General features: G+C 40.0%; 1 protein-coding gene across 1 annotated transcript; it reads left to right on the top strand.

Moving 5' to 3' along the window:
* Positions 1-15,936: 15,936 nt before the first annotated feature.
* bcl2l12 (BCL2 like 12) lies at positions 15,937-60,429 on the top strand. Its single transcript, XM_061973785.2, has 8 exons — positions 15,937-16,025; positions 22,452-22,621; positions 31,154-31,358; positions 33,447-33,669; positions 38,824-38,919; positions 50,171-50,247; positions 52,380-52,643; positions 59,496-60,429. Exons 2-8 carry the CDS (start codon positions 22,452-22,454, stop codon positions 59,535-59,537), a joined length of 1,077 nt encoding a protein of 358 aa, XP_061829769.2. The 5' UTR covers positions 15,937-16,025; the 3' UTR covers positions 59,538-60,429.
* The last annotated feature ends 8,719 nt before the right edge of the window (positions 60,430-69,148 follow it).

A 69,148-nucleotide genomic window follows, 5' to 3' on the forward strand; every position in this document is an offset into this window, starting at 1 on the left:
CCTGACACAAGGCTGAAGCTTAGAGGTGACAGAGCTTTTGCCGTTGCTGCTCCCAAGCTCTGGAACGACCTACCCCTGAGTGTTAGACAAGCCTCCTCTCTTCCTGTTTTTAAATCTCTCTTAAAAACATACTTTTATTCCATGGCTTTTAACACTGAGTGATATCCATCCTGCAATGGCGCCCCATAATACACCTGCTGTGATCCTGTTTTTATGTTTTTATGTTTTTATTAATTCTATTTTAATTATTTATTTTTTATCGTGTTCTGTTTGTATTGTGTTGTGTTTGCTCGGTACTCGTTTTATCTTTTAACCTGTTCATTGTACAGCACTTTGGCTACCCCTGTGGTAAATTTTAAATGTGCTCTATAAATAAAGTTGATTTGATTTGATTTGATTTGATTGCCTTCCGGAAAGCTCGGACCACAGTTGTGACCGAAATATCCGCCCAGGCATTTACGATCCACTGGCAGATGTTGGTGTATGTCGTCCGGCGCTGTCTCCCTGTCTTAGTGAAGGTGTGTTCGCCTTCGGTCATCCATTGTTCCCACGCCGTTCGCAGTCGTGCTTTAAATGCCCTGTTGACACCAATATCGAGCGGTTGGAGTTCTTTGGTTAATCCACCCGGAATGACGGCGAGTGTTGTATTTGTGTGCTTCACTTGTTTTTTGACACCATCTGTGATGTGGGCGCGCATGGAGTCGTATATCAACATGGAACACACAAAGGAAATGAAACGTAATACCCGCGCGCTTCTTCTTCTTCTACGGGGGCGGGTGGTTGCTTACAGTAGAAGAAGAAGCGCTTCCTCTTCTATGGGGGCGGGTGCTTACCTTGGCGGTTGCTTGCCGTAGAAGAAGAAGCGCTTCCTCTTCTACGGGGAAAAAAGATGGCGGCTGTTTACCGTAGTTGCGAGACCTAAACTTTATGAAAATGAATCTTAATATTAATCCATATATAAAGCGCACCGGGTTATAAGCCGCACTGTCAGCTTTTGAGTAAATTTGTGGTTTTTAGGTGCGGCTAATAGTGCGGAAAATACGGTAGAAAAGAGGTTAACCTCCTAGTGCCCCAAGACCCCTTAGAGGAGCCTCCACTGCCGGATGCACTTTAATGTCATGCCCAGGACTCAAATATCCCATAATACGCCGAGAGGGAGAAGTTTTTATTTACACGATGAGTCGGGTGTGTCTTGACCTCCGCCGAACCCCTGAGGCCGACTCACCGAACCCCTAGGGTTCGATCGAACCCAGGTTAAGAACCACTGCTCTAGCCTTTAAAGGGGAACATTATCACCAGACCTATGTAAGCGTCAATATATACCTTGATGTTGCAGAAAAAAGACCATATATTTTTTTAACCGATTTCCGAACTCTAAATGGGTGAATTTTGGCGAATTAAACGCCTTTCTAATATTCGCTCTCGGAGCGATGACGTCACAACGTGACGTCGCATCGGGAAGCAATCCGCCATTTTCTAAAACACCGGGTCAAAACAGCTCTGTTATTTTACGTTTTTTCGACTGTTTTCCGTACCTTGGAGACATCATGCCTCGTCGGTGTGTTGTCGGAGGGTGTAACAACACGAACAGGGACGGATTCAAGTTGCACCAGTGGCCCAAAGATGCGAAAGTGGCAAGAAATTGGACGTTTGTTCTGCACACTTTACCGACAAAAGCTATGCTACGACAGAGATGGCAAGAATGTGTGGATATCTTGCGACACTCAAAGCAGATGCATTTCCAACGATAAAGTCAAAGAAATCTGCCGCCCGACCCCCATTGAATCTGCCGGAGTGTGTGAGCAAGTCAGGGACAAAGGACCTCGGTAGCATGGCAAGCAATGGCGGCAGTTTGTTCCCGCAGATGAGCGAGCTAAACCCCCCTGGATGTCTTGGCTCACACCGTCCCGAAGATGATCAAGAGAAGAATAGCTTCCCTGGCCTGCTGACATGAGGGTATGTCTGCAGAATATATTAATTGATGAAAATTGGGCTGTCTGCATTCTCTAAGTGCATGTTGTTGCCAAATGTATTTCATATGCTGTAAACCTAGTTCATAGTTGTTAGTTTCCTTTAATGCCAAACAAACACATACCAATCGTTAGTTAGAAGGCGATCGCCGAATTCGTCCTCGCTTTCTCCCGTGTCGCTGGCTGTCGTGTCGTTTTCGTCGGTTTCGCTTACATACGGTTCAAACCGATATGGCTCAATAGCTTCAGTTTCTTCTTCAATTTCGTTTTCGCTACCTGCCTCCACACTACAACCATCCGTTTCAATACATTCGTAATCTGTTGAATCGCTTAAGCCGCTGAAATCCGAGTCTGAATCCGAGCTAATGTCGCTATAGCTTGCTGTTCTTTCCGCCATGTTTGTTTGTGTTGGCTTCACTATGTGACGTCACAGGAAAATGGACGGGTGGTTAAAATCAGGCACTTTGAAGCTTTTTTTTAGGGATATTGCGTGATGGGTAAAATTTTGAAAAAAACTTCGAAAAATATAATAAGCCACTGGGAACTGATTTTTAATGGTTTTAACAATTCTGAAATTGTGATAATGTTCCCCTTTAAATAGACACCTTTTTACACCAGTTGATCTGCCGTTTCTTTTCTTTTCTCCTCCACAAAGGGGGGGGGGGAGACAGGTGGGACCCCATTTTGAAAATTCCTAGCGCCAACACTGCTGTCAACAGAGGAGAAAAAATGCTTTATTTAAATAAATATATTATTTATAAAGCAAGTTCGAGTCTTATTGGCAAATTTTCACCTAGTGCTGCCCGCCTTGGCACGCATATATGTGTCCTCTTTTTGGGATTTCACAATATGGTCAGCCTATTGATAGTTCTTGTCATGTTCTCTGTACCACCCACTGTCACCCGTTTATGTTAGTAATTATTCTCTATAAATTGTGTTTTAGGTTGACATTTTTGGGTGTGTGAAACCAATTCATTGGATTTACAAATTATGAAGAAAAACCGCGGTAACCACTGTACATATTTATCAATAGATCCATTTTTGTAATTTTTTTCCCCTTCTGCCTCCGGTCCCAGGGTTGCAGTTTGAACTGCTGACAGGCAAGGAGCATTGGGAGACAGCTGAGTTGGACAGAGCGAGACGAGGAGATCAGGTCGAGATGAAGACTGCAAAGTGGCTGAAAGTGGAGATGAGCTCAGACATGCCAAAGACATTACTTGGCTCTGAACCTGCTCCACTGACTCGGTCTTTAGTTTGGTGCAATCTTCCAAAAATGCAAGTGAATTATTTGAATGTAATTTTGTTGCTTTCTAAACAGCAGTATGTTGGGAAAGAAGCAAATGCATATGTCAGATGAGGGGAAGAGATGACAGCGAGTGTGCTGCATCAGCTCATTCATCAACTGGATCTGACATTCCCCCAGTAGGGTCGGTTTGCTCGCCTTAATACGATCCCATCCCGTATCCTTCCCATGTAAGGACTGGCTCAAGTGGGAAGCTCGTGTGTGGACCCTGAGGGACACAAATATAATAAGGAAATTATAACCTGTAACACACTTGATAATGATTAACAAATTAAAAGGTACAAGATCATGAAAAGGTATCGTTATTTAGATTCGATATTGAATCGATACCAAAGTCCAGCCCACCCCCATTAACGATTAAGAATAATTGAATAATAATTCAAGCAATTTAGTTATGAAATATGTTTTGGGGGGTTAATTTAAACTAGTTGCATTTGTGAGCAAAGAGCAGACATGTTCATGACACCTTGAAGGATTCCAGGTCATGCAGGTCACGGTTACCCAAGAAGGGCACCTGCTTTTCCAGTGTCTAAAACTGGGTGCTGCATCTGAGCTTGATTCAAGCGACCTGGATTAGGATGATGATGAATTCAAACACGCACTTTGGGCCTGGTTTACTAAGATCCAAATACAACACGCTAAATAACGTGTGCAATCTTGAAAATTGCGTGTACTGCGTGGGTTTGTTGCAGGTGGTCTACTCACACTGCGGGTACAATTCTGAAGTGGCCTTATTATAATGCAGGCATGTAAGATGTCTGCGAAAACGCGGAAATCCGCGTATTTAAATATTAATTTTTGCGTCAAAATATCACTTGCGTGTTTTTTTTTTTTATAAAATAAAAATAAAAAAAGGATCTTAAAGAAATTTGCAGAACACTCTCCTCAGTCACATATACAGTATGTGTTTAATACTAATTATTAGGGCTGCGAATCTTTGGGTGTCCCACGATTCGATTCAATATGCACCTGCACTGGCTTCCTGTGCACTTAAGATGTGACTTTAAGGTTTTACTACTTACGTATAAAATACTACACGGTCTAGCTCCGTCCTATCTTGTCGATTGCATTGTACCATATGTCCCGGCAAGAAATCTGCGTTCAAAGAACTCCGGCTTATTAGTGATTCCCAGAGCCCAAAAAAAGTCTGCGGGCTATAGAGCGTTTTCTATTCGGGCTCCAGTACTATGGAATGCCCTCCCGGTAACAATTAGAGATGCTACCTCAGTAGAAGCATTTAAGTCCCATCTTAAAACTCATTTGTATACTCTAGCCTTTAAATAGCCCCCCTGTTAGACCAGTTGATCTGCCGTTTCTTTTCTTTTCTCCTCCCCTTTTCCTTGAGGGGGGGGGGGGGGGGGGGGGCACAGGTCCGGTGGCCATGGATGAAGTGCTGGCTGTCCAGAGTCGGGACCCGGGGTGGACCGCTCGCCTGTGCATCGGCAGGGAACATCTCTGCGCTGCTGACCCGTCTCCGCTCGGGATGGTGTCCTGCTGGCCCCACTATGGACTGGACTCTTACTATTATGTTGGATCCACTATGGACTGGACTCTCACAATATTATGTCAGACCCACTCGACATCCATTGCTTTCGGTCTCCCCTAGAGGGGGGGGGTTACCCACATATGCGGTCCTCTCCAAGGTTTCTCATAGTCATTCACATCGACGTCCCACTGGGGTGATTTTTTCCTTGCCCCTATGTGGGCTTTGTACCGAGGATGTCGTTGTGGCTTGTGCAGCCCTTTGAGACACTTGTGATTTAGGGCTATATAAATAAAGATTGATTGATTGATTGATTGAATATCAATTCTTGGGGTCACGATTCGATTCTAAATCGATTTTTTTTTATTCAACGCGATTCTCGATTCAAAAACGATATTTTCCCGATTCAAAAGGATTCTCTATTCATTCAATACATAGGATTTCAGCAGGATCTACCCCAGTCTGCTGACATGCAAGCAGAGCAGTAGATTTTTGTAAAAAGCTTTTATACTTGTAAAGGACAATGTTTTATCAACTGATTGCAATAATGTAAATTTGTTTTAACTATTAAATTAACCAAAAATATGACTTATTTTATCTTTGTGAAAATATTGGACACAGTGTGTTGTCAAGCTTATGAGATGTGATGCAAGTGTAAGCCACTGTGACACTATTGTTCATTTTTATTTTTTTTTTATAAATGTCTAATGATAATGTCAATGAGGGATTTTTAATCACTGCTATGTTGAAATTGTAACTAATATTGATCCTGTTGTTGATAATCATTTTTGTTTCACTACTTTTGGTTTGTTCTGTGTCGTGTTTGTGTCTCCTCTCAATTGCTCTGTTTATTGCAGTTCTGAGTGTTGCTGGGTTGGGTTTGGTTTTGGAATTGGATTGCATTGTTATGGTATTGCTGTGTATTGTTTTGTTGGATTGATTAATAAAAAAAATAAAAAAATAAAAAAAATATATGAAAAATCTTTCTTTTTTATAAAAAAAAAAAAAAAGATTTTAAAAAAATGAGAATCGATTCTGAATCGCACAACGTGAGAATCGCGATTCAAATTCAAATCGATTTTTTCCCACACTCCTACTAATTATGACGAGAATTTGCAATTTTGGTAGGAATTGCGTGTAAATACCCTATGTGCGCAAGCCGCCGAACCGCCGATACGCGTTAGCGGAACTGATATGCTTGAAAGTCTAATAGGGTGAGTGGAGTGAGTAGATGCTGGAACGGTTCGAATAAGTTGAGAAATGTGAGATATGAAGAGGTTCGTATATTGCCAATTCATTTTCAAGTGGGGGGGGGGGGGGGGGGGGGGGGTGTTTGAATGGGATGAGAAATGTGGGAGTTGTGCATGTTTGAAAATTGGTCCATGCATTTTCAATGACCTGGAAAACTGTAATTTATGGGTAATCTGGGATATTTTATTTATTTATTTTTCGTGACCACCCGATCCCCTAGTGTTCCGTTTTGATACTAGAACGATTCCGACCGGATGAAAACTGTGGGCTGTGGCTTCCGGCAAACTTTGCTGGAAGTGGAAGAACAATAATAAACTGATGATTTTTTTGGTGTAGAATTTTATATGTGTGAATGCTTGGGCATTCACTCATATAATTAGTGGCTACTTTTAGGTAATTACTAAAAGATGTCTTTATTAATTGAATATGTTCCGTTTAACCTTCCATATTCCCTGTGAGCTGAGTTCATTTCATATTTCTTCATCTGTAATTCCAAAACTCTGATCCAATTTCAGCAATAGATAGCAGATTGTTAAGGTTGGACATGTTAAATCAACGTACAACTTGAATCCAAAATGGGTGTGCCACAAGGCAGTACACTCAGTCCCCTACTTTTTCTTCTTCAGATCAATGGATTTATTGGATGTCCTGACCTGAGTTTACCTTCGGGTACTGATAAAGTAACCTAAAAAAACGATCTCCCTAGGGTCTGTAATTATTGAAATTGTTTATAGTTGGCAGATGACACTGTCATCTTCTACTCTGATCTAAATCCGAACACAATTAACTCTAAACTGTCACTTAGTTGAGGGTTAACCACCCTAAAATCAATGTGAAGAAGACTGAATGTATGTACTTTCGCACACAAAAGGAAGCGTTTTCTGTACATCTAATTCAATAGTTATGGCCAATCAAACACTCTCTCGAACAATAACTTATAAATCTTGGTGTGCTTTTGGTCCAACAAAGAGCACGGTCTGAAGTTAACAGAGAAACTACAACAAAAACGGTATGTTTACAACAATATCAGACCACACCGGTCACTTTTCATATCTGAAGCATATGTACATTCATATATATAATGATGTTATAGAGCCTGTGGCAAGGCTCTATAACAGAGCCTACAGGATTCATAAGAGACTTCCTGGTTAGGTTACTACAGTCGTGGTCAAAAGTTTACATACACTTGTAAAGAACATAATGTCATGGCTGTCTTGAGTTTACAATCATTTCTACAACTCCGAGGGGGAGCTCCACTCACCACGTTAAACCCAGATTCCGATCTAACAAAGGTCTTAACTCATTCTCCTTCTATGCCACATCAATATGGAATACACATCCAACAGATATAAAAGAAAGTGCATCTCTATTCTCCTTCAAAACCGCACTAAAAGAACACCTAAAGGCAACTTCAAGATTAACACCCTCCCCCCTCCACATCATACCTCCCCACATCGTAAATAATCAAATGTATATACTTTTTCTTATGCTTTCTGAACTCACTATGTTCACTGCTCGCTGTACATATCCTACCAAGTCAGACCTACACTGTTTCAATGTCCATTTCTCAGATGATGTAATTGTTGATGACTGAAGTGCTGATATCAACCAAACCTAACCCCCCCCCGACCCCCGCCCCAACCTTCCACCCCCCGGATTGTAAATAATGTAAATAATTCAATGTATATACCCTGATGATTAACTTGTGTGATGACTGTATTATGCTGATAGTATATATTTGTACCATGAATTGATTTAAGTGGACCCCGACTTAAACAAGTTGAAAAACTTATTGGGGTGTTACCATTTAGTGGTCAATTGTACGGAATATGTACTGTACTGTGCAATCTACTAATAAAAGTTTCAATCAATCAATCAGATAGGCTCCAGCGACCCCCCGTGACCCCGAAAGGGACAAGCGGTAGAAAATGGATGGATGGATTAATATTTAATACTCTCTGTATTTGCTTTTGTTTTCTTTCCTTGATGTTGAAAGTGCCTTGACTTTGGTGTGAATTATAAATGTATGTTTGTTGTTCAATTACAAAAAAAAAAACACACAAAAAAAACAGTGAAACAAGATTGACATCTAGAGGCGGATATAGCAAATTACATCATAATAACGTTTCAATGCAATGCGGTTGTACAGTATTTGTGATCGAATTACTTAACATAAAACTTAACTATAGAAACAACATTTAAAGGGGTTTGAAAGGTGTCAAAAACATGCCGGTTATGCTCATTAAATGGTAACTACAATAATCATATCCCATATGTGGGAATAACTAACTAACTAACTAACTAACTAACTAACTAACTAACTAATTAACTAACTAATTAACACATCCCCAAGCTAGAGGCATGAGTTCCAGGAAGAAAAAAGTCCTCGTAAATAATAGAGTAATTAAAATTAAATGGGCCATAGTGTGTGAATGTGAGTGTGAATGTTGTCTGTCTATCTGTGTTGGCCCTGCGATGAGGTGGCGACTTGTCCAGGGTCTACCCCGCCTTCCGCCCGATTGTAGCTGAGATAGGCTCCAGCGCCCCCCCGCGACCCCAAAGGGAATAAGCGGTAAAAATGGATGGATGCAATACGGTTGTACAGTATTTGTGATCGAATTACTTAACATAAAACTTAACTATAGAAACAAGATTTAAAGGGGTTTGAAAGGTGTCAAAAACATGCCGGTTATGCTCATTAAATGGTAACTACAATAATCATATCCTATATGTGGGAATAACTAACTAACTATTTAATGAGCATAACCGGCATGTTTTTGACACCTTTCAAACCCCTTTAAATGTTGTTTCTATAGTTAAGTTTTATGTTAAGTAATTTGATCACAAATACTGTACAACCGTTAGTGCATCTGCCTCACAATACAAAGGTCCTGAGTAGTCTTGGGTTCAATCCCGGGCTCGGGATCTTTCTGTGTGGAGTTTGCATGTTCTCCCCGTGACTGCGTGGGTTCCCTCCGGGTACTCCGGCTTCCTCCCACTTCTAAAGACATGCACCTGGGGATAGGTTGATTGGCAACACTAAATTGGCCCTAGGGTGTGAATGTGAGTGTGAATGTTGTCTGTCTATCTGTGTTGGCCCTGCGATGAGGTGGCGACTTGTCCAGGGTGTACACCGCCTTCCGCCCGATTGTAGCTGAGATAGGCTCCAGCGCCCCCCGCGACCCCAAAGGGAATAAGTGGTAGAAAATGGATGGATGGATGCAATACGGTTGTACAGTATTTGTGATCGAATTACTTAACATAAAACTTAACTTAACTATAGAAACAACATTTAAAGGGGTTTGAAAGGTGTCAAAAACATGCTGGTTATGCTCATTAAATGGTAACTACAATAATCATATCCCATATGTGGGAATAACTAACTAACTAACTAACTAACTAACTAACTAACTAACTAACACATCCCCAAGCTAGAGGCATGAGTTCCAGGAAGAAAAAAGTCCTCGTAAATAATAGAAAATGGATGGATGGATGGATGCAATACGGTTGTACAGTATTTGTGATCGAATTACTTAACATAAAACTTAACTATAGAAACAAGATTTAAAGGGGTTTGAAAGGTGTCAAAAACATGCCGGTTATGCTCATTAAATGGTAACTACAATAATCATATCCCATATGTGGGAATAACTAACTAACTATTTAATGAGCATGTTCTTGACACCTTTCAAACCCCTTTAAATGTTGTTTCTATAGTTAAGTTTTATGTTAAGTAGTTCGATCACAAATACTGTACAACCGTTAGTGCATCTGCCTCACAATACAAAGGTCCTGAGTAGTCTTGGGTTCAATCCCGGGCTCGGGATCTTTCTGTGTGGAGTTTGCATGTTCTCCCCGTGACTGCGTGGGTTCCCTCCGGGTACTCCGGCTTCCTCCCACTTCTAAAGACATGCACCTGGGGATAGGTTGATTGGCAACACTAAATTGGCCCTAGGGTGTGAATGTGAGTGTGAATGTTGTCTGTCTATCTGTGTTGGCCCTGCGATGAGGTGGCGACTTGTCCAGGGTGTACACCGCCTTCCGCCCGATTGTAGCTGAGATAGGCTCCAGCGCCCCCCGCGACCCCAAAGGGAATAAGTGGTAGAAAATGGATGGATGGATGCAATACGGTTGTACAGTATTTGTGATCGAATTACTTAACATAAAACTTAACTTAACTATAGAAACAACATTTAAAGGGGTTTGAAAGGTGTCAAAAACATGCTGGTTATGCTCATTAAATGGTAACTACAATAATCATATCCCATATGTGGGAATAACTAACTAACTAACTAACTAACTAACTAACTAACTAACTAACTAACTAACACATCCCCAAGCTAGAGGCATGAGTTCCAGGAAGAAAAAAGTCCTCGTAAATAATAGAAAATGGATGGATGGATGGATGCAATACGGTTGTACAGTATTTGTGATCGAATTACTTAACATAAAACTTAACTATAGAAACAAGATTTAAAGGGGTTTGAAAGGTGTCAAAAACATGCCGGTTATGCTCATTAAATGGTAACTACAATAATCATATCCCATATGTGGGAATAACTAACTAACTATTTAATGAGCATGTTCTTGACACCTTTCAAACCCCTTTAAATGTTGTTTCTATAGTTAAGTTTTATGTTAAGTAGTTCGATCACAAATACTGTACAACCGTTAGTGCATCTGCCTCACAATACAAAGGTCCTGAGTAGTCTTGGGTTCAATCCCGGGCTCGGGATCTTTCTGTGTGGAGTTTGCATGTTCTCCCCGTGACTGCGTGGGTTCCCTCCGGGTACTCCGGCTTCCTCCCACCTCCAAAGACATGCACCTGGGGATAGGTTGATTGGCAACACTAAATTGGCCCTAGGGTGTGAATGTGAGTGTGAATGTTGTCTGTCTATCTGTGTTGGCCCTGCGATGAGATGGCGACTTGTCCAGGGTGTACACCGCCTTCCGCCCGATTGTAGCTGAGATAGGCTCCAGCGCCCCCCGCGACCCCAAAGGGAATAAGCGGTAGAAAATGGATGGATGGATGGATGCAATACGTTTGTACAGTATTTGTGATCAAATTACTTAACATACAACTTAACTATAGAAACAACATTTTGTCATGTCTGTGTAATCATGTTTTGTTTTGATTTAGTTATTGGACTCTTTAGTTTCTGGCTTTTCACTCCCTTGTCTTGTTTCCATGGTTACCCATTAGTTTCACCTGTTCCACGTTTGGACTCATTGTGCACTCTTGTTTGTCACCATAGCAACCCATTAGTTTTCACCTGCCCTCACGACTCACGCACCTGTCTTTAATCATGTCACTATTATTTAAACCCATTGTTGCCAGGAAGTCTCCCTGGCGACATCATACCCCTGACTCTCTGCTTCACACTTTGTTTACCTCTGCGCACTTCATGCCATGTCCAAGTAAGTTGTTTCTATTCATGCCACAGTTAGCGACTTTTGTTCATGTCCTTAGTTTTTTTGCCCACGTGCAAGTATTTGTTTTCATAGCCAAGTTGTTTTACCTCCGCTGTGAGCGCCTTTTGTTTATACCTTTTTGTATTTTTTTTAGTTAGAATTAAAATGTATTCACCTTCACGCCATGTCTGGTCCAAATCATTTGCACCACGGGAGAACAAACCTAGCCATAGTCCGAGTCCTGACACATTTAAAGGGGTTTGAAAGGTGTCAAAAACATGCCGGTTATGCTCATTAAATGGTAACTACAATAATCATATCCCATATGTGGGAATAACTAACTAACTATTTAATGAGCATAACCGGCATGTTTTTGACACCTTTCAAACCCCTTTAAATGTTGTTTCTATAGTTAAGTTTTATGTTAAGTAATTCGATCACAAATACTGTACAACCGTTAGTGCATCTGCCTCACAATACAAAGGTCCTGAGTAGTCTTGGGTTTAATCCCAGGCTCGGGATCTTTCTGTGTGGAGTTTGCATGTTCTCCCCGTGACTGCGTGGGTTCCCTCCGGGTACTCCGGCTTCCTCCCACCTCCAAAGACATGCACCTGGGGATAGGTTGATTGGCAACACTAAATTGGCCCTAGTGTGTGAATGTGAGTGTGAATGTTGTCTGTCTGTCTGTCTGTGTTGGCCCTGTGATGAGGTGGCGACTTGTCCAGGGTGTACCCCGCCTCCCGCCCGAATGCAGCTGAGATAGGCTCCAGCACCCCCCGCGATCCCAAAAGGGACAAGCGGTAGAAAATGGATGGATGGATGTAACATAGAAATGTTAGTCAACATTATTATGCTCCAGGCAAAAAAAATTCTACATAAATGTAGGTTTATAAAAGTAAGGCCTACATTTTCTAATTGGCTTAATGGTTTACAATTATCAATCAAATCTTGGAGAATGATTAAGAGTACAAAAGCCCTTAAATTGATATCTTTGGTAGAAACATTTAAAGTGATTTTTTTAGCCCATTTTGTCTTGTTTTTCTTTTCTTCATATTTTTTATTGATTGGCGATTTTTCCAGGGTGTACCCCGCCTACCGCCCGAATGTAGCTGAGATAGGCTCCAGCGGCGGTAGAAAATGGATGGATGGATGGATTAATATTTAATACTCAATCTGTATTTGCTTTTGTTTTCTTTCCTTGATGTTGAAAGTGCCTTGACTTTGGTGTGAATTGTAAATATCCATTCTATTTGGGTCCCAAATCAACCTTAAGAAAGTCAAATGACTTCACTATAAAAGTGGGTGACATTGTTATCACCAGGAAAGATGAGGTCACCTTCCTAGGTTCCATTCTAGAGGCTAATCTTTCCTGTGATAAAATGGCAACCAAGGTAATTAAAAAGGTCAACCAACGAACGCGATTTCTCGATAGAATCTCCTGTCTGGTCAACAAAAGCACCATGAAGATTCTAGCGGGAACTCTCGTTCAACCCTTTTTCGATTACGCATGCACCTCCTGGTACCCTACACCTCCAAAACCCTCAAATCTAGACTCCAAACATCCCAGAACAAGCTAGTCAGATTACTTCTAGACCTCCACCCCAGAACACACCTCACTCCTACCCATATCACACCTCACTCCTACCCAGATCACACCTCACTCCTACCCACTTCTCCAAAGTGGGCTGGCTCAGGGTGGAGGACAGACTAAAACAACTTGCACTGAGCCTAGTCTATAAAATCCGCTACACCTCCCTGATACCGAAGTACATATCAAACTACTTCCTTAACGTAAATGACCGCCATAACCACAACACCAAAGGGAGCTCCACTAACCAAGTTAAACCCAGATTCCAATCTAACAAAGGTCTTAACTCATTCTCTTTCTATGCCACATGAATATGGAAAGCACTCCCAACAGGGGTAAAAGAAAGGACATTTCTACCCTCCTTCAAAACCGCACTAAAAGAACATCTCCAGACAACTTCAACCCTAAACTAACACCCTCCCTTCCACATCATACCTCTTCGGATTGTAAATAATCAAATGTAAATAATCAAATGTCGACACTTTTTCTTATGCTTTCTGATCTCTCTGTGTCCACTACTTGCTGTACATATCCTACCAAGTCAGTCCTACACGGTTCCAATGTCCATTTCTCTGATGATGCAATTGTTGATGACTGAAGTGTTGATACCAACCAAACCTAACCCCCCCCTCCATATCCCACACCCCGGATTGTAAATAATGTAAATAAGTCAATGTATATACTCTGATAATTTTCTTGAGTGATGACTGTATTATGATGATCTGTATCATGAATCAATCCGACTTAAACAAGTTGAAAAATTTATTGGGGTGTTACCATTTAGTGGTCAATTGTACGGAATATGTACTGTATTGTACAATCTACTAATAAAAGTTTCAATCAATCAATCAGATAGGCTCCAGTGACCCCGAAAGGGACAAGCGGTAGAAAATGGATGGATGGATTAATATTTAATACTCTCTGTATTTTCTTTTGTTTTCTTTCCTTGATGTTGAAAGTGTATTGACTTTGTTGTGAATTATAAATGTATGTTTGTTGTTCATTACAAAAAAACCTCACAAAAAAAACAGTGAAACAAGATTGACATCTAGAGGCGGATATAGCAAATTACATCAAAATAACGTTTCAATGCAATACGGTTGTACAGTATTTGTGATCAAATTACTTAACATAAAACTTAACTTAACTATAGAAACAACATTTAAAGGGGTTTGAAAGGTGTCAAAAACATGCCGGTTATGCTCATTAAATGGTAACTACAATAATCATATCCCATATGTGGGAATAACTAACTAACTAACCAGAGGTGGGTAGTAACGCGCTACATTTACTCCATTACATCTACTTGAGTAACTTTTGGGATAAATTGTACTTCAAAGAGTAGTTTTAATGCAACATACTTTTACTTGAGTATATTTATAGAGAAGAAACGCTACTTTTACTCCGCTACTTTTATCTACATTCAGCTCGCTACTCGCTACTAATTTTTATCGATCTGTTAATGCACGCTTTGTTTGTTTTGGTCTGTCAGACAGACTTTCATAGTGCCTGCGTTTCAACAAATACAGTCACTGGTGACGTTCACTCCGTTCCACCAATCAGATGCAGTCACTGGTGACGTTGGACCAATCAAACAGAGCCAGGCGGTCACATGACCTGACTTAAACAAGTTGAAAAACTTATTGGGGTGTTACCATTTAGTGGTCAATTGTACGGAATATATACTGTACTGTGCAATCTACTAATAAAAGTTTCAATCAATCAATCAAAAGTGTGAAGGAAAAAAGACCCTTTTTTATTTCAACCGTACATCCCGTCAAAAGCCTAAAGACTGACTGCACAGTTCCTGTCTTCACAATAAAAGTGTCGCTCCATCGCGCCTGCGCTTTCAAAACAAGAGTCTCCGAAAGCCAGCGCAAAAAGCTAGCAAGCTACGGAGTTTGCCGCCAATGTATTTCTTGTAAAGTGTATAAAAACGAATATGGAAGCTGGACAAATAAGATGCCAAAAAACAACCACTTTCATGTGGTATTAGACAGAAAGGAGGAACTTTTTTCTCCTCCATTTGAAAACGTGGACGCTATCAGCACTACTGTCTGATTACAATCAATGCAAGTCATCAGAATCAGGTAATACACCAACTTATATTCTTGTCTTCATGAAAGAAAGGAATCTATATGTGTTAAACATGCATGTATATTCATTAAAACACCTTTAACATGTAAACAAAAACGGCAAAATAAATAAATATAAATTATATACTGTGTATATATATATATGTGTATATATATATATATATATATATATATATATATATATATATATATATATATATAAATGTGTGTGTGTGTATGTATATATATATATATATATATACATATGTGTGTGTGTGTGTGTGTGTGTATATATATATATATATATATATATATATATATATATATATATATATATATATATATATATATATATATATGATATGTGTGTGTATGTTACTCATCAGTTACTCAGTACTTGAGTAGTTTTTTCACAACATACTTTGTACTTTTACTCAAGTAAATATTTGGGTGACTACTCCTTACTTTTACTTGAGTAATAAATCTCTAAAGTAACAGTACTCTTACTTGAGTACAATTTCTGGCTACTCTACCCACCTCTGTAACTAACTAACTAACTAACTAACACATCCCCAAGCTAGAGGCATGAGTTCCAGGAAGAAAAAAGTCCTCGTAAATAATAGAGTAATTAAAATTAAACTACTGTATGCGCACCATGAATTTATTAACGTGGACCCCGACTTAAACAAGTTAATAAACTTATTGGGGTGTTACCATTTAGTGGTCAATTGTACGGAATATGTACTGTACTGTGCAATCTACTAATACAAGTTTCGATGAAACAGTCAAAAAGCACCACCGCAGCCCGAGCTTAGGCCCCGCCCCTTCTTGTTGCCAAGCACTCGGTCGTAGGTGTGGACGGCTGAGCGATACTGCAAATGTCGGTATCGTACTCGTCGAAGGCGCACATCTCTGCCATATCGAAGACACCGACAAATAAAAGGTAGGAATACATAAACATTCCGAAGTTGCTCGTTTTTTAAATGTTTACAGAGACATGTGTAGTCGGCATCGACTTTTTTTTTAAAGCTTTTACCTGGTCCCGCCGCTTTGGTGTCGAGTTCAGCTCGACGCAACTTTCTCTCGGTAACAATAAACAAAGTGCGACTGTAGTTTTTATGTTCATTAAAAAAAAAAAAAACTATTAACAAACTTCAACTTTAAGGTGGTGAAGTTTGGTTGAGTTGTTCTTTTCGCCGGTGTCTGAAGAAGAGTTGTGTCTTCCTCACGAGAACGTACAAGTTGCTCTCGCGAGAGTTGGAAAAGTGAAACAAGCTTTTTAAAACATTTTCTTAAATACTAATATACATTTCATGCCTCATTTTCCAGTGAGTTGTCACGAGTTGTTTGGCAGCGAGCACTTGTACAGGAGAAAGGGAGAGTTTGGTGGACTTAGTTTAGTGACGTCACAGTGACGTCACTAAACTAAGCACTGGCATCGGGTTGGCTTTATTCAAACGTGCTAAAACATGTAAGACAGGGGCGTTAGTGAAGGCCCTTAGGGATATTTTCGTTCACTTTTGTCTAAAAGCGCCAAATTTGGCACAGGTGTAGCTCAGGGCATACTTAAATGCAGGCCCGGCCCTAACCAATCTGGCGCCCTAGGCAAAATTTTAGGTGGCGCCCCCCCACATCGGCATTGAAGTGTATATACTCAGAAGAAACCGAATAGCTTTGTCTTTGACCTTTTTTTTTTACTTACAACTATACCTAATATATAAAGGGGTGGAAAAGTGACTATTACCTGCAGGGCAAACATTAGCTAACCAGAAGGCAATAACAATGTAAACAAAAAACACCTGCTTAAAAGATCTAATACAAATGTCCCTGAGGAATGTAAGGTGGGAGTACTGTAATTACCTAACGTTACATTATTATTTTCCATAACAATTTAGCCCCCTCCACAATATTAACCCGACGTTAAAACAGAACTAGCTATTTATTGATTAGCAATTGCCGAATCATGTAACATTAGCTTAATGCTAAAAAGCCAGGTTACTATCACATTCTGTAACAGACAAATAATTTCATGTAGGCTAACGTTACCTACCTGCTACCTCTGTCTTTTCTTGTTTCTCCTTCTCTTCTCTTCTCTTTTTTCTTCCCTGGGCACCTGACAGTTTTGGCCGTTTTGACATGTTGTGTTGATTTTTTGATGTGGTGACGTCCAAAAAGAGTCATGATACGGGAAGGGAGGGGGCGCACCGTGTGGGGGGGGGGGGGGGGGGCTGTAATGTTGTAACAAATAATATTTCTATTAAATAGGCTTTACTTTGCATTTTAATTAACGTGGGATTATTTTTTGTATTTAGAAATAATAGTATCAACTTTTTTTTTTTTTTTTTTTTTTTCTCCAACATTTGTGGCACTGGCGTTGCGCCCCCTGATGGACGGCGCCCTTAGCATTTGCCTATACGGCCTATGCCACGGGCCGGCCCTGCTTAAATGATTTGGCTAGGGCGCCCGCGCCGGTGACCTTTGGGGTCGCCACAGCGGCCAATCAAATATGACCGCCACTTGTAATAGCTTTTGTCTCTAACATTTGAAACAGATGAGCTACAAATGTAAACTTGGTGTCTTATTTCATGTGTTTTGACAATTAGAAATGTGTTGCAATGCTCAAGACCAGTGGTTCTTAACCTGGGTTCGATCGTACCCCAGGGGTTCGGCAGAGGTCAAAACACACCCGACTCATCGTGTAAATAAAAACTTCTCCCTATCGGCGTATTACGGATACGACAACAGCCGAAGTCATGCTGATTTGCAGGTGTGTAATCTGTTGTGAGTTTATGCACTGTGTTGGTTTTGTTCTTTGAACAAGGTGATGTTCATGCACGGTTCATTTTGTGCACCAGTAATAAAACATGGTAACACTTTAGTATGGGGAACATATTTATCATTAATTAGTTGCTTATTAACATGCAAATTAGTATAATATTGGCTCTTAACTAGTCATTATTAAGTATTTATTAATGCCTTATTCGGCATGGCCTTATTATAACCCTAACCCTCTAACCCTGACCCTAACCCTAACCAAATAACTCTAAATTAAGTCTTTGTTACTTAGAATATGTTCCCCCAGTGTCCAAAACACTCTAAATTAAGTCTTTGTTACTTAGAATATGTTCCCCATACTAAAGTGTTACCAAAAACATATAACTTTGTCTTGAATTTGAAAAAAAACTAACATTTTATTTTTCACTAAAGAAGGGTTCGGTGAATGCGCATATGAAACTGATGGGGTTCGGTAACTCCAACAAGGTTAAGAACCACTGGTCTAGACCCCTAATTTGCATATTTCGAAGTGGCGTTTTGCTATTCTGAAGACATTGGACGTAACTTGGGCATTGCTATGAGTAAAACCTGGTGCAACATGCATGATTCCTATCTAATGTTTATATGAAATGTCGGGGGAGTCGGCTGTAGTTGTGACATTTTGAAGACATTGGTTTCGCTTAAAGGGCAACTACCGTATTTTTCGGACTACAAGTCGCAGTTTTTTTTCATAGTTTGGCCGGGGGTGCGACTTATACTCAGGAGCGACTTATGTGTGAAATTATTAACACATTACCGTAAAATATCAAATAATATTATTTAGCTCATTCACGTAAGAGACTAGACCAGGGGTCGGCAAGCGCCGGCTCCGGAGCCGCATGCGGCTCTTTGATCACTCTGATGCGGCTCAGCTGCATACTTGGGATTCTGGGTATTTGTTCTGTTGTGTTTATGTTGTGTTACGGTGCAGATGTTCTCCCGAAATGTGTTTGTCAAGTGTGGTGCATTATTAGTAAGAGTGTTAAAGTTTTTTATACCGCCACCGTCAGTGTAACCTGTGTGGTTGTTGACCAAGTATGCCTTGCTGTCACTTACGTTAGCAAGCAGAAGCCCCATACAACTTGTGACAGGTCCGGCACGCTGGTTGTAGTGGGCGCTAAATGCTGTACCATCACGGCACGTTCGGGAGAACAATTGTCCTGAAATTCGTAGTCTGCCGGAAAAATCGGAAGGGTTGACAAGTATGACGCTGTCAAGCGTAATTCATATAAAACTCGCGGGCCGCACTAACATTCAATTTTCATGTTAAGGTGTGGGCCGTGTGTCTGAGACCCTTGGTTTATACATAGCACAAAGCAAAAAAAAAACTTTGTATGCAGTGTTATTTCATTTCAAATTTCAAAAGATTTTTGTGGCTCCCATTGTTTTCTTTAATTTGCGAAACTGGTCAAAATGGCTCTTTGACTGGTAAAGGTTGCCGACCCCTGGACTAGACGTAAAGGATTTCATGGGATTTAGCGATTAGGAGTGACAGATTGTTTGGTAAACGTATAGCATGTTCTATATGTTATAGTTATTTGAATGACTCTTACCATAATATGTTACGTTAACATACCAGGCACGTTCTCAGTTGGTTATTTATGCCTCATAAAACGTACACTTATTCAGCCTGTTGTTCACTATTCTTTATTTATTTTAAATTGCCTTTCAAATGTCTATTCTTGCTGTTGGCTTTTATCAAATACATTTCCCCCAAAAATGAGACTTATACTCCAGTGCGACTTATACTCCGAAAAATACGGTACTCTTTGGCTACTTGCAACACTGACTTTCTCTACTTTTGCTAATGTTACAATGAAATATATCTGTAGCTTTGCATTCTATCTGTGTTGAAATATATGTGCAATACATTTTGGTAGATAATGGCTATGTTGTTAATATGGAAATTAAAGTGCTCTAATAAATAAATGATCATAAATCTGATCACTCCAGTATGTTTCTGATGCTCAAAAAACCTGAAATAGTTTGCCAAAAGTATCAAAAGTTAAGGTACACCTCATTTTTACATAGCCGTCATCTTGGAAATATGCTAATTAGGTGTCCAGACACACCCAATCATAAATTAGATTTTTCCATCAAATTTCTAATTGTCAAAAAACATGAAATAGACACCAAGTCTGGATTTGTAGCTCATCTGGTTCAAATGTAGAGGCAAAAGCGTGTTCAGGTGGTGTCCATATTGGATCAGCCGCTGTGGCAACCCCAAAGGTCACCGGCCCTAGCCAAATCATTTAAGTATGCCCTGAGCTACACCTGTGCCAAATTTGGCGCTTTTAGACAAAAGTGAACGAACACACCCTAAAATCTCCCTAAGGGCCCCCACTACGTAGCACCAAATTCTAGGAGACCATAATACAGCTTTGATTTCTAGTGTAATCTATATATATCACGGGTGTAACGATTGATCAACAGATCGATTTATATTCCTAAATTTCAAATATATATTGAATGTGTGCTCGGCAAGTTGGCCTTCCGGAAGATAAGTATCGATTTAAAAGGCAAATATCGATTTCATCGATTCTAGAAAAAGAAAAGAGTCATGAACGGCAGACTTTATATGAAGTTTAGCACTTTTAATGAAAAAGAGTTTGGTGGACTTAGTTTAGTGACGTCACCACACCACATCCCGAGGTCAAAAAGGTTAAAGGGGAACATTATCACCAGACCTATGTAAGCGTCAATATATACCTTGATGTTGCAGGAAAAAAAGACCATATATTTTTTTAACCGATTTCCGAACTCTAAATGGGTGAATTTTGGCAAATTAAACGCCTTTCTATTATTCGCTCTCGGAGCGATGACGTCACAACGTGACATCACATCGGAAAGCAATCCGCCATTTTCTCACTTTCGTCGGTGTGTTGTCGGAGGGTGTAACAACACGAACAGGGACGGATTCAAGTTGCACCAGTAGCCCAAAGATGCGAAAGTGGCAAGAAATTGGACGAAATTTGTTCAAAATACGAGGGTGTGGGGAAAGCAGACGAAATGGTCAGTCGTTTGTTCCGCACATTTTACCGACGAAAGCTATGCTACGACAGAGATGGCATGAATGTGTGGATATCCTGCGACACTCAAAGCAGATGCATTTCCAACGATAAAGTCAAAGAAATCTGCCGCCAGACCCTCAGGAAAAGAGAGCGGATGAGGGTATGTCTACAGAATATATTAATTGATGAAAACTGGGCTGTCTGCCCAGAACATATATTTTTTTCAACCGATTTCCGAACTCTAAATGGGTGAATTTTGGCGAATTAAACGCTTTTCTATTATTCGCTCTCGGAGCGATAACGTCACAATGTGACGTCACATCGGGAAGCAATCCGCCATTTTCTCAAACACATTACAAACACCGAGTCAAATCAGCTCTGTTATTTTCCGTTTTTTCGACTGTTTTCCGTACCTTGGAGACATCATGCCTCGTCGGTGTGTTGTCGGAGGGTGTAACAACACGAACAGGGACGGATTCAAGTTGCACCAGTGGCCCAAAGATGCGAAAGTGGCAAGAAATTGGACGTTTGTTCCGCACACCTTACCGACGAAAGCTATGCTACGACAGAGATGGCAAGAATGTGTGGATATCCTGCGACACTCAAAGCAGATGCATTTCCAACTGGACTGGACAGATCAGCTTTCAGGAAAAGAGAGCGGATGAGGGTATGTCTACAGAATATATTAATTGATGAAAACTGGGCTGTCTGCACTCTCAAAGTGCATGTTGTTGCCAAATGTATTTCATATGCTGTAAACCTAGTTCATAGTTGTTAGTTTCTTTTAATGCCAAACAAACACATACCAATCGTTGGTTAGAAGGCGATCGCCGAATTCGTCCTCGCTTTCTCCCGTGTCGCTGGCTGTCGTGTCGTTTGTCGGTTTCGCTTGCATACGGTTCAAACCGATATGGCTCAATAGCTTCAGTTTCTTCTTCAATTTTGTTTTCGCTACCTGCCTCCACACTACAACCATCCGTTTCAATACATGCGTAATCTGTTGAATCGCTTAAGCCGCTGAAATCAGAGTCTGAATCCGAGCTAATGTCGCTATAGCTTGCTGTTCTTTCCGCCATGTTTGTTTGTGTTGGCTTCACTATGTGACGTCACAGGAAAATGGACGGGTGTTTATAACGATGGTTAAAATCAGGCACTTTGAAGCTTTTTTTAGGGATATTGCGTGATGGGTAAAATTTTGAAAAAAACTCCGAAAAATAAAATAAGCCACTGGGAACTGATTTTTAATGGTTTTAACCCTTCTGAAATTGTGATAATGTTCCCCTTTAAGAACCCTTACTATATACAATGACCCTTTGGCTACAATCTGGCACATTAACATTGTATATGTTCATTAATGTGCATTGTCCCATGTACTATAACAAATGGCGACTTCCTATCAGTAAGTCTATCTATAATGTTTTTGTGCGGCACGGTAGCAAATGCGTCACGGCGGACCGGTGGTTGGAGACCACTGACCTAAGGGGTGCTACTGGTAACAAGTAAAGTATATTTTCTCATCCACCATATTGTTTTACTCACTTTAGATGTCAAAGACAATGGGTCGCTCTTCTTCCGTCTCCTCCATTTCCCTGCTTGAGGTCAAAGCTGAGAGTCGTCTGGTCCTCCAAGCTTTCCTCCAGCGAACACTTACTGTCCCGTTTGGAGAAAGGCCTGGCTGGGTAGGAGGAACCTACAAGGATCACGACCGGTACAGGTAACGGTCTCACCACACTACATTGAGTTGTTACAAACTTTGGACTTCCAGTAACATAATGATCCTATTTTCCATAAAAAGGACGGTAAGATATATTATAAATTGTCTTGTTATGTAGTGTTTAGCTCATTTATTTTTAACTTTAAGTGTCTCATACATCATGTTAGGGGTTATTAAATTGTGTTACATACTGCTTTGCGTAATGACTACATATATCCGAATTAGGGATGTCCGATAATGGCTTTTTGCCGATATCCGATATTCTGATATTGTCCAACTCTTTAATTACCAATACCGATATCAACCGATACCGATATCAACCGACATATATAGTCGTGGAATTAACACATTATTATGCCTAATTTGGACAACCAGGTATGGTGAAGATAAGGTACATTTAAAAAATAATAATAAAATGAAACAAGATAAATTAAAAACATTTTCTTGAATAAAAAAGAAAGTAAAACAATATCAAAACAGTTACATAAAAACTAGTAATTAATGAAAATTAGTAAAATTGTCACGACTAGGACTGTGGCGTGGTTTGTTCTCCCAAAGTGCAAAAGATTTGGACCATACGTGGCGTGAAGGGGAGTACATGATTTATTTAAACACTATAACTACAAAAAAAAAAAAGGATCAAACAAAAGGCGCGCACAGAGGCGGAAGTACAAAACTTGACTATAAACACAAAACTTGCACAAAGGCAGAAACTATGAACAATTAAACAAAACTTGCAAACTATGGCATGAATAAAGAAAACTTACTTGGACGAGAAACCGGCATGAAAAAAGAGCAGCAAGGGTCTTAAGGGTGTGTGGAGAGTGTGCAGAAGCATAAATGTGGGATGTCGTCAGAACGACAAACTGAAAACAATGAACTTAAATACTATAGACATGATTAGTGAAAGCAGGTGCGTGACTCAAAACGTGAAACAGGTGCGTGACGTGACAGGTGAAAACTAATGGTTGCTATGGTGACAAAACAAAAGTGCACAAAAAGTCCAAAAACAAAACCAAACATGACTAAAACAAAAACATGATCACACAGACATGACAAAATTTAACTGTTAAAGGTTAGTACTATTAGTGGACCAGCAGCACGCACAATCATGTGTGCTTACGGACTGTATCCCTTGCAGACTGTATTGATATATATTGATATATAATGTCGGAACCAGAATATTAATAACAGAAAGAAACAACCCTTTTGTGTGAATGAGTGTAAATGGGGGAGGGAGGTTTTTTGGGTTGGTGCACTAATTGTAAGTGTATCTTGTGTTTTTTATGTTGATTTAATTAAAAAAAACTATACCGATAAAAAAACGATACCGATAATTTCCGATATTACATTTTAACGCATGTATCGGACGATAATATCGGCAGGCCGATATTATCGGACATCTGTAATCCGAATATAGTTGAACAGTAGTTCTGTAGTTCAGCAACCATTTGATTATATGCTTTGAAAGGACAATATTATGGAATTCAAACGTGGTTATAATTTAGAGTAGTCAATGTACAACGGTTATTAGAAAGTTAATAGAAATATTGTTTATTATAGAAAATTCATATCACGGTTATTGTGACCAAAATGTTCATGGTTATCATTATTACCGCAGTATTGTTGAATGTGCTCAAAAGTACTTATACTTTAAAATAACTAAAATAAATAAATAGACCCACTGTTAAAAAGCCCACACATTTTTTTGTGTTTCTTATGCTTCATTGATAAGAGTGTTCTGGTGGCCATTGTGACGTCCTACTCTGTTCAGCTGTCCTTGAACGCAACGTTAAAAACAACTCTGTGTCCTATTCCTCCTGGTATAAATCAATCACTCTTTACTAGGAGAGTACAGTGTGTAAGTCCATTGTGCACAATGGAATAGCAGAGTTGCGCAGATGGCGATGTGTTTGTATAGGTTTAGATTGGGGTATGTTGTTTCTTTACGAGGAAAGACGTTAGTGTCTCTTGTATTCATGTTAGCATTTAAGCCGTGAGCCAGCGCCAGTCAGTTCGTGAGTTTATCCAAGTGTGGCTATCAATCAGTTTTATACACCTAAAACGAGGGTGGCTTGGTTGGTAGAGCGGCCGTGCCGGCAACTTGAGGATTCCCGGTTTGATCCCAGCTTCCGCCATCCTCGTCACTGCCCTTGTGTTCTTGAGCAAGACACTGAGACGCTCTGGCACATTCACGTCTTGTTATGTTTGTGTATATTTCCTGTCAGCGCTCTTATTTTAGTTCCACTTCCTGCATGTCTCCCTGAGGGCTCGTTTCCCTCACCTGTCCCTGATGGGCAGCCTGGCACACCTGGTTGCAGTTCCCTCCCACCAGTCCCGTTCAACGCATCGCAGCCAGCTGACTCGCCCTCGCTGGCTGCGGGAATACAAGGCTGGGCGACCCACCGCCAACTCCGCCCTCCACCCTCTCGTTACTTTTGAACCTTTTTGGTCGGGCGTCTAGAATTCGTCGCTAAAGGGGGCGGGGGGGTGGTACTGTGACGATCTGTCACATTCACGTCTTATGTTTCCTTAGTTTGTGTTTGTTTCCTGTCAGAAGCTCTTATTTTAGTTTCACTTCCTGCATGTCTCCCTGAGCGCTGGTTTCCCGCACCTCTCGCTGATTGACAGCCTGGCACACCTGGTTGCAATTGTTGCCAAATCAGGCTGCTATTTATGCCTGCCTCGCCCTCCAGTCAGGGCTCGATGATTGTTTCCCGTTTCAATGTTCAAGGCATGTGCACTTCCCAGTTGCACAATTTCCTTTTGGCATTAAAGTTATGTTTACCTGCTTTACACCTGCCATCTATGCATCTTGGAGTTCAAGACCAGCAGAACCTGACAGAATCATCGAGCCAAGTACGAACACCGCAGAAATGTGGTGAGTTGTCTGGAGGCAACAAATGGCTGCCCGGGACAAAGCCGCCTATGAGAAGTGTATCTGTTTGGTCTCTATGATGGACAATCTCTGTGGTTTGAGTGCTGCACGGACTGGTTCTTTGGCTCCCTCCCACCCGTCCCTGTCGTCTGTTCCGGGGGGGCGGCCAGAGTCTGTAGGACCTGAAACCCCCCAAGCTCCCTCAGCCTTTCTTGGGATGTCTGTAATCCGTCCCTTGAGGGGGGGGCCTAAGGTCTCACCTCTTCCAGTGAGGCCACTTCAGACGCCACCAGCAATCGCAGAGGGCCTGCAGACAGCAGCCATCTTCGTCTCCAACGAGTCATCCCACGGCGCCGCCTTCTTCGTCTCCAGCGGGCCGTCCCACGGCGCCGCCATCCTCGTCTCCAGCGGGCCGTCCCACGGCGCCACTTTTCGTCTCCAGCGGGCCGTCCCACGGCGCCGCCATCCTCATTTCCAGCGGGTCGTCCCACGGCGCCGCCATCCTCGTCCCACGGCGCCGCTATCTGCTCCAGTCGGCCCATCGTCGGTGCTTGTCCTGAGTCACCTCTGCGACCTCTAGCTTACCTGCCGCACAAGCAGTCATCAGACGCCCACAGGCCTCCTCATCAGCCAAGAGAGTGGCCGTTCTGTGGTCGCCCGCCTTGCCAAATGCAGTGGCGTTCAACACAACGCCGCCACCTGACTCTCCCTCGCTGGCTGCGGGGACACAAGGCTTGGCGATCGCCGCCAACTCCGTCCTCCACCCTCCCGTGACTTTTTAACATTTTTTTGGGGGGGGGGGGTTGGGTACTGTGACGATTTGTCCCATTCACGTCTTATGTTTCCTTAGTTTGTGTATATTTCCTGTCAGCGCTCTTATTTTAGTTCCAATTCCTGCATGTTTTCCTGAGCGCTCGTTTCCCTCACCTGTCCCTGATGGGCAGCCTGGCACACCTGGTTGGTTGCAGTTCCCTCCCACCAGTCCCGTTCAACGCATCGCAGCCAGCTGACTCAACCTCGCTGGCTGCGGGAATACAAGGCTGGGCGACCCAACTCCACCCTCTCGTTACTTTTGAACCTTTTTGGTAGGGCGTCTAGAATTCGTCGCTAAAGGGGGCGGGGGGGGTGGTACTGTGACGATCTGTCACATTCACGTCTTATGTTTCCTTAGTTTGTGTTTGTTTCCTGTCAGAAGCTCTTATTTTAGTTTCACTTCCTGCATGTCTCCCTGAGCGCTGGTTTCCCGCACCTCTCGCTGATTGACAGCCTGGCACACCTGGTTGCAATTGTTGCCAAATCAGGCTGCTATTTATGCCTGCCTCGCCCTCCAGTCAGGGCTCGATGATTGTTTCCCGTTTCAATGTTCAAGGCATGTGCACTTCCCAGTTGCACAATTTTCTTTTGGCATTAAAGTTATGTTTACCTGCTTTACACCTGCCATCTATGCATCTTGGAGTTCAAGACCAGCAGAACCTGACAGAATCATCGAGCCAAGTACGAACACCGCAGAAATGTGGTGAGCTGTCTGGAGGCAACAAATGGCTGTCCGGGACAAAGCCGCCTACGAGAAGTGTATCTGTTTGGTCTCCATGATGGACAATCTCTGTGGCTTGAGTGCTGCACGGACTGGTTCTTTGGCTCCCTCCCACCCGTCCCTGTCGTCTGTTCCGGGGGGGCGGCCAGAGTCTGTAGGACTTGAAACCCCCCAAGCTCCCTTAGCCTTTCTTCGGACGTCTGTAGTCCGTCCCTTGAGGGGGGGGCTAAGGTCTCACCTCTTCCAGTGAGGCCACTTCAGACGCCACCAGCAATCCCAGTGGGCCTGCAGACAGCAGCCATCTTCGTCTCCAACGAGTCATCCCACGGCGCCGCCTTCTTCGTCTCCAGCGGGCCGTCCCACGGCGCCGCCATCCTCGTCTCCAGCGGGCCGTCCCACCTTCCCGTGACTTTTGAACCTTTTTTGGGGGAGGGGGTTGGGTACTGTGACGATTTGTCCCATTCGCGTCTTATGTTTCCTTAGTTTGTGTATATTTCCTGTCAGCGCTCTTATTTTAGTTCCAATTTCTGCATGTTTTCCTGAGCGCTCGTTTCCCTCACCTGTCACATGAGCATTCCTCAACTTTCTCAGTCTTTTTTGCCACTTGTGCCAGCTTTTTTGAAACATGTTGCAAATTCCAAATTATGTAATATTAGCAAAAAATGACAAAAGTTTTCCAGTTTGAACGTTAAGTATCTTGTCTTTGCGGTCTATTCATATGAATATAGGTTGAAAAGGATTTGCAAATCATTGTATTCTGTTTTTATTTACCATTTACACAACGTGCCAAATTCACTGGTTTCGGGTTTTGTACACACACACACACACACACACACACACACACACACACACACACACACACACACACACACACACACACACACACACACACACACACACACACACACACACACACACACACACACACATTATATCCATCCACCCATTTTCTATCAATCAATCAATCAATCAATGTTTATTTATATAGCCCTAAATCACAAGTGTACCGCTTGTACCGTTCGGGGTCGCGGGGGTGCTGGAGCCTATCTCAGCTGCATTCGTGCGGAAAGCGGGGTACACCATGGACAAGTCGCCAGACAGACAACATTCACACACTAGGGCCAATTTAGTGTTGCCAATCAACCTATCCCCAGGTGCATGTCTTTGGAGGTGGGAGGAAGCCGGAGAACCCGGAGGGAACCCACGCAGTCACGAGAACATGCAAACTCCACACAGAAAGATTGTGAGGCAGACGCACTAACCCCTCAATCCACCGTGCTGCCCTAATAATATGTGTTGACTTTTTTGTAATGATAAATACATTTATTCACGGTTCGGTTCATTAAGAAAGAAACAACAAAATATAAATTTTTGGGTTATTTATTTACCAAATGTGCAAAATCTTCCACCAAAAATATTTTTCTTAGTGAAATATTTGATGGGAAGTAATGGGAACCTTGGATAGGTCAATATTTCATAATAACATTGATTTTGATTCAATATTATGTTTTGAGCAATGACAGTTTGAAAGAAAAAAAAACAGCTTTGTTTAATTATTCAACATTGCAACTTTTTCTAAATTACATTTAACCTTTAAGCTTTTTTTATTTCACTTTTGTTATGTTTTTAATAGTATTTTTAGAGTGTGCCGTGGGCCTTTAAAACATTAGCTGTGGGCCCCAAATGGCCTCCGGGCCACATTTTTGACACCCCTGCTATAGATAATAAATAATTAAATCTGATAAATCTATGGATAAAAAGCAGAGCCTGGCGACGCATGCACGTTTATCATAACTCTCTCGCTATCTCTGTCTCTGCCCCTCCCTCACCAATGCTGCTGCGCGCACAATTTGTTTTGTTTCTAACCCCTTCTTAACCCTGAACGTACATTGAAAATACACGCAACCCTAACTCAAAATGCCGGACATTCGAGCCATTTAAGAAACTCCGCCCTGACAGCTCCGCAAAAGAGGAAATGTCCGGTGAAAAGAGGACGTATGGTCAGTCTATCGTAGCCCGTTAGCTGCTAGGATGCCGTGTGTAGTGCCTCGGTGTGCATTGTTTACACAACGTGCGTTACGCTACTTAATATGTCCGTGTGGAAACTCGTTCGGTACACCTCCGAACCAAACCCCCGTACCGAAACGGTTCAATACAAATGCACGTATCCTTACACCCCTAATATATATATATATATATATATATATATATATATATATATATATATATATATATATATATATATATATATATATATATATATATATATATATATATATATACACACACACACAGTATATATACACACATATTAGGGATGTCCGATAATGGCTTTTTGCCGATATCCGATATTGTCCAACTCTTTAATTACCGATACTGATATCAACCGATACCGATATCAACTGATACAGTCGTGGAATTAACACATTATTATGCCTAATTTCGACAACCAGGTATGGTGAAGATAAGGTACTTTTTTAAGAAATTTATAAAATAAAATAAGATAAATAAATTAAAAACATTTTCTTGAATAAAAAAGAAAGTAAAACAATATAAAAACAGTTACATTAAAACTATTAATTAATGAAAATTAGTAAAATTAACTTTTAAAGGTTAGTACTATGAGTGGACCAGCAGCACGCACAATCATGTGTGCTTACGGACTGTATCCCTTGCAGACTGTATTGATATATATTGATATATAATGTAGGAACCAGAATATTAATAACAGAAAGAAACAACCCTTTTGTGTGAATGAGTGTAAATGGGGGAGGGAGGTTTTATGGGTTGGTGCACTAATTGTAAGTGTATCTTGTGTTTTTTATGTTGATTTAATAAAAAATAAAAAAAAACGATACCGATAATAAAAAACCGATACCGATAATTTTCGATATTACATTTTAACACATTTATCGGCCGATAATATCGGCCAGACATCCCTAATACATATATATATATATATATATATATATATATATACACATATATATATATATACATACATATATATATACATATACACACACACATATACATATATATATATATATATATATATATATATATATATATATATATATATATATATATATATATATACACACACACACACACACATATATATATATGTATTCCTCCCACCTCCAAAGACATGCACCTGGGGATAGGTTGATTGGCAACACTAAATGATGAGATGAGGTGGCGACTTGTCCAGGGTGTACACTGCCTTCCGCCCGATTGTAGCTGAGATAGGCTCCAGCGACTCCAAAGGGAATGAGCGGTAGAAAATGGATGGATGGATGGATATATATATATATATATATATATATATATATATATATATCCATCCATCCATTTTCTACCGCTCATTCCCTTCGGGGTCGCTGGAGCCTATCTCAGCTACAATCGGGCGGAAGGCGGGGTACACCCTGGACAAGTCGCCACCTCATCGCAGGGCCAACACAGATAGACAGACAACATTCACACTCACATTCACACACTAGGGCCAATTTAGTGTTGCCAATCAACTTATCGCCAGGTGCATGTCTTTGGAGGTGGGAGGAAGCCGGAGTACCCGGAGGGAACCCACGCAGTCACGGGGAGAACATGCAAACTCCACACAGAAAGATCCCGAGCCCGGGATTGAACCCAAGACTACTCAGGACCTTCGTATTGTGAGGCAGATGCACTAACCCCTCTTCCACCGTGAAGCCCTATATATATATATATATATATATATATATATATATATATATATATATATATATATACACACACACCGGTAATCTAAATGTATTTATCATTCCAAAAAAGTCAACACATTATTTTCTGTATCGCTTCATAAGTGTGTCCATTTTCAGTGTTGTAGAACACTTGGTAATGCTTTTTGATGTATTTTCAGGTATTGCTTAAACAACAATATTTTATATTTTGTAGGCTATAATCCAGTGTGTTTGTTTTTAAGAAACGTATACAGTATGTATCGAACAAATATGTGCTCTTCAAAGTCTGAAGTAGTTTACTTACCAGCCATGCAAAAGAAAACCTTTTTTGTCATGTATGTGCTAGGTCAGCCACTGATTTTCATGACTTTTTCTCTTCATACTTATTTCACTTGCAGTGTTGGTGTCAAACCAAAAGTAAAAGATCAAAGTCATGCCGAGGCTGAAGATGAAAACTCACCGGACGAGAAGAAGAGGGGACTTAAAAACTTCATGAAGCAGCTGCCCCGACGTAATAGTCCACGCTCTTCTGCCAAGGACGGGAAAGGTTCTTTGGGAAAGGACGGCATGCTCAAAGCACCTAATGTCAGAGAGCAGTCAGACGTAAGAAAGTGAATCCATCAAATTATAGCCCTCATACATAGTTAATACATTAGTCCTTTACTGTGTTCTTATTGACAACTTAACATCTGTCATTTTGCACCATTCTTGTCTGGGTATGTCCCTTCTTATAGTGGATACATACTTTAGATCCTGCACCAGACCCTCAAACTAAAACTGTCCTAGAGATGGGCGATATGGCCTGAACTGTCTATAATGATATATCTCAGCCTCTTTTGATAATGATATGTCACAACTAGGCCTGTCAAATTATTTATTTTTTAAATCAGATTAATACAATTTTGGAATCAGGATGAATCATGATTAATCACAAATAATTACCGTATTTTTCGGATTATAAATCGTAGTTTTTTTGTCATAGTTTGGCCGGGGGTGCGATTTATACTCCGGAGCGATTTATGTGTGAATTTATTAATACATTACCGTAAAATATCAAATAATATTCGAGGAAGAAGATTTCATGGGATTTAGCGATTAGGAGTGACAGATTGTTTGGTAAACGTATAGCATGTTCTATATGTCAGTGTTTTTCAACCACTGTGCCGCGGCACACTAGTGTGCCGTGAGATACAGTCTGGTGTGCCGTGAGAGATGATCTAATTTCACCTATTTGGGTTAAAAATATTTTTTGCAAACCAGTAATTATAGTCTGCAAATGATGTGTTGTTGTTGAGCTCGGCAGAGTAACCGTGTAATACTCTTTCATATCAATAGGTGGCAGAAGGTAGCTAATTGCTTTGTAGATGTCGGAAACAGCGGGAGGCAGCGTGCAGGGAAAAAGGTGTCTAATGCTGCAATATACACCCCTGCTACCACCAAACCCCGCCCCCCCAACCCCGCCCACCTCAAGCGACGCATGGGGGGAGGGAGTTTGGTGGTAGCGGGGGTGTATATTGCAGCCCGGAAGAGTTAGGGCTGCATGGGATTCTGGGTATTTGTTTTGTTGTGTTTATGTTGTGTTACTTTGCGGATGTTCTCCCGAAATGTGTTTGTCATTCTTGTTTGGTGTGGATTCACAGTGTGGCGCATATTTCTAACAGTGTTAAAGTTATTTATACGGGCACCGTCAGTGTAACCTGTATCGCTGTTGGCCAAGTATGCATTGCATTTACGTGTGTGTGCGTGCTGAAGTCGCACATATTTAGTGATCGGGCCGGCACGTAGTTGGAATGGATGAAAAGCAGATGTGACGACAGCTCGTGGAGGACGATAAACGCAGTGCCTTTAAAGCACGCCCCAAGATTGTGGTCCGGGTGGACGAGATATAATAACTGATGAACACCTTTGTTCGATAATGAAGGTTGCCTCAGCTCAAAGCCTGAGCCCTGTCATAAATGAACTAGCATCCAAGAAAAGATGGCAGGTATCTGGCTTGGGCACATCAGATTAGATCAGTGTGTTGCAAACTGAGCAGTTTAAAGTCCTGAATGGTTTGTTTATTCATTGTTATTTTATTTTCTAATTTATTAGCCTGTGGAAAAAGGTAATGTTGATATTTACCTCAGAAGGCTGCAAATAGAAAAAGCATTACATTTTTATTTAAATTGTATTTGATATGCCATTGATATTTTTTAATTATTATTATTATTTGAAACTCGATTTTGCATGTCATTTTAAAGTTATATAAGCCTTGCTTGTTCAATATTCAATGCAAAACTTGTTTGGGTCCCTATTAAAAGGTTAATTTGTTCAACCTTGGCCCGGGGCTTTGTTCAGTTTTAAATTTTGGCCCACTCTGTATTTGAGTTTGACACCCCTGATTTAAGCTCATGGAGTCGCAACTTAGCAGGAACTACAACATAAATAAACATGGCAGACTTATACAAATATACTAGGAAAACATTATCATGTATGGACATATCTGCTGACGTCTCAAACGTTGGCAAATCTCAACGGATCGTTTGGAACAAGGGAAAACTGTTTTTGTAAAAATCTCCATGGTTTGAAATAAAATTTTCTGCATATATGGGGACACAAAATAGTCAAGAACGGGTACCAATAGACAAGAAGTGTGGGTTTTGCATAATATGACACCTATAAATATTGACTCCATCAACTTTTCCCCCACAGGAAGACGTTTTATCTTCTTCCTCTTCATCAGAAGACGACAAGAGTGAGAAGAAACAGTCCAAACACAGCAAAAAGATCAGGAGAAAGCTGTCCAAGTTTTTCAAGTTAAAGATAGAAAAGGACAAGGACAAGGAAAAAGAGGGAAATGGATCTCTGCCTCGGCCTTCCACACTGAAACTTGACAAAACAGTCGAGTCACCACTACCAAACCTTGTTTCTCCAAGTAAGCTTTTCCATGACACAAAAGAACTACCCAAACCAGTTTTGCAAATCACAACAAAATAATTAGCAGCAACTGTGTAATGTTAATGTTGCTACTATATTGTATCTATGAACCTGAAGTACAAACGTTATTTCCTGTTTTACATGTTTTAATACGTACTGTATATCAGAGATATTCAACTAAATTGTTTGGGGGGCCGCATATTTAAAAGTTGTAGGACCTGGGAGCCGTACCTCTCCCTTCACTATTAGTCTTATTTTGTATATTCTGAAAAAACAGCGTCCACTATAATAGATATTTGATTTTGGTGTATTTTGTCAGAGTTACAGGAGCGCTTTGCTGTTTTCCAAAAATAAAAATCATCTCTATGACAGCACTCTAGGGTTTTTAAGAATATGCTGCAAAAAGGTTTGGTTTTCCAAATTTTGAACTGAACTTAGGGGCCGTTATGGTGTCATTCCCAGGCCGGATTTGGTACCCGGGCCACTAGTTGAATAGCATTGGTGTATATCGTCTTTGTTTTTGGATTAATCAGTATCTGTGGACCTTTTATTGACACAACCGAGTCACCTATCCAGCTGTCAAAAACAATCAAATATAGACGCTGACAATGGATAAGGTAGGGTTGGGTACTGTTATCCGATGCCAAATCAGTATTTCGGAGAAGAAGGAAAAAAGGAAAGCAAAAACAATGCCTTTTTACTTTTACAGAATTGTTCATGTAAGTTGAAGAGAATAGTCATTTAAATACTGCAATAATATAAATAAAATAAAGCTGATCTACAAAGCTTGTGCATAGCGGATTGAGTCCCTTAAATGAACAAAACACATCTGTGTGACAGCGAAGAGTTTAAAAAAATGTTTTTATTAATGCACACATGTTAGAAGTACAATTTAAATGATTATCATTTCTTAGAAAAAAAGAACAAAGGTTATGGCTACTGGAAATTATTTTGTTTATTTTATACATTTTGCCTAAAATACGCTTTGAGGCTATAAAGTGTGTGATCCAACAACATTACATTACTTGATTACTAAAATAATCAATGGCTACAACTAGAGATGTCTGACAATGGCTTTTTTGCCGATATCCGATATTCCGATATTTTCCAACTCTTAATTACCGATTCCGATATCAACCGATACTGATATATACAGTCGTGGGATTAACACATTATTATGTCTAATTTTGTTGTGATGCCCCGCTGGATGCATTAAACAATGTAACAAGGTTTTCCAAAATAAATCAACTCAAGTTATGGAAAAAAATGCCAACATGGCACTGCCATATTTATTATTGAAGTCACAAAGTGCATTATTTTTTTTAAAAGCTTGGAATTTGGGACATGCTCTCCCTGAGAGAGCATGAGGAGGTTGAGGTGGGCGGGGTGGGGTATATTGTAGCGTCCCGGAAGAGTTAGTGCTGCAAGGGGTTCTGGGTATTTGTTCTGTTGTGTTTATGTTGTGTTACGGTGCGGATGTTCTCCCGAAATGTGTTTGCCATTCTTGTTTGGTGTGGGTTCACAGTGTGGCGCATATTTGTAACAGTGTTAAAGTTGTTTATACGGCCACCCTCGGTGTGACCTGTATGGCTGTTGACCAAGTATGCGTGCATTCACTTGTGTGTGTGAAAAGCCATATATATTATGTGACTGGACCGGCACGCAAAGGCAGTGCCTTTAAGGTTTATTGGCGCTCTGTACTACTCCCTACGTCCGTGTACACAGCGGCGTTTTAAAAAGTCATAAATGTTACTTTTTGAAACCGATACCGATAATTTCCGATATTGCATTTTAAAGCATTTATCGGCCGATAATCTCGGCAGTCCGATATTATCGGACATCCCTAGCTACGACCCTTTTAATCATGTAGCGCCCACAATGGGATTTATCAACCCTGAAACTCTTTGCAGCCGCTCAAAAGGTACGTGCAAATTGTGTCGAGAAGGTGCAATGACGAGACGGAGAGAGACAATCCGTGGTGCGCATGTGTCGACATATGTGGACTGTCAGAAATTAAAAACCTTTGTCGTACTAAAAACTTGGTTTTGTTATAGATCGTACTGTTATAGCCCAGAGAAGGTGTCACAGATTATGGTTGTGTGCTCCATGTACCACAACATAACAAAACACCACACGTTGGAGCATGATGTCATGAATGGGCAGTGAATGAGTGTTTCCATGGTGTTAGTACACGCATAATCCTTGTTGAAATAGGACGGTCTGCACCACGTTTACACTTGTTATCAATTAGGTTTCGCAGGTCACACGCAACATGCCCACTAATGGTACATGCATTTTTTTCAGTTTGCACACAGCCACAAGGTACGGTATTTAGCACTTGTTATTTGGCAACTTAGTCAATAATTGATAATTGGGGTGTCCCAATTCGATATTGAAATCCAATAACTACCTTATTTTTGCCTCAATCCAGTGCAGAGGTGGGTAGTAACGCGCTACATTTACTCCGTTACATCTACTTGAGTAACTTTTGGGATAAATTGTACTTCTAAGAGTAGTTTTAATGCAACATACTTTTACTTTTACTCGAGTATATTTATAGAGAAGAAACGCTACTTTTACTCCGCTACTTTTACTCCGCTACTTTTATCTACGTTCAGCTCGCTACTCGCTACTAATTTTTATCGATATGTTAATGCACGCTTTGTTTGTTTTGGTCTGTCAGACAGACCTTCATAGTGCCTGCGTTTCAACAAATAGTCACTGGTGACGTTCACTCCGTTCCACCAATCAGATGCAGTCACTGGTGACGTTGGACCAATCAAACAGAGCCAGGTGGTCACATGACCTGACTTAAACAAGTTGAAAAACTTATTGGGGTGTTACCATTTAGTGGTCATTTGTACGGAATATGTACTGCACTGTGCAATCTACTAATAAAAGTTCCAATCAATCAAAAGTGTGAAGGAAAAAAGACCCTTTTCCATTTCAACCGTACATCCCGTCAAAAGCCTAAAGACTGACTGCACAGTTCCTGTCTTCACAATAAAAGTGCCGCTCCATCGCGCCTGCGCTTTCAAAATAAGAGTCTCCGAAAGCCAGCGCAAACAAGCTAGCAAGCTACGGAGTTTGCCGCCAATGTATTTCTTGTAAAGTGTATAAAAACGAATATGGAAGCTGGACAAATAAGATGCCAAAAACCAACCACTTTCATGTGGTATTAGACAGAAAGGAGGAACTTTTTTTCTCCTCTATTTGAAAACGTGGACGTTATCATCACTACTGTCTAATTACAATCAATGCAAGTCATCAGAATCAGGTAATACACCAACTTATATTCTTGTCTTCATGAAAGAAAGGAATCCATATGTGTTAAACATGCATGTATATTCATTAAAACACCTTTAACATGCAAACAAAAACGGCAAAATAAATAAATATAAATTATATACTGTATATATCAATGTATGTATATGTATATGTATATATATATATATATATATATATATATATATATATATATATATATATATATATATATATATATATATATATATATGTGTGTGTGTGTGTGTGTGTTTATATATATATATATATATACACACACACACACACACACAGGTATATGTTTGTGTGTATATATGTATATATATATGATATGAGTGTGTATGTTACTCATCAGTTACTCAGTACTTGAGTAGTTTTTTCACAACATACTTTTTACTTTTACTCAAGTAAATATTTGGGTGACTACTCCTTACTTTTACTTGAGTAATAAATCTCTAAAGTAACAGTACTCTTACTTGAGTACAATTTATGGCTACTCTACCCACCTCTGATCCAGTGCTGCTAAATTAATAGAAAGAAATGAGGCACCGGTGCCTCTATGGTACCATCCATAATGATGGACTAACAAGCGCAATGTTGTGTGTGTGTCTAAATCAGGGGTCGGCAACCCACGGCTCCGGAGCCGCATGCGGCTCTTTGATCACTCTGTTGCGGCTCAGCAGCTTATTTGCTGAACCCCCCAATTTTCCCGTGAGACTTCCGGATTTCAGTGCCTCTCGCAGAAAACTCCCGGGATTAATATTCACCGATTTTCACCCTTACAGCTATAATAAGGGTGTGCCATGATGGTACAACATTTGGCGCTCTCTACAATCTGTATTAACAGCGTGCCAGCCCAACACTTGTTATACTATATACATCTTCAGCTTGCACACGTACGTGACAGCAAGGCATACTTTGTCAACAGCCACACAGGTTACACTGACAGTGACCATATAAAACAACTTTAACACTCTTACTAATAATGCGCCACACTTTGAACCAAAACCAAACAAGAATGACAAACACATTTCGGGAGAACATCTGCACCCAAACACCCAGAATCCCATGCAGCCCTGACTCTTCCGGGCTACATTATACACCCCTGCTACCACCAAACCCCGCCCCCACCCCAACCCTGCTCCCTCACACATCAACCCCCCCTCTGTGCGTCGGTTGAGGTGGGCGGGGTTTGGTAGCGGGGGTGTATAATGTAGCCCGGAAGAGTTAGGGCTGCATGGGATTCTGGGTATTTGTCCTGTTGTGTTACGGTGCAGATGTTCTCCCGAAATGTGTTCGTCATTCTTGTTTGGTGTGGGTTCACAGTGTGGCGCATTATTAGTAAGAGTGTTATAGTTTTTTTTATACCGCCACCGTCAGTGTAACCTGTGTGGTTGTTGACCAAGTATGCATTGCTGTCAGCTACGTGAGCAAGCGGAAACACCATACAACGTGTGGCTGATTAGGCACGCTGGTTGTAGTGTGTGCTATATGCTGTATCATCACGGCACGCATGACGCTGACAAGCGCCATTCATTTAAAACCCGCGTGCCGCACCAGCTTTCAAATCCCATATAAAAGGTGTGGACAGCGTTTCTGAGACCCCTGGTTTATACACAGCACAAAGCAAAAAAAAAAACTTTGTGTGCAGTGTTATTTCATTTAAAATTTCAAAAAAAAAATTTGCGGCTCCCATTGTTTTCTATAATTTGCAAAACTGGTCAAAATGGCTCTTTGACTGGTAAAGGTTGCCGACCCCTGGTCTAAATAAACTGACATAGGGTTACTATATTGGAAGCCTTTTGATTCAATGAGTGATGATGAAACACACTTGTCAATGTTTACTAGTGCAATTCTTGTGTTGTAGATCACCCTCCAGACTTCTACGATGAAGTTGCACAGAAGCTGGAGAGGATTGCCACCAGTACAAAAAGACAGAGTCCCACTCCTCAGACTTCCTTGGGTAAGCACACTAAGGCTGAAACGACGCGTCGACATAGTCGACGTCATCGGTTACGTAAATATGTCGACGCCGTTTTTGTGCGTCGGCGCGTCGTATATTTACGTCACACTACTGTCATGGCGGAGCGCAAAGCAGACGATGCGAGCGAGGGGGAAAAGCACGCCAAAAGTCGTCAAAAGTGTGGGAGTATTTCAATAAACGGCCTAATAATGTTGTATGCACACTGTGTCGAGCGGAAATGGCCTATCATAGCAGCACAACGGCTATGAAGGAACATTTGAAAAGAAAACCGACAGCGTTCTTGCCATCACCATCAACTAGTCAATCGTCCGCGTGCGTATACGTTGTCATCATTACACAAAAACATGAATGTGTCATTTGTATCTGCGTTGTGAATTCATAAACTAAAGCACCGTTTCGCTCTGAGAGGCGCGTTTGGCGTGCCTGTTCAGTGTTTACAAAGACTCGCTCCTCTTTAACGCTGTGGAGAGGCGGGGCCGGCGAGCGAGGTGGGGCGCGCCGGGAGCGACGCCGCAATCGTGCCCAGGTGCGCGATCCGCGCACCTGGGCACGATCATCCAATCTCCTCTCGCTGAAGAAAAGGAGAGCAGCAGAGAGAGAAGGAAGAGAGACTGGAAGGAGCCAGAGTGAAGCTGACGTGGAGCGAGAGAGGAGGAGAGACAGAGACAGGGGACGACGAGCGAGCGAGGAAGAGGAGCCGAAAAGCGAGGAAAGAAAGAGAAAAGAGTTGGAAGAGAAAAGACTTTGTGTAAAATTAAAAGATTGTAAACCTGACAAAGCCGTCTGGCGTTCAGTCTGTCGGTCCTGAAAGAACCCCACGGCACAAAGACGTGTCACAAACGCTAACGTTAATTAGTTGTGCAAATACCTTTTACAACATTAACAGTTACATATACTATGTACAAACGAACAATTAACTTTCACTTTAATCATACTATCATTGTTGTGTTATTAAGCAAAATAAGCAATACTTTTACTTTTGTTGAAATGTTTGCACTGTTACAGAATATTTCCGTTTTGTACTTTTTTGTATTGGATGTTTATCTTTATTTTTGCACATTTTAAAGCAAAATAAGCAATACTTTTAATTTTGAAATGCTTATACTATTGCAGAATATTAAGATTTGCACTAGATGTTTACTTTTATATTTGCACATTAAAAAGCAAATAAGCTACTTTTAATTTTGTTAAATGTTAAAAGTTTTAAATGTTTACATTGTTACAGAATATTTTGTCATGTTGTTGTCAATGTTGACTGAGTGGCCATACTTTTTTTTTTGTAAATAAAAGCCATGCCTTTTGAAAAAACTGGCCTACATTTATTTTTTCCTCTTCATTTTAAATTAAAAAAATAATCGGTAAAAGGAAAAATAATCTATAGATTAATCGAAAAAAAAATAATCTATAGATTAACCGATTAATCGAAAAAATAATCTATAGATTAATCGATAGAAAAATAATCGTTAGCTGCAGCCCTAAAGCACACACGTTCGATGTCCTCCAATGCATGAAAACCGGAATAGTGCACAACAAGGAAACGACCGACTCACTTCAAAGCTACGCATTACTAGAGAATGCATCGCAGTGAAAACCTGTTTCTCAAGCTCGGATCACATTACGCTACAACGGACATGAATGGAAAAAAACGGGTTAGAAACACATATGAACACTGGAATACAATTATTGTAGGTGCGACTGATGTTACGGAGTTACATTTCACAGAAAGAGAAACTTAACTTGCAAAGTAGACATTTCAACAAAGGGAGGAACTACTACCGATATGCAGAAACATTTGCACACAGCAACTTCTTAGGAATGTTGTCATCAGCGTGTCCTCTGCTGTTGATACTGCAGATAACTAACTTTTGTTGTATTGTACTGTCTTGCAAGGAGTTAAACTGGAACTGCACTTTTTTGGAATGTTGTTTATCATTCACATGTAAGAGATATGTTTCTAATGCCTTCTATCTTGTAAATAAACATTTGGAAAAATCAGCTGACAATAGAGCCAATAGGAGTCGCTCTATTTCGCATATAAAGCGCTCTAAAAACATCCACTTTATATACACTAATTAGGGGTGTAACGGTACACAAAAACTTCGGTTCGGTACGTACCTTGGTTTAGAGGTCACGGTTCGGTTCATTTTCGGTACAGTAAAAAAACAACAAAATATACTTTTTTGGGTTATTTATAATTTGCAAAATTTTCCACCGAAAATATTTTTCTTAGTGGAATATTTGAGGTGAAGTAATGGGAACCTTGGATAGGTCAATAATTCATAATAACATTGATTTTGATTCAATATTATGTTTTGAGCAATGACAGTTTGAAAGAAACAAAAACAGCTTTGTTTTATTAGTCAACATTGCAACTTTTTCTAAATTACATTTCACCTCTAAGCTTTTTTATTTCACTTTTGTTATGTTTTTGTTTATTTTAATAGTATTTTTAGAATGTGCCATGGGCCTTTAAAACATTAGCTGTGGGCCGCAAATGGCCTCCGGGGCACACTTTTGACACCCCTGCTATAGATAATAAAAAATTAAATCTGATAAATCTATGGATAAAAAGCAGAGCCTGGCGACGCATGCGCGTTTATCATAACTCTCTCTCTGTCTCTGTCTCTGCCCCTCCCTCACCAATGCTGCTGCGCGCACAATTTGTTTTGTTTTTAACCCCTTCTTAACCCTGAACGTACATTGAAAATACACGCAACCCTAACTCAAAATGCCGGACATTTGAGGCATTTAAGAAACTCCGCCCTGACAGCTCCGCAAAAGAGGACATGTCCGGTGAAAAGAGGAAGTATGGTCAGTCTATCCTAGCCCGTTAGCTGCTAGCATGCCGTGTGTTGTGCCTTGGTGTGCATTGTTTACACAACGTGCGTTACGTCACTTTTGTTATGTTTTTGTTTATTTTAATAGTATTTTTAGAATGTGCCGTGGGCCTTTAAAACATTAGCTGTGGGCCGCAAATGGCCTCCGGGGCACACTTTTGACACCCCTGCTATAGATAATAAAAAATTAAATCTGATAAATCTATGGATAAAAAGCAGAGCCTGGCGACGCATGTGCGTTTATCATAACTCTCTCTCTGTCGCTGTCCCTCCCTCACCAATGCTGCTGCGCGCACAATTTGTTTTGTTTTTAACCCCTTCTTAACCCTGAACGTACATTGAAAATACACGCAACCCTAACTCAAAATGCCGGACATTTGAGGCATTTAAGAAACCCCGCCCTGACAGCTCCGCAAAAGAGGACATGTCCGGTGAAAAGAGGACGTATGGTCAGTCTATCGTAGCCCGTTAGCTTCTAGCATGCCGTGTGTTGTGCCTTGTTTACACAACTTGCGTTACGTCACTTTTGTTATGTTTTTGTTTATTTTAATAGTATTTTTAGAATGTGCCGTGGGCCTTTAAAACATTAGCTGTGGGCCGCAAATGGCCTCCGGGGCACACTTTTGACACCCCTGCTATAGATAGTAAGAAATTAAATCTGATAAATCTATGGATAAATAGCAGAGCCTGGCGACGCATGCGCGTTTATCATAACTCTCTCTCTCTCTCTGTCTCTGCCCCTCCCTCACCAATGCTGCTGCGCGCACAATTTGTTTTGTTTTTAACCCCTTCTTAACCCTGAACGTACATTGAAAATACACGCAACCCTAACTCAAAATGCCGGACATTTGAGGCATTTAAGAAACTCCGCCCTGACAGCTCCGCAAAAGAGGACATGTCCGGGGAAAAGAGGACGTATGGTCAGTCTATCGTAGCCCGTTAGCTGCTAGCATGCCGTGTGTTGTGCCTCGGTGTGCATTGTTTACACAACGTGCGTTACGCTCCGAACCGAACCGGAACCCCCGTACCGAAACGGTTAAATACAAATACACGTACCGTTACACCCCTAACACTAAGTATATGTAATGTATAGGGTTGTCCCGATACCAATATTTTGGTACCGGTACCAAAATGTATTTTGATACATTTCTAAATAAATGGGACCACAAAAAATTGCATTATTGGCTTTATTTTAACAAAAAATATTACGGTACATTAAACACATGTTTCTTTTTGCAATCGAAGAACAATTTTGTCCTTAAATAAAATAGTGAACATACTAGACAACTTGTCTTTTAGTAGTAAGTAAACAAACAAAGGCTTCTAATTTGGCTGCTGACGTATGCCGTAACATATTGTGTCATTTCTCATTCTGTTTTTTTGTCAAAATTATGACAGCTGTAGAAAATTAAGTATTAATCCACCTACTCAGTGGCCTAGTGGTTAGAGTGTCCGCCCTGAGATCGGTAGGTTGTGAGTTCAAATCCCGGCCGAGTCATACCAAAGACTATAAAAATGGGACCCATTACCTCCCTGCTTGGCACTCAGCATCAAGGGTTGGAATTGGGGGTTAAATCACCAAAAATTATTCCCGGGCGCGGCCACCGCTGCTGCCCACTGCTCCCCTCACCTCCCAGGGGGTGATCAAGGGTGATGGGTCAAATGCAGAGAATAATCTCGCCACACCTAGTGTGTGTGTGACAATCATTGGTACTTTAACTTTAAACTTTAATTTACTGTTAATATCTGGTTATTTTCTCTTTTAACATGTTCTATCTACACTTCTGTTCAAATGTAATAATCACTTATTCTTCTGTTGTTTGGATACTTTACATTAGTTTTGGATGATACCGCAAATTTAGGTATCGATTCAATACCGAGTAGTTACAGAATTATATTATATATACGTATTTCTTGAGTTTATAAACATAATAGGAATTTAAAAAAAAGATTTTGTGACGATGAAAAATATTGATGAAATCATAGTAGTATCGACTAGATACGCTATTGTACTTGGTATCATTACAGCGTATGCCAGGTGTAGATCCAATCATGGCATTTGTTTACATTCAGGAGCACTATCTTTTGTTAGCGGTGACGCCGGTGAGCTATTGTATCCTCCTACGGTGTGTAGTGAAGCAAGTTTAGCTATTCCTCGTCCTGCAGGGATGATACTTGTAAGAAACGTACTTTATTTTTCACCATGGAGGCGAGGATTAGTGATTTAGAAGTAGCTGAAACACTGGATGGATGTTAGCTGCTAGCTAGCTACCCAGCCATGTTTTAAAGCACCTCTTCCTGAGGGCGTTTCAGTGTTATAACTTCCTTTATCATCAGTTTTTACGCCAAAATGCGTCCGTTCTCCCTTTTCTGTCTACACACCGTGTCTGCTTGTAAGTACTCTGTGATTGATTTTTCAGACCACAAGGCGCACCGGATTATAAGGCGCATTAAAAGGTGTCATATTATGATTTTTTTTTTCTACATTTAAAACACAACCTTGTGGTCTACATGTGGTATCGATTATGTTTTACAGACCGTTCTCAAGCCGCTTTCTGACTGTTTCTACAGAATGCGTTGCCATGGGCGGGTCTTATTTACGTGGCTCCACTTCGACAGAGTCTTATCCCTGTCATCTTTTAATGTAGCTTTTAGCTGTCTACTGACTGATAGAAGTCATAACTGTACACTACTTTGTGTTACAATGGCAACAGGGGAGGATGAATGCCCCACAACAAGAGGATAGAGAAAAATAAGGAGCTTATTCTCTAGGACGCGGACTCACACAAATTTTCGGGACTTATGCAGACCCCAAATACACAACCTCGGGTACCAATAGGTAGGGAAAGTTGGTTTTGCATAATATCGCGAAACAAAACGCCAGATAATATGTCTCCTAATAGTGTAGGTGCCATTTTCGGGTCCTTATACACACACTCTATAACAGTGGTTCTTAACCTGAGTTCGATCGAACCCTAGGTGTTCGGTCAGTCGGGCTCAGGGGTTCGGCGGAGGTCAAGACACGCCCGACTCATCGTGTAAATAACAACTTCTCCCTATCGGCGTCTTATGGATACCCCCAAATAATGTTCCCTCTAATTTTTCATGTGCGTGAGCAATTGCAAAAACTCCTTGAGGATTCAGAGGAGCACATGTGAGCGACGTCAGACGTGCACACTGTGGCCACACCTGTCCCAAACCTGACTAAATAACAAGTTAAATGTTTTATTATTATAAATCAAATGACACCAGTCATTTCCATATTTTCTAATGTAAGTGTTTTGGCCCAAAAACAATGACAATAACAAAAAATATTGTTTGTCATGAGCTGTGTACTAGTATTGTATGTCTGGGGGGGTTTGGAAATAATTTGTACCCCTTTCAGATATCACATTCACATGTTGCACAATGAGATGTAAACTGGGATCATGTGTACATTTCTGGTTGTAAAAAATATATATTAATTAGTATTTCTTTAATATAATAACATCATTTCATGATTCATATTTATAAATTAAGATGAAATTAAGAAAAAAAAGTGTTTTTCTCTAAAGTAGGGTTTCGGTGAATGCACATATGAAACTGGTGGGGTTCGGTACCTCCAACAAGGTTAAGAACCACTGCTCTATAATAATGTTGCAGCACATACGTCTGACTATGGTAGCTGTAATGCTCTGACAATCCATTAAAATTTGAAAATATTTTTAAGCGCTGTGTGTAATGTCCTATAATCTCAATGAAACATTAAAGTTTTGGTCTGGCTCGAGTACTAGCTCATTTATTGAACAGAACTGCCTTCCACATGTATCTCTTATGTGTGACTGCCATCTACTGGCCACACTTATCATTACACCATGTACCAAATAAAATTGGTCCAAGATCAGTAAGCACATACATTAGGCGCACCGGGTTATGAGGTATAAGGCAATGGGGATTTGAGAGAATTAAAGGATTATAAGTACGCCTTATAGTAAAAAAATACGGTAATAATATGGTATCTGATTAATATCGGTAATATTTAAGGCTCCAATAACGATATCGTAGCGGAAGGAAAAAGGTTGTATCGGGACACCCCTATAAATACATTAGTCTGTATTCTTCGGACAAAAGACCACAGAACACTCTGCATGTGACTGCAGTGGGACTGGCGGCTCCCTCGCTAATTATGAAAATTCACTTTTGATGAAACAAATTGAACAAACGACCTCATCTGGGATGAGCGCTCTTGACTCGAGCTGTAGTTTGCACTGTGCAACCAATGTTATTGTTACAGTGTACAAAAACTACACACAGTTCAAGTACAGTACTCCTTACTCACTCCCAAACCTCAAAGCATCAGTTCCACTTCTATTGTGCTCACAATATTAAACCGGCCATCTAGTTTCAGAGGCCTTGTAATAGTATTTTCACATACGACCAGCATCATCGGAAACAAATACTTATCTTCCTTTCACAAATGTTGGTATCAATCCAATACCAGGTGTTACTCCCCTCGCCATTCACCATCATTGGTTTAAAAGACATTTATTTTGAACATGCCTTCACGTGTCAAAAAACATGTCCCCTTCTTTTTTTACATAGTTTCCATGAACACAACAAATTTGCATCAGCATGAATTCACTGTGAATTATTATTAATTAAGTTGAATGTGTACATACTAGAGATGCGCGGTTTGCGGGCACAACCGCGGAGTCGGCGGATTATCCGCGGATCGGGCGGATGGAATTTAAAAAAATTAGATTTCATCAGCGGGTCGGGTCGGGTCGGGCGATTGAAATAAAAAAAAATTAGATTTTAAATAGATTCAGGCGGGTGGCAGTTAAACCAATTCGGAAATATATATACATAGTTAAATGTTGTTACCCACATACGAAAAACGAGCAGGCACCTGCTGCATATGCCACAACAGAAGAAAAAAAAAAAGAGATGGACACTTTTACGGAGCGGAGAAGGCCCCCGACGCCTCGCCGGGGTCCGGGACCGAGGCCCCTTCCCCCGAGAGGGCCCCACCGGGAGCCGTAGATGAGGCGATCCGCGAGAAGGGCCCGACGCACGTCCAGGGTCACCACCGCGCCCACCGCACCGACACCCCGCCTCGTCCGCCTTCGCCGCGGCCGGCGTCACGCGCAGCAGGTAAGCAGCTTACCTGCCCGCCACCCCCGTGGCCGGGGGCTCGTAACAGGGGTCACTCCGCGCGCTCCGCCCGCGCAGCTTACCTGCCCGCCACCCCTGTTGCCGGGGGCGCGTAACAGGGGTCACTCCGCGTGCAGTGCGCTCACGAAAGGGGTGGGGCTCACCCTGGTTGATATAGACAGCAGGACGGTGGCCATGGAAGTCGGAACCCGCTAAGGAGTGTGTAACAACCCACCTGCCGAATCAACTAGCCCTGAAAATGGATGGCGCTGGAGCGTCGGGCCCATATACCCGGCCGTCGCCGGCAGCGAGACGCGCTTGGAGGTGCGCTCAGCGCGGCTCCCATATGATTGCGCACTGGTGTGCGTCTGGGTCGTGACAGCGTGGCACGCGAAAGTCTGTGCTGCGTTGGATCAGTCTCCTTTCTTTAACAGGCAAAAGCTTTATAACCTCACTAATGCCTTGCATCGTCTATATTAGATATATAACAACGGGCGGGTGCGGGCGGATGGCGGGCGGATGCAGTTCTGATCAAATGTTAGATCGGGTGGATTGCGGATGGTTGACGACTTTCTGATGCGGTTGCGGATAAAATAATTGCCTATCCGCGCATCTCTAGTACATACAGTACAGGCCAAAGGTTTGGACACACCTTCTCATTCACAACACAGCTGATGGTCCCCACCCCATTGATAAAGCAAGAAATACCATTAATCAACCCTGATAAGGCACACCTGTGAAGTGAAAACCATTTCAGGTGTCTCTTCAAGATTCAAGATTCGAGATTGTTTATTGTCATATGCACAGTTAAACAGACAGTTTGCCGTACAATGAAAATCTTACTTTGCTAGTCCACCCTTCAACAAGTCACACGGTATTTAGCTGAAAATAAAAATGTATATACAAGGCACAGTAAGTAACATAACATTATTGCACATTCTGATTGACAGTCAACAGTATAAATATGGAGGTGACATTTGGTCACAGCAGCAGTTAAAGTGTCTTTAGTGATCAAAGGTGAAAAGTGTCTACAGTTATGGTTCACAGTTCGGGGGTGGTCATGGTAGCTGTCTTTTGTTCAAAAAGATAAATAATAAATGGGTTATACTTGTATAGCGCTTTTCTACCTTCAAGGTACTCAAAGCGCTTTGACAGTATTACCACATTCACCCATTCACACACTGATGGTGGGAGCTGCCATGCAAGGCGCTAACCAGCAGCCATCAGGAGCAAGGGTGAAGTGTCTTGCCCAAGGACACAACGGACGTGACTAGGATGGTAGAAGGTGGGGATTGAACCCCAGTAACCAGCAACACTCCGATTGCTGGCACGGCCAATCTACCAACTTCGCCACGCCGTCCCTAAAAAGACAAAAGTAAAACGGGGGGGGGGAGCTAGCATTCACAAGTTAGCATTCACAAGCCTGATGGCCTGTGGGTAGAAACTGTTTGTCAGTTTGTCTTGAAGCTCATCGAGAGAATGCCAAGAGTGTGCAAAGCAGTAATCAGAAATTAGAATATAAAACACGTTTTCAGTTATTTCACCTTTTTTATAAGTACATAACTCCACATGTGTTCATTCATAGTTTTGATGCCTTCAGTGACAATCTACAATGTAAATAGTCATGAAAATAAAGAAAATACATTGAATGAGAAGGTGTGTCCAAACCTTTGGCCTGTACTGTATATATTAAGGCTGTAACGGTACACAAAAAATTTGGTTCGGTACGTACCTCGGTTTAGAGGTCACGGTTCGGTTCATTTTCGGTACAGTAAGAAAACAACAAAATATACATTTCATGGTTATTTACCAAAATTTGTAAAGAATGGCTTTATCCTTTTAACATTGCTTTAAAATAGCTGTGTGTGTGATGGATGTGAGCCACCACTAGGCTGATCACTGCAACAGCAGGCAGTCATGAATGCTAAGCATAACAATAACATACATATACACACAGGGTCCATTGCCAGGGTTCATGTGGTCAACATATATAAAATAAAAACTAAATAAGATAAGGCTCAGAATTGGTTTCTTAACAAAACCTTTCTACATATAATGTGCAACATTTCCACATATAAAGTGCAACATTAAACTGCTTCAAGTTGTTGCTCAGATTAAATAAAATGACAAAACTTTTCTTCTACATACAAAAAGTGCAACATTAAACAGTTTCAAGTCAACTCAGCCTCAGATTAACTTTTCTTCCCCCACCCCCAGCCTTTAACCCTGGTGACTTTCACTCAATTTTCATGTTTTTTGCCAGAAAAATCAGTTTATCCACATTGTCTGCAGAAAGAGCAGACCTGCTTGTAGTTAAAATGTCTCCAGCTGTGGAAAATACCCTTTCACTGGGCACGGAGGTAGCAGGTATGGCGAGGTAGTGCCTGGCTAACTTGGCAGTAAGAGGATATATGGGCTCATTGTTCTTCCACCATAGAAGTGGCTCAAAATCTAGTTTTTAATGCAATATGGTCTTAAATCTGCTGCTATAAAAACATTTGTTATTGCTTTAGCCCTGCCTGACTCGCCGAGGAGAGGCTGCTTGAATGCGGTGGGGAGCTGTGTTTGTTCGTCTTTCTCTTCGTTGAAGCGATGTTATCCATTGTTGTATCGCACCGCAAAGCCCAAATGTTCCCAAACGGGAGATCTTAACGAGGCAGGAGGGTCTTCTAGCTCTGGCTTTTGCATGTTGTAGTAGCCCGGTCGTTGCTAGCATGCCGTGTGTTGTGCCTCGGTGTGCATTGTTTACACAACGTGCGGTACACTACTTAATATGTCCGTGTGGAAACTCGTTCGGTACACCTCAACCCGAACCGAACCCCCCGTACCGAAACGGTTCAATACAAATACACGTACCGTTACACCCTTAATATATATTATTTGCACTTTTCATTTGAATATTATTGAAGAATATACAAGTGGAAATGAATGGATGGATATGTATGAGTTGCCTCTAACAGCAGCTACACCAAGTAAATACTGTACTGGTCAATTGTTGCCAATACTGATACTTTTTACATTGGATTTTCAAGATCTTTAAATGATTTTGCTTTTCCTTTTTTTCATCATCAATCAATCAATCAATGTTTATTTTCATAGCCCTAAATTACAAGTGTCTCAAAGGGCTGATAATAAAACATGAAAAAGATTGAGCGCAAACAGAACAACAACACAATTTTATGTGTTGTACTTTATATTGTTTTTAGACTTAATTTTTAAAGGACTGTTTAATCTAAAGTTGTTCCCTCTTTTCACTTTAGATGTGCATGACAACGAATTGGTGGTGCAGCAGCTGGTTGAAGTGTTGTCTGTAGAGGGAGATTCTATGAACAATAAGGTAGGTAAATATTCATTGGAATGACCGTACTGAACCTGCATATAATGACACAAAGCAGCAGCTCATAGATAGATAGAGAGATAGATAGATACATAGATAGATAGATAGAACTTTATTGATTCTTTCAGGAGAGTTCCCTCAGGAAAATTTAAATTCCAGCAGCAGTGTACAGAATTGAGATCAAATTTAATAAGGAAAAAGTAAATAATGGGGGTATAAATGGAAACAAAATAGAAAAATATTAAAATAAGAATAAAAATATATCAACAAAGGGCGTACTCACACTTGGTCACAAAAGTGTCCAAACAAAAGAGGGTGAGGCTAAACGAATCCAGTATGCTAAAGGTTAATTTTTAACTTATAAAAACAAATAAAATAAATCTGATTAGTCACACTTTTGTACGTTGATTAATTGTAAATTACTTACTTGCATAATTTAAATGAACTTTAATGAAGACCCCAATATTTTGACACATTTGCATCAGAGTCATACGGGAGCATTTTTAAGGATTTTACTTAAAGGGGAACTGTACTTTTTTAAAATTTTGCCTATTTTCACAATCACTATGACGACGGATTGATTTTTTTTTAACGCATTCTAACTTGTAAATAAACGTAAATAAAAGTCCGCTTACCGTGGAGCCAATGGGAGGTTCTTTATTTCGCCCATAAAACCTAATAAAAAAACGTGCAAAAAGCGTCAACAATAGTCCATTTACATTTCGTAACTTGAATATTAACCAAGTTTTAGTGATATTGTTAATATTAGCGCTAACGCAGACAAACTATCTATAGCAGAACCGTGTTCATTAGTGTGTTTGCCAATGTTGACATCATCGAGTGGTAGTTAATTGTAGATAATAAATCATGCCTCTCACTGGAATAGTAGAACAACAATTTGGTACACTTTGACAGCCTATTTAGACCTGGAAATAACAAGAATGAAACAAAAAGACGCTTGGTTCCACTCTCCTTTTCTTCGTGAGAATTATGAGTCATTTTTCATCTAAAACAGGATTATAACAATATTATATCAGTCAGCTTCGTAATGACAGCAGACTGTGTACAGTAAGTGATGTTTTATTATTAGGGATGTCCGATAATATTGGACTGCCGATATTATCGGCCGATAAATGCTTTAAAATGTAATATCGGAAATTATCGGTATCGGTTTCGGTTTCAAAAAGTAAAATGTATGACTTTTTTTAAACGCCGCTGTACGATGTGGTACACGGATGCAGGAAGAAGTACAGAGCGCCAATAAACCTTGAAGGCACTGCCTTTGCGTGCCGGCCCGGTCACATAATATCCACGGCTTTTGACACACTCACAAGTGAATGCAAGTCATACTTGGTCAACAGCCATGCAGGTCACACTGAGGGTGGCCGTATAAACAACTTGAACACTGTTACAAATATGCGCCACACTGTGAACCCACACCAAACAAGAATGACAAACACTTTTCGGGAGAACATCCGCACCGTAACACAACATGAACACAACAGAACAAATACCCAGAACCCCTTGCAGCACTAACTCTTCCGGGACGCTGCAATATACACCCCCCCCACCCACCTCAACCTCCTCATGCTCTCTCATAGAGAGCATGTCCCAAATTCCAAGCTGCGGTTTTGAGGCGTGTTAAAAAAAAAAAATGCACTTTGTGACTTCAATAATAAACATGGCAGTGCCATGTTGGCACTTTTTTCCATACCTTGAGTTGAAGTTGTTCTCTTATTTTGGAAAACCTTGTTACAGGGTTTAATGCATCCAGCGGTGCATCACAACAAAACTAGGCATAATAATGTGTTAATTCCACAACTGTATGTATCGGTATCGGTAATTAAGAGTTGGACAATATCGGAATATCGGCAAAAAAGCCATTATCGGACATCTCTAGTTAGAATGCATAAAAAAAAGAGGACGTGTTTTTGTCTCACATGGCATTGTGACGAGGCAAAATTCCCCAAAAAGTGCAGTTCCTCTTTAACATTGCTGCTTTGATCGTCGTGTTCTCCACCATCGTTATTGTTGTTCTCTAATTGCTCAACTTGACTATTAGTTCCCACGTTTAACACCTTTTGATACAATCTCCATTGGGATCTCTGCTAATCAATCCAACTTTCATCCAGATCCAAATGGACCCCTTTCTCCGCTCCAGTTTGGCTCGCCTATCGTACAACTCCTTCGCCATCCTTCTGGACACGGTCAGCCGCACTCAGGTAGTAGAAGCTCCAGTCCTCCTTCCAACGGCGAGTCCAACTTTGCGGCGCATTGCTGTCACGATGGAGGTGTCAAGGCGAATCGTGACAGCTACTGGTGCCCAACGCATGCAAGATTTCGCACAGAACTACATGGAAAGCTTTGCCCCCTGGGTCAAGCATCAGGGAGGATGGGTGAGTGCTCAACCCTTTTTACCGTATGACCTCAATCATTTATTCGAACGATTCTTCTTCTAGGGTGGAATAAAAATACAAAAACATACATACACAATCCTGTACAATACAACGTACATCTTCAGGTTTCCTGCGCTTAAACATGGACAAGGTTACTATTTTGTTTTTTATAGTAAAAGAAAAGGAGCGAAAAGGTGTAGTAAAATTCATTAACTTAGCATTTAGTAGTAGAGTGGAACCTTGATTTACGAGCCACTATTTACAAACCACAGACGGAATCAAAATATGGCTTGGCGCATGAACCTTGTCTTACAGACGTTTCATCCACCCATTGTGGGCGTGCTGATCTACTTTGTGAGGCTTTTAAGTGTTTTTTGGCCTTTATACAACCTTTTTCTAGTTTTGCTAGCTAAATATGAGTCCCAAAAAAATCAATGGACAAGCTATGTGTGGTTTGAAACATTCAGGAAGTATGTACAGCGTTGTCGACACTGTCTCCTCCCTCCCTCACTTTCGCTGCACGCCAAGAAGACTAACCGGCAAGAGAAAGTGGATTTTATTTTTTTTATTCCTAATCATCGTAGCGACCTGGCTGTTAAAGTTAAGGAGTGTTTGAGAGTTTAAACTGAGTGCACGACAGGTTTAGTGACAGTGTGTGTGTGCGCGTGTTGGCAGGGCAGGTGCAAATTAGGAGGACAGTTCAACTAGTTTTGGCTTTATTATTAAATGAAAAGTTGCGTTATCACCACCTTATGTTTTTTTGCGATACAGTACTGTTAAACAGTGTTGGGTTAGTTACTGAAAACCAGTAACTAGTTACAGTTACTAGATACTTTATTTCAAACGTAACTCAGTTACTAACTCAGTTACTTACACCAAAAAGTAATACGTTACTGTGAAAAGTAACTATTTAGTTACTTTTTTTTTTTTTCTTAGGCTCCCATTAATGCCCTTTTAGCCTTCCTTTCAGTACTGTTATTGCACTGGAGAATAATTAGATTTAGATTTAGATTTATTGGTCCCCTTGGGGAAATTCATTGTTACAGACGTTTCATCCACCCATTGTGGGCGTGCTGATCTACTTTGTGAGGCTTTTAAGTGTTTTTTGGCCTTTATACAACCTTTTTCTAGTTTTGCTAGCTAAATATGAGTCCCAAAAAAATCAATGGACAAGCTATGTGTGGTTTGAAACATTCAGGAAGTATGTACAGCGTTGTCGACACTACCTCCTCCCTCCCTCACTTTCGCTGCACGCCAAGAAGACTAACCGGCAAGAGAAAGTGGATTTTATTTTTTTTATTCCTAATCATCGTAGCGACCTGGCTGTTAAAGTTAAGGAGTGTTTGCGAGTTTAAAGGGGAACATTATCACAATTTCAGAAGGGTTAAAACCATTAAAAATCAGTTCCCAGTGGCTTATTTTATTTTTCGAAGTTTTTTTCAAAATTTTACCCATCACGGAATATCCCTAAAAAAAGCTTCAAAGTGCCTGATTTTAACCATCGTTATAAACACCCGTCCATTTTCCTGTGACGTCACACAGTGATGCCAATACAAACAAACATGGCGGATAGAACAGCAAGATATAGCGACATTAGCTCGGATTCAGACTCGGATTTCAGCGGCTTAAGCGATTCAACAGATTACGCATGTATTGAAACGGATGGTTGTAGTGTGGAGGCAGGTAGCGAAAACGAAATTGAAGAAGAAACTGAAGCTATCGAGCCATATCGGTTTGAACCGTATGCAAGCGAAACCGACGAAAACGACACGACAGCCAGCGACACGGGAGAAAGCGAGGACGAATTCGGCGATCGCCTTCTAACCAACGATTGGTATGTGTTTGTTTGGCATTAAAGGAAACTAACAACTATGAACTAGGTTTACAGCATATGAAATACATTTGGCAACAACATGCACTTTGAGAGTGCAGACAGCCCTGAAATGGACTTGTTGTGACGTCACATCGGGAAGCAATCCGCCATTTTCTCACTTTCGTGGGTGTGTTGTCGGAGGGTGTAACAACACGAACAGGGACGGATTCAAGTTGCACCAGTGGCCCAAAGATGCGAAAGTGGCAAGAAATTGGACGAAATTTGTTCAAAATACGAGGGTGTGAGGAAAGCCGACGAAATGGTCAGTCGTTTGTTCCGCACACTTTACCGACGAAAGCTATGCTACGACAGAGATCGCAAGAATGTGTGGATATCCTGCGACACTCAAAGCAGATGCATTTCCAACGATAAAGACCCTAGCTTCCCTGGCCTGCTGACATCAACTCCAAAACTGGACAGATCAGCTTTCAGGAAAAGAGAGCGGATGAGGGTATGTCTACAGAATATATTAATTGATGAAAACTTTATTCATTACTCGCAGTTTTATGTAAATGATTACCGTATACATAAACTGTGTTTACCAATAATTTAGCTTAAAAACATTTATTTTTTTCAATCATTCGAGTAGTCTTGTGTAATGCAGTATTTTGTGTCTATTTAGGTATGGTTAACCTGAGTGCTGAAATCGTGGAAAAATATATGTTCTTAGCGCGCCTGAAATGGGCTGTCTGCACTCTCAAAGTGCATGTTGTTGCCAAATGTATTTCATATGCTGTAAACCTAGTTCATAGTTGTTCGTATCCTTTAATGCCAAACAAAGACATACCAATCGTTGGTTAGAAGGCGATCGCCGAATTCGTCCTCGCTTTCTCCCGTGTCGCTGGCTGTCGTGTCGTTTTCGTCGGTTTCGCTTGCATACGGTTCAAACCGATATGGCTCAATAGCTTCAGTTTCTTCTTCAATTTCGTTTTCGCTACCTGCCTCCACACTACAACCATCCGTTTCAATACATGCGTAATCTGTTGAATCGCTTAAACCGCTGAAATCCGAGTCTGAATCCGAGCTATCTATCCGCCATGTTTGTTTGTATTGGGAACTGATTTTTAATGGTTTTAACCCTTCTGAAATTGTGATAATGTTCCCCTTTAACCAAACTGTCAGGGACAAGCCTGACAAAATCAGGCCCTAACTTCGTAAATCAAGGTTCAACTGTAAAGTCAATAAATTGTAGATAGCCTGTTCAATCATGAAACAAAACATTAAGTAGGAAAGCAGACTTCCAAAAGTAAACAATCCTTTAAAATAATTCTGAATCAGGACAGTGAGCCCGATCATCCCTCAAATCTAATCACTTGTTCCTTATTCCACATGTCTGGTATTTGGATAAGCTAACTAAAAAAAGGATTAACTTTCCTTTGTCAGCCCTCTTCGTCGATAAATTCCTGCTTCACCAGCTCCTCTGCATCGACCTTGTGAGACCTAGCAACCTTGCCGTGTCTTACTACACTGTGGACGGCGGCTCCATTTTTGAATCTCTCAAAATAGCCACGGCTGACAACATCTAAATGTGTCGCCGAGGCTGAGAGCTCTGTGTCCAAACAAGCAACAGCTTTTCAACTTTGTCCAGAAATTGGCGGTGCCACAATTGGCTGCTGAGAAAATGTATAGAAAAACAGAACAAAAAAGAGCAGGCGACAGAGCACAAATCCAGCTTTTGCTTGCAGATTATTTATTAGTAATTACATTTGCAGCACTTGAAGGCATTCATTTCATTGTAACAAATAATAGCACTAACATAATAGGACTTGTTAGCCCCTGTTGTAGTCAGATGACTTGCTAGCGTTCAAAAACGCAACATTCATTTATTAGGGACCGCAATGTTGTATTGTAATTGTAAGGTTTTATTAGGGCCCGCATGGCCCATTGTTATTATTATTATTATACCGGCCGCCTCTTTGAGCTGTAATTTGACCCCCTTAACATGCTTCAAAACTCACCAAATTTGACACACACATCAGGACTGGCGAAAATTGCAATCTAATCAAAAAACCAAACTCCAAAACTCAAAATTGCGCTCTCGCGCTCCCTAGGAAAAAACACAGACAAAACTGCCTGTAACTTCCAGTAGGAATGACGTAGAGACATCAAACAAAAACCTCTATGTAGGTCTCACTTAGACCTAGATTTCATACAATGACATCTTTCAGCAAAAATCAACAGGAAGTTGGCAATTTCCCTTTCAAAAGAAAAAGTTCCTAAAAACAGTCACTTTTGCCTTTTTGAGCTGTAATTTGACCCCCTTAACATGCTTCAAAACTCACCAAACTGGACACACACATCAGGACTGGCGGTAATTGCGATCTAATAAAAAAAAAAAGCAAACCCCAAAACTCAAAATTGCACTCTAGCGTCCCCTAGGAATAAAACAGACTAAGCTGCTCTTGGAAGAAAACAGACAAAACTGCCTGTAACGTCCAGTAGGAATGTCGTAGAGACATGAAACAAAAACCTCTACGTAGGTCTCCCTTAGACCTACATTTCATCCATTGAGAACCCCCAGCAAAAATCAACAGGAAGTTTGCAATTCCCCCTTCAAAATAAAAGTTGGGTTAAAAACAGTCACCTTTTTTTAAACATTATCTCCTCGTTTGTCGTGTCGGCTTCAAACTAGCACAGGAGAGAGATTGTACCCTTCTGATTAAAATTTGACGATAGAGTTTTAATTACTGCTCCGGTTTGGATTTTATGTGCCGTCAAAGTCGGTCCCGTCCATCGGTGCTTGCAGCTTTAATTATTATTGCATTGTGTGTGTTCAAATGTTTCAGGATATTGCTCGTATGTCCTCCTCTTGATGAAATAGCAGCCTTGCAAATATTACAAGTAGCGCTGTTGGGATTTTTTCTTATAAAAATGTAGCCCAACTTTAGAGTGTTTGTTTCGCCCGGGCGCCGCCTTTTTGCTATCTGACGTCACTACGCATATTGCGTAATGACGTCATTCCCACCCTAAAGAATCGTTTAAGCGTTTGCATTCCGGAATGTTTGGCCTCTATCAAATTTGACCGCGTTGACCAGTAAGATACAGGACACGTTCGGCAGCTCGCTCAAATCTTGTCTATTTGATTTGATTTTTTATTAAGGATCCCCATTAGCTGGTTGCCACAACAACCCACTAGTCTTCCTGGGGTCCACAAACTCAATAAAATTACAAGTAAGAGTATATAATTGTAACTACACAATACAGAAAAAAAAATAAAAGCATCAATAAGAAAACAAGCAAACAATTTCCAGTCACAGAATAATAATTACCATATAAACTATACAATACAAAACCAAACCAAATCATCAATATGCAAACTAATTTAAAGACTCAGATAAAATATTACTTTCCTTTTAAAAACCTGTTTACTTTCAATGCCGGTGAGAATTCGAGGCAGGTTATTCCAGAGCGATACAGATCTATAAATAAAAGATTTCCGCAAAGCATTCTTCCTGGGACGAGGGAGTACAAAACGTGCTTGAATTGATTTACGTGGACCCTGACTTAAACAAGTTGGAAAAACTTATTTGGGTGTTACCATTTAGTGGTCAATTGTACGGAATATGTACTGTACTTAGGGGTGTAACGGTACGTGTATTTGTATTGAACCGTTTCGGTACGGGGGGTTCGGTTCGGTGGTGTACCGAACGAGTTTCCACACGAACATATTAAGCTAAGCTAAAGTCTTAACAAGCTGCTCCGCTTTCTTCTGCCTGTCTCTGTCAGTCCTCTACACAGCACCCAGCATTGTCCCACCCACACAACCATCTGATTGGTTACACACAGAGTGGTAACAGCCAATCAGCAGTGCGTATTCAGAGCGCATGTAGTCCGTTCTTAGCGTTTAGCAGGTAAGCATCAGGCAGCGGACTCTCCCCAAATGATAATAAACACCTCCCAGTCAATTACTAGTAACATCACTATGAGCCCGTTGACCTTCTAGAAATATAAAACGGCAGCTCAGCTCGCTCGCAGTCCTGGCTTGAGATGAAGGCTAATTCGCTTTTAGCGTGTGTGTGTTACGGACAGCAAAGCCCAGTCTGTCTGTTATTTCACTTTAACTTTTTCTGTGTTGATTGAGCTGTGTTGAATCAGCAAAAAAGGACATTATGTTAAATGAAGAGTTTCTGTCTCTGATAATTGATTTAATAATGTAACTGCATCATTAAGCCTACATGACCTCCATGGTGTTCAGGGATAAATAGTCTCTCCTATTGCTATTGTACTATTTTTTCAGCTATAGTTACATTAATCATTAGTAATGCAGCAGCCTAGTTTTGAATGGCAGGGTCCCTGCTATCACATGTTGATAAAAATATAACATTTACATAATAAAAATCAACTACAGGCTTCCCAAATGCTGTAATAAATTAAGCATGATGAGTTGACTTGAAACTGCTTAATGTTGCACTTTTTATATGTAGAAGAAAAGTTTTGTCATTTTATTTAATCTGAGCAACAACTTGAGGCAGTTTAATGTTGATTAACGTGGGCAGAATTATTATAGTGTTCCCAATGTTAAAAGGATAAAGCCATTGTTTACAAATTTGGTAAATAAATAACCAAAAAATGTATATTTTGTTGTTTTCTTACTGTACCGAAAATGAACCGAACCGTGACCTCTAAACCGAGGTACGTACCGAACTGAAATTTTTGTGTACCGTTACACCCCTAACTGTACAATCTACTAATAAAAGTTTCAATCAAAAAAATTAAAACCTCATCCATTTCACCAATTTTACTCATTCAAGGTGATGACCCTTCAGAACAGGGTCCAGTTTGTTTCTGTACAGTACCTTGATTTTTTTCTTTCGTACATACGATCAATTTTAATTTTACGCTAATGTGTTAATAATTTCACACATAAGTCGCACCGCCGGCCAAACTATGAAAAAAACTGCGGCTTATAGTCCGAAAAATACGGTACTCTAGTTTATCTTATAAATCCCACTAAAGTTGATGTTTTATTCCATCCTCAGGAGAACGTGGCAGAAATGAAGGATCCCATTGAATATGACTGAGTTCTCCAGGAGTTTGACAACACAAGGAGGCTTTGGTGGTATCGATTTTCTATTACTGTGAATTCATAGTCAAATCAATTCACAAAATGCATAAATGAAGGATGGATTATGAGGTGAGAGTGCACTCTTCTTACGAACGAACGAAAGCATCCTGGCCAAGCGTAAAATGCTCAGAATGTGTGGCTTGAGCAACTCCAGTTTCTATGCAAGCAGGTGTTTAATAATCACAGTATTAATAACAGTACAGTATAGTAGTTTTAGCAGAACAGTGCCCCTGTGAAGTCATTTTACAACTGCATTATGTTTTTATATTGTGTGATAGATAACGTGTATTAAATTATTCCATGTGCACAGTTGCACTCAAAACAATCAACCAGCCGTGCTTTTAAAAGTGTATACAGTACAGGCCAAAAGTTTGGACACACCTTCTCCTCATTCAATGAGTTTCTTTTATTTACATGACTATTTACATTGTAGATTGTCACATCAAAACTATGAATGTGGAGTTATGTACTTAAAGGGGAACATTATCACCAGACCTATGTAAGCGTCAATATATACCTTGATGTTGCAGAAAAAAAGACCATATATTTTTTTAACCGATTTCCGAACTCTAAATGGATGAATTTTGGCGAATTAAACGCCTTTCTAGTATTCGCTCTCGTGATGTCACATCGGGAAGCAATCAGCCATTTTCTCAAACACCGAGTCAAATCAGCTCTGTTATTTTCCGTTTTTTTCGACTGTTTTCCGTACCTTGGAGACATCATGCCTCGTCGGTGTGTTGTCGGAGGGTGTAACAACACGAACAGGGACGGATTCAAGTTGCACCAGTGGCCCAAAGATGCGAAAGTGGCAAGAAATTGGACGTTTGTTCCGCACACTTTACCGACGAAAGCTATGCTACGACAGAGATGGCAAGAATGTGTGGATATCCTGCGACACTCAAAGCAGATGCATTTCCAACGATAAAGTCAAAGAAATCTGCCGCCAGACCCCCATTGAATATGCCGGAGTGTGTGAGCAATTCAGGGACAAAGGACCTCGGTAGCACGGCAAGCAATGGCGGCAGTTTGTTCCCGCAGACGAGCGAGCTAAACCCCCTGGATGTCTTGGCTCATACCGTCCCTTATGCCACCGAAGATGATCAAGAGAAGAATATCGACCCTAGCTTCCCTGGCCTGCTGACATCAACTCCAAAACTGGACAGATCAGCTTTCAGGAAAAGAGCGCGGATGAGGGTATGTCTACAGAATATATTAATTGATGAAAATTGGGCTGTCTGCACTCTCAAAGTGCATGTTGTTGCCAAATGTATTTCATATGCTGTAAACCTAGTTCATAGTTGTTAGTTTCCTTTAATGCCAAACAAACACATACCAATCGTTGGTTAGAAGGCGATCGCCGAATTCGTCCTCGCTTTCTCCCGTGTCGCTGGCTGTCGTGTCGTTTTCGTCGGTTTCGCTTGCATACGGTTCAAACCGATATGGCTCAATAGCTTCAGTTTTGTCTTCAATTTCGTTTTCGCTACCTGCCTCCACACTACAACCATCCGTTTCAATACATGCGTAATCTGTTGAATCGCTTAAGCCGCTGAAATCCGAGTCTGAATCCGAGTCTGAATCCGAGCTAATGTCGCTATAGCTTGCTGGTCTATCCGCCATGTTTGTTTGTGTTGGCTTCACTATGTGACGTCACAGGAAAATGGACGGGTGTTTATAACGATGGTTAAAATCAGGCACTTTGAAGCTTTTTTTTTTTTAGGGATATTGCGTGATGGGTAAAATTTTGAAAAAAACTTTGAAAAATAAAATAAGCCACTGGGAACTGATTTTTAATGGTTTTAACCCTTCTGAAATTGTGATAATGTTCCCCTTTAACAAAAAAAGGTGAAATAACTGAAAACAGCAATAGGTGACATCTGCCTATTACCTTCTCTTTGTTTATAATGTCTATTTCCTATTTCCTGCTGGATCTACTCTCTATTTTATGCTGCTGCTGTCACATATACTGTAATATTGTACATGTGTTGTATATATTGTATATATGTTATAGACATAATATATCTGTATATATATATATTATTCTGTACACATGTATATATTCATATATATGTTAGATTTTTTTGTCGCTATATTAGTCTATTTAAACCTGCATTGTCCTTTCCATCCTTACACTTTCCATCATTGTAACTGAGCTACTGTGTTGAACAATTTCCCTTGTGGATCATTAAAGTTTGTCTAAGTCTAAAACATGTTTTTTTATTCTAGTTTCTTCAAAATAGCCACCCTTTGCTCTGATTACTGCTTTGCACACTCTTGGCATTCTCTCGATGAGCTTCAAGCACACCTATGAAGTGAAAACCATTTCAGTTGAAGCTCATTGAGAGAATGCCAAGAGTGTGCAAAGCAGTAATCAGAGCAAAAGGGTGGCTATTTTGAAGAAACTAGAATATAAAACATGTTTTCAGTTAGAAAACGCATTGAATGAGGGGAAGGTGTGTCCAAACTTTTGGCCTGTTAGTTTTGTATTCTTACTACTGCAACTTTAAATCAGATTTACAAAAAGTGGTTGAATTATTTTGAGTGCTGCTCTATGATTCTTATAGAATAAGGGACTTTTGGTATTTGAAGGCGTTGCTTTTTAAAACACACCATTACATATGAATTATTTTCTATGAATATATTTATATAATTGCAAAGAGGGTGACAACTGACGAGAGAAAACGCCACAATGTTATATATACAGTATATTTATTTACAGAAACAATCATGGCAGCCTAAATAATGACGACATGAAGTCTGCTTTGTTTCGTGGGACAATCAATCTACTGTGTAAGTTATTTGTGTCATGGACTGTTTACACATTAGGCGCACAAAATAGTTGGCGTCTCTTGACTTGTAGAGTGGACAAATGACACAGAAAATGTTTTTTCTATGATGTGATTTTATAAAAACGTGTCCAAACAATGTGCTTAAAATGCCTCTTTTTTCCACTTAAACTCAATTAAGAGAATATAATTGCAGTGGAACTTGTTTAAGTTGACAACTCATCAAGTCACGGTTCACCCTGTCAGGGTCGCCGTATAAGGTGATGACAATTCTAAGGGCTCACACACGGCCCCCAGTAGACGCTATGACAAAATGTTTATGCATACACTGAACTAATATATATTGATATGAATATCCGAAAGAATAAGGTCAGGGTATAAACAAAACGGAATGCTGGAGAACAGCAAAAACTCACAGGCATCCATAATGTACAAACCCCGTTTCTTGTGTTAGATGTAAATATAAATGGAATACAATGATTAGCAAATCCTTTTCAACCCATATTCAGTTGAATATGCTACAAAGACAACATATTTGATGTTCAAACTGATAAACATTTTTTTTTTTTTTGCAAATAATCATTAACTTTAGAATTTGATGCCAGCAACACGTGACAAAGAAGTTGGGAAAGGTGGCAATAAATACTGATAAAGTTGAGGATTGCTCATCAAACACTTATTTGGAACATCCCACAGGTGAACAGGCAAATTGGGAACAGGTGGGTGCCATGATTGGGTATAAAAGTAGATTCCATGAAATGCTCAGTCATTCACAAACAAGGATGGGGCGAGGGTCACCACTTTGTCAACAAATGCGTGAGGAAATTGTTGAACAGTTTAAGAAAAACCTTTCTCAACCAGCTATTGCAAGGAATTTAGGGATTTCACCATCTACGGTCCGTAATATCATCAAAGGGTTCAGAGAATCTGGAGACATCACTGCATGTAAGCAGCTAAGCCCGTGACCTTCGATCCCTCAGGCTGTACTGCATCAACAAGCGACATCAGTGTGTAAAGGATATCACCACATGGGCTCAGGAACACTTCAGAAACCCACTGTCAGTAACTACAGTTGGTCGCTACATCTGTAAGTGCAAGTTAAAACTCTCCTATGCAAGGCGAAAACCGTTTATCAACAACACCCAGAAACGCCGTCGGCTTCGCTGGGCCTGAGCTCATCTAAGATGGACTGATACAAAGTGGAAAAGTGTTCTGTGGTCTGACGAGTCCACATTTCAAATTGTTTTTGGAAACTGTGGACGTCGTGTCCTCCGGACCAAAGAGGAAAAGAACCATCCGGATTGTTATAGGCGCAAAGTTGAAAAGCCAGCATCTGTGATGGTATGGGGGTGTATTAGTGCCCAAGACATGGGTAACTTACACATCTGTGAAGGCGCCATTAATGCTGAAAGGTACATACAAAGGTTTTGGAGCAACATATGTTGCCATCCAAGCAACGTTACCATGGACGCCCCTGCTTATTTCAGCAAGACAATGCCAAGCCACGTGTTACATCAACGTGGCTTCATAGTAAAAGAGTGCGGGTACTAGACTGGTCTGCCTGTAGTCCAGACCTGTCTCCCATTGAAAATGTGTGGCGCATTATGAAGCCTAAAATAGCACAACAGAGACCCCCGGACTGTTGAACAACTTAAGCTGTACATCAAGCAAGAATGGGAAAGCTTAAAAAATGTGTCTCCTCAGTTCCCAAACGTTTACTGAGTGTTGTTAAAAGGAAAGGCCATGTAACACAGTGGTGAACATGCCCTTTCCCAACTACTTTGGCACGTGTTGCAACCATGAAATTCTAAGTTAATTATTATTTACAGAAAAAAAAATAAAGTTTATGAGTTTGAACATCAAATATGTTGTCTTTGTAGTGCATTCAATTGAATATGGGTTGAAAAGGATTTGCAAATCATTGTATTCCGTTTATATTTACATCTAACACAATTTCCCAACTCATATGGAAACGGGGTTTGTATAAACATTCATAACGAAGGTAGCAAAAAGCTCAACTTAAAGGTGAACTGCACTTTTTTTTTCTTCTACGACAACATGAAACGCGTTTGGGTTTATACTGCACAACACTGTGATAGGACACCAATTTGTACTGGCTGAAAAACATGAACAATCATGTTACGGTATCTGTAAAGTATTCGTTTTGTACACAGCTAGCCAGACAACGTATGGATTGTAGTTGTAACACACATGACGTGTTGCGTGTATCTTGATCGATATTAAAGTGACTCACTCGATAGACAGTTGTCTGGTCCAGCTGGCCGGGGACATTTTTTCCGTTTTATTTGGGTAAGCACTCCATTTATGTCGAAATAGCTTGGCTCCAAGTTCCATATTTATAGAGTCAATATCGCTTTTTATCCCCGGCTTCCGTCTGCTCCAACGCCTCACTATTCCTTCTATAAGCAGCAGTTCATCCTCTGTACATTCAGCTTAAAAAGATAAGGTTGTAAATCCTCATTTGTCCAAGTCTGCCATGATTAGAAAACAATAGCGTTTGTTTCCGGAAGTAGGAACACATGTTGCCAGAAGTCAGACGTGTGCTGCTATGGAAACAGAAATCAATGCCCGAAAATGATTGAATTGATCAAAATACGTTAAGTAAAAAATAGTTCAAAGAGCAGCACTTACCAGTGAGCTGCCTCTATTTTTTTTAAATTGTATTTATTCACTAGCAAGCTGGTCTCGCTTTGCTCGACATTTTTAATTCTAAAAGAGACAAACTCAAATAGTATTTGAAAATCCAAGAAAATATTTTAAAGACTTGGTCTTCACTTGGAATAAGCGGTAGAAAATGGATGGATGGATGGGTCTTCACTTGTTTAAATAAATTCATTTATTTTTTTTACTTTGCTTCTTATTACTTTTAGAAATACAATTTTAGAGAAAAAATACAACCTTAAAAATGATTTTAGGATTTTTAAACAAATATACCTTTTTACCTTTTAAATGTCTTCCTTTTCTTTAATGACAATTTAAATCAATGTTCAAGTAATTTTTATTTTTTTTATTATTGTAAAGAATAATAAATATTTTAGCTTCTCTTTTTTCGACGAAGAATATTTGTGAAATATTTCTTCAAACTTACTATGATTAAAATTCAAAAAAATTATTCTGGCAAATCTAGAAAATCTGTAGAATCAAATTTAAATCTTATTTCAAAGTATTTTGAATTTATTTCAAAATTTTTGTTCTGGAAAATCTAGAAGAAATAATGATTTGTCTTTGTTAGAAATATAGCTTGGTCCAATTTGTTAAATATTCTAACAAAGTGCAGATTGGATTTTAACCAATTTAAAACATGTCATCAAAATTCTAAAATGTATCTTAATCAGGAAAAATTACTAATGATGTTCCATAAAAATTTTTTTTTATTTTTTCAAAAAGATTCAAATTAGCTAGTTTTTCTCTTCTTTTTGTCGGTTGAATTTTTTGCTTCAAAACTCACCATATTTGACACACTGGCGCAAATTGCCATCTAATAAAAAAACCAAACCCCAAAACTCAAAATTGCGCTCTAGCGCCACCTAGGAAAAAACACAGACAAAACTGCTTGTAACTTTCCGGTGGAAATGTCATAGAGACATGAAAGAAACAAAAACCTGTATGTAGGTCTGACTTAGACCTAGATTTCATACTTTGACATCCTTCAGCAAAAATCAACAGGAAGTTGGCAATTACCCCTTCAAAACAAAAGTTTTGTAAAAAACGGTCACCTATTTTCAAACATTATCTCCTCTGAGCGCGTTTGTCGTGTCGGCTTCAAACTAGCACAGGAGAGAGATTGAACCCTTCTAAATAAAATTGACAAAAAAGTTTTAATTACTGCTCCGGTTTGGATTTTATGTGCCGTCAAAGTCGGTCCTGTCCATCGCTGCTTGCAGCTTTAATTTGTAATTTATTTTTTTTTATTGTAAAGAATAAATATTTTAGCTTCTGTTTTTTCGACGAAGAATATTTGTGAAATATTTCTTCAAACTTACTATGATAAAAATTCAAAAACATTATTCTGGCAAATCTAGAAAATCTGTAGAATCAAATTTAAATCTTATTTCAAAGTATTTTGAATTTATTTTAAAATTTTTGTTCTGGAAAATCTAGAAGAAATAATGATTTGTCTTTGTTAGAAATATAGCTTGGTCCAATTTGTTAAATATTCTAACAAAGTGCAGATTGGATTTTAACCAATTTAAAACATGTCATCAAAATTCTAAAATGTATCTTAATCAGGAAAAATTACTAATGATGTTCCATAAATTTTTATTTTTTATTTTTTCAAAAAGATTCAAATTAGCTAGTTTTTCTCTTCTTTTTGTCGGTTGAATTTTTTGCTTCAAAACTCACCATATTTGACACACACATCAGGACTGGCGCAAATTGCCATCTAATAAAAAAACCAAACCCCAAAACTCAAAATTGCGCTCTAGCGCCACCTAGGAAAAAACAGACAAAACTGCTTGTAACTTCCGGTGGAAATGTCATAGAGACATGAAAGAAACAAAAACCTGTATGTAGGTCTGACTTAGACCTAGATTTCATACTTTGACATCCTTCAGCAAAAATCAACAGGAAGTTGGCAATTACCCCTTCAAAACAAAAGTTTTGTAAAAAACGGTCACCTATTTTCAAACATTATCTCCTCTGAGCGCGTTTGTCGTGTCGGCTTCAAACTAGCACAGGAGAGAGATTGAACCCTTCTAAATAAAATTGACAAAAAAGTTTTAATTACTGCTCCGGTTTGGATTTTATGTGCCGTCAAAGTCGGTCCCGTTCATCGCTGCTTGCAGCTTTAATTTGTAATTTTTTTTTTTTTATTGTAAAGAATAATAAATATTTTAGCTTCTGTTTTTTCGACGAAGAATATTTGTGAAATATTTCTTCAAACTTACTATGATTAAAATTCAAAAACATTATTCTGGCAAATCTAGAAAATCTGTAGAATCAAATTTAAATCTTATTTCAAAGTATTTTGAATTTATTTTAAAATTTTTGTTCTGGAAAATCTAGAAGAAATAATGATTTGTCTGTTAGAAATATAGCTTGGTCCAATTTGTTAAATATTCTAACAAAATGCAGATTGGATTTTAACCAATTTAAAAAATGTTATCAAAATTCTAAAATGTCTCTTAATCAGGAAAAATTACTAATGATGTTCCATAATTTTTTTTTTTAATTTTTTCAAAAAGATTCAAATTAGCTAGTTTTTCTCTTCTTTTTGTCGGTTGAATTTTTTGCTTCAAAACTCACCATATTTGACACACATCAGGACTGGCGCAAATTGCCATCTAATAAAAAAAACAAACCCCAAAACTCAAAATTGCGCTCTAGCGCCACCTAGGAAAAAACACAGACAAAACTGCTTGTAACTTCCGGTGGAAATGTCATAGAGACATGAAAGAAACAAAAACCTGTATGTAGGTCTGACTTAGACCTAGATTTCATACATTGACATCATTCAGCAAAAATCAACAGGAAGTTGGCAATTACCCCTTCAAAACAAAAGTTTTGTAAAAAACGGTCACCTATTTTCAAACATTATCTCCTCTGAGCGCGTTTGTCGTGTCGGCTTCAAACTAGCACAGGAGAGAGATTGAACCCTTCTAAATAAAAGTTGACAAAAAAGTTTTAATTACTGCTCCGGTTTGGATTTTATGTGCCGTCAAAGTCGGTCCTGTCCATCGCTGCTTGCAGCTTTAATTTGTAATTTTTTTTTTTATTGTAAAGAATAATAAATATTTTAGCTTCTGTTTTTTCGACGAAGAATATTTGTGAAATATTTCTTCAAACTTACTATGATTAAAATTCAAAAAAAATATTCTGGCAAATCTAGAAAATCTGTAGAATCAAATTTAAATCTTATTTCAAAGTATTTTGAATTTCTTTCAAAATTTTTGTTCTGGAAAATCTAGAAGAAATAATGATTTGTCTTTGTTAGAAATATAGCTTGGTCCAATTTGTTAAATATTCTAACAAAGTGCAGATTGGATTTTAACCAATTTAAAACAAGTCATCAAAATTCTAAAATGTATCTTAATCAGGAAAAATTACTAATGATGTTCCATAAATTCTTTTTTTTTAATTTTTTCAAAAAGATTCAAATTAGCTAGTTTTTCTCTTCTTTTTGTCGGTTGAATTTTTTGCTTCAAAACTCACCATATTTGACACACACATCAGGACTGGCGCAAATTGCCATCTAATAAAAAAACCAAACCCCAAAACTCAAAATTGCGCTCTAGCGCCACCTAGGAAAAAACACAGACAAAACTGCTTGTAACTTCCGGTGGAAATGTCATAGAGACATGAAAGAAACAAAAACCTCTATGTAGGTCTGACTTAGACCTAGATTTCATACTTTGACATCCTTCAGCAAAAATCAACAGGAAGTTGGCAATTACCCCTTCAAAACAAAAGTTTTGTAAAAAACGGTCACCTATTTTCAAACATTATCTCCTCTGAGCGCGTTTGTCGTGTCGGCTTCAAACTAGCACAGGAGAGAGATTGAACCCTTCTAAATAAAATTGACAAAAAAGTTTTAATTACTGCTCCGGTTTGGATTTTATGTGCCGTCAAAGTCGGTCCTGTCCATCGCTGCTTGCAGCTTTAATTTGTAATTTTTTTATTTTTATTGTAAAGAATAATAAATATTTTAGCTTCTGTTTTTTCGACGAAGAATATTTGTGAAATATTTCTTCAAACTTACTATGATTAAAATTCAAAAACATTATTCTGGCAAATCTAGAAAATCCGTAGAATCAAATTT

The sequence above is a fragment of the Nerophis lumbriciformis genome, linkage group LG22 (assembly GCF_033978685.3).
Source record: "Nerophis lumbriciformis linkage group LG22, RoL_Nlum_v2.1, whole genome shotgun sequence".
Lineage (NCBI taxonomy): Eukaryota > Metazoa > Chordata > Actinopteri > Syngnathiformes > Syngnathidae > Nerophis > Nerophis lumbriciformis.

Bases quoted from the DNA above. Each gene is read 5' to 3' on its own strand.
- bcl2l12 (XM_061973785.2), top strand. From the start codon at position 22,452: ATGTCAAAGACAATGGGTCGCTCTTCTTCCGTCTCCTCCATTTCCCTG. The intron at 38,920-50,170 runs GTAAGCACACTA...TTTTCACTTTAG, and splicing joins CACTCCTCAGACTTCCTTGG to ATGTGCATGACAACGAATTG. The intron at 52,644-59,495 runs GTGAGTGCTCAA...TTCCATCCTCAG, and splicing joins TCAAGCATCAGGGAGGATGG to GAGAACGTGGCAGAAATGAA.